The following is a 65,170-nucleotide window of genomic DNA, read 5'->3' on the forward strand; positions in this document are numbered from 1 at the left end:
ACAAACTAAGTAATGAGATTAGTATGAAGCCAGGGATCTTTGTGATGGCCTTAGTCCCATCCATTTGGAGTGGTGTTTGCAAACATGCAGATATCCTGTCTGAGAACTGTACTGGGACCATTAACAGCTGACCACAGCAATGAGCAGATCTGAGGGAAGGAGAATCCACTTCTGCTTACTGGGGAAGGCATGGAGACAGGTTAGCACACTGCAGCCACAAGGCCAGCTCTGCAGCTTCCTCTGCCTACTGTGGCCAGCAAGTGGGGTCTTCAGCCTCAAGCACAGCCTATCAAGGTTCTTCTGCCAATGCTAAATTCAATCATTAGGAAAAAAATACTCACTGGGGACCTGTTCAAGTGTGATGCAAAGCAGCACGGGTGGGAAGAGAGGTAGGGAACCAAAGAGTGGCTGGACCAGAACTCTGACTGTAATTCAAATGGAATGAGCTCAAATCCTTTGAAGTTTATCCATTTGAAAACATTTCTGCTAACTTTTTTTCCTCTCATCAATTTGCTTATAGATTAATTTTTATAAGCTTTCCATGGGGGGAAAAATTGATAATGTGACCCAAAATATTTCTCTTCCAAGAATGGCCAAGTTACAGTGGAAAAAACCAGTTCAGCCACATAAAGATGTGATCGCTATAAAAGCAATGTGAGGAACTTGCACAGCTCTCCACCTGCAGCTGCTAATTAAGACACAGAGGCTGAAGTCAGATCTTTCCCCTTCGTAGGAAAGGACAGCTTCCTGTCCGTCGGCATGGCGAGATTTGGAGCCTGCCTCTGCGATTACCCACTGCCTTCCACAGGCAGCCAGCGCCAGGGGAGCATGGTAGTTAAAAGCCCTTCCCAACAATGATTGCTCTTTCATGAAGGTTGTAAATAATGGCATAAATAGGCCCTCATTCTCTCTTTCCTGCAGGGCTTTAGTTAGGCGAGAGATCAGTGCAGCAGCAGTCTTAGAAAGGGGTTAGACTTTTATAAAGCCAAATAAACTGGTTCAGTGCCTGCACAGGTGCTGTCGTCTTGGGTCTGCTACCTCCATGTGGAGGGACCAACTCATCCTCAGCCACACAGCAAGTCTCCAGGGCACTCCAGAGTTCAGTTCTTCCATCATAACTGCATTATCTGGCAATATCTGTAGGCCTATAATGTATCTCAAGATCTTTGGCACATCACATCTACACTATCTGGGGTCATCCATAGGGCATCTCCAGGCACTGCCAAAGCTCAGCTCTTGCTGATTGCCCTCTACCCCACATCCCTCTGTACCCTTTCTGCTCCACTATGTCCATACCTGGGGTTTTGCCAGGGTCGGGCAAGGCAGAAAGGATGTTGAAAGCTCTACTGAGAATTGTACAGCCACCAGGAGTGGGGTGTGCCATGCAGCTTGCCTTGTTGCCCTGGGTATATGCCAAAGGAAGCCAAATCAAATGGATCTGGAACATGACTACCTTGGAGGCTGCAGACCTCTTTTGGGGTTTTTGTTTGAGCTCATTTTTGTCATGAGGGATGCATGGTCTGTATTTGTTTATAGACCATGGCTGCAGTCACCTTTTAATGATGCACAGACGGAGAGTCAAGTACTGGATTTATGGACTGCAAGCATAGAAGAGAGGAGGTATGTGGCCCTCTAACTTTCCATTTACTGTACCTCCATAGGCACATGCTGGGGCCTCATATTTGTTCCCCAAATGCCTTTAACATCCAGACCAGAACTGGATGTCTTTCCACTTTCTTTCTCTATGTAATGAACCTTGGCAGAGCAGCCAGTGTCCTGCCAGGTCCTGGAAACACAGAGCTTGCACTGTAGCTGTCACACATTTCTGTGGGTAGATTTTGCTGGTGACCACTACCTATGTGGAGGTTTCACAGGAAGGTGTCCACATGTGTTGGAGGTAGAGTGGAGATGTAAAAAACTCAGCAAGAAAATTGTGTCTTAGTAGTGCCAAGTCCCTCTGCATGTTCATCAGCAGTTTTGATGTGATCTCCATCATATAGGTGGGAATTTAAGTGGTCGCCTCACATGGAAACTTGTATTTGCATTCTCAAACTTTGTGTTTCAAACTGAATCACACCTCAGCAGGAAGTGTTCTCAGGAAAGGATGCTCCTTTAGCTCTGGGCTTACTTTTCCTACCTGGATCAAGCCACTCATTTAGACCCGGACTTCTTCCTTTCAGCTGTATCCTGAAACCATTAAACCCTGACATGAGGATCTCACAACAATGACATCCAGTCAACTTTCAGGTAGAGCCACAAAAAGAAAGGCACTAAGTAGGATCAGATATTAGTTCTAACCAGATAATGTCCTATGGAAAATGCTTCAGCACCTGGCCTCCAGATTTGTCACCAGCCTCTCTCTGATGGTAGGAGAAAACCCTGTGACAGCTTCCTCCATCCCCTTTAGGAGCTGAGATGAACCCCAGGCTCATAACATGTCCCCAGTCTTGGAAAGTATTTCTTGAAAGCTCCAAATCCACTGTCACAGCCATGTGTGAAGCTTGCCTTTGATGGTCTCTATGTTCCCAGCACATAATACCACTGCAGGTTGCTTTCACTTGTCTGCACGAGCTCTCCCAGTGCCTTCTGGTGCCTTGCACAAAGTAGGCATGACCTCTGCCCAAAGGAATTCCATCAGGCAGTGAGATGTCTAGCTGCTAGAAAATCACCTGCAATTATTCACACCCTCAAAATTGCAGGAGCAAAATGAGATCCTGCTTTTCAAAATCAGGTCCATTATGTGTCTGCAAAGTATATAATCTCCACATAATTCATCAACACCATTAATCTAAACTCCTATGTACTGAGCTCAATAGCGCATGTGTTTTCCATGTGTGTGTAATATCAAACAAACGTATGTTTAACTTGTCAGAATATAATCAACTTCCATTAATTACTTCAGTATGAAGTCTCCAGTACCAATGGTGCTTCATATAATAACTCAAGAAGCTTTTATTGGGGAGCTAAACAGCTCAATAACACTAATTAATTGTGTTTCTTGGACAACTGAGATTGTATAAGTGGAAAGGTGGTTTTGGTACATTTCCCACTACATTGATTTTCACATTTCTGGAACGCATTTCCCCATAATAGTCATTAGTGCACAGAGAAAAGAGTTGGAAAGGTGCGGTAGGAGCACGGCATTCCTGAAATATGATTTGAGATTTGTACTGGATTTGCACTGTTTGCCAGAAATTCAAACTCTGGCAAATAACTTAGCCTTTCTAGGCTGGTTGCCCAATAGGCTGAGTGAAAAAAACAGCAAACCTAAAAATCTGCCAATATTTATGTACCAGTATGTGATTCAATTGTTTTATTGCAGAGTGAAAGTGACATAAGAGAGAGAGGGAGAGAGGAGGACGGAAACTCTGTGAGTCCAGGGAAAAATATGAAGCATTTGAATGCTAGTGTTAAAGAATTTTAAGACCTTTAATTAAACCACCCCAAAACTCACAAGCTCCACAAAACCGAAAAAGAAAGAAAAAAAAAGAGCAATTGCTCCCTTGGGGCTTTCAGGGCTTTATTTCTACACATATTTTTCTAATTCCACATAGAGGAAAAAGAATGTGCTTTTCCCACCTGAGCAGTGTTGTTTGGTGATTCATGAAGCTTTCTCCCTTGTCTGAAGCAGAGATTTCTCAGTTACGTACCCCAGGGCTGCACCATTCCAGAACGGAAGAGCTGGCGGGGAGGGTGTGAGGCCCACGGAGCATTTTGGATCAGCAGGATATTACTTAGTGTCTTATGTGTGTGTATTTATATATTGAGAGTAAATGAATTGTAGCGCTCAGTGGCATGCAGAAGTGAAAGCCTCTCTTGGCTGCATCATGAATGCTGGTTGCAGGTTCAGATCTCTGTTTCAAGGCTATTCAGTGCTGGATATTTTGCTTTCAGGCTCTCCATGGACTTCCAGTGTTATCTCAAAAGCACCATCTTTTTATCTACACAAATATTCAGCAGCACTCAAAATGCAAATCTTATCCATGTGCTCATAGCTTTTCCTTTGAAGCCTTTTTCCCCCATCACATCATCATAAAATTGAGCTTCCACTCAATGCAAATGTATACAACACAGTCATTGCCTTCGTAAATCAAGATCCAACCATGCTTAAATCCGGAGGGAACAGCTTACTCCTGTTTAGTAGTAAACATTGTCACAAGGAAGTCTTAATGTAAGGCAGTGCAATACTGAGCCAGGCTCTGTCATAGCCAACCTAGCCCTGAAAAAATCTTCCTTTAAGAAGTGTCAAACACAGGCTGGGGAGAGTGATGAGGGAGGGAAAAATGTTGCAAATAAACGTATTGTGATGGCTGAGAGCTTTACACTTTCCCTTGTTCTGTAAGGCAGTGTTGATTTAGACTTGTGTTTATCTAAGGAGTGAAGTCTGCACATTAAGTCAGTAGCTTTCAGAAAGTAACTGAATAATTAATAATGATAATGATTGACAGAAACTGGAACATCCACCATTGTGTTGCTTTTGCTGGTAGTTTGGAAAGCAGGTGGCCCAACAATTTTAAGAAATAATAGAGAAAAACATCATTACAGACTTCCAGACTCTTAATTTCTAAAAAGACTGGTTATAGATAATTATATTTCTCTTCCTCATTCTGACTCCAACAGTCATCTCAAAAGTCACTTAATGAAGAGTTGGTGTCAAAGAGACAAATAACAGTATCAGCATTATGCGTTGTTTCTGTGATAACCTTGTGAGACATTTCTCCCATTCTGTACGTAGCTATGTTTTTATGTCGGTTTTTGCAACTTCTGTTAAAGACTCAGAATCTGAATATAAGAAAATGGATGTTGGTCTAAACTAAAGATAGACCTTCAGTCACGCTGAAATCAAAATCAGAGCCCCTTTAATCTCTGTCACAAAGTAGAGATATCCATGTTCTGTCACTTACAGATTGTGCACAGTGTTGGTCAGGTCTCTCAGATCCGGGACATCTGGCTCCTAGCGTGCAGTAGTTCACTTTAATAATCAGCCTTCCTTAGCAATATCTGTTTTATTTCTCTTTTCTACCTTGAGTGCCAAAGCCTGTTTCTATAAGGCTATCCAAATGGATCCATTTCACATTTCATTGTCCTCCTGAATGTTTCTGACCACTTATGAGAGTCCTTTGCATCAAGAATAACTCAGCCTTCAGCGCAGTTGAATTGTCAGCCTTTGCAGTGAACACCTTGTGAATCATGTAGTTGGCAGAGAAGGGGAACTGTATTTGTGCTGGTCACTGGATCTGATACAATGGCAATAAAATTCTTGTCTCTTTTATATCAAAAGCAATTGTTTATCTCTTTGGATAATGGAATTGCTGGTGCTTGCAAAAAACCCCCCGAGATTTTATCATAATGCATATATGCAAGACTCATGGGCTCTGATTTTCTTTCCCTCTTTCTATTCCTGGCTCAGTCTCCATCTTTGTGCACTGTTTGCCTTTCCCTATCCACTCGTTTCTTTCTGAAGTAAGCTGCTCATACCTAGAAACAAATTCAAAGTGTCCCTTTGAGTTAATATACCAAGTCTTTTCATACCCAGCAGAGCCTTACTTCTGAATGGTCCATCCTGTCGCATAAGGAACATTCCTGATGCTTTTTAAATATCCTGCCGGCGTGCTTTCACGGCGCGGCTCTGGGGATTCTCCCGCAGCAATTTCCTTGGCTTTGTGGCGCACAGCGCGATTCCTGACTTGGACTACGGGCATTTGTTTTCCTGTTAGTTAGCGGCATTGACCACAAACCAGCCTGTCAAAAAGGGTGTCGGTTAACATGTTCAGCAACCCCTTTTGAAGCTCGAGGTAAACTGTGAAATAATTTCTTCCCCTGTTGGCATCTTTTGTGAAACTAGAATTTCTCAGCAATCACCAGAGGCTCCGGAGCAAGTGTTATTTGAAGCAGCTCATAGGATCTATTCCTGTGTTTTTCTTTGTGGTCTGCCTGCCTGTGTTAGACTCCAGAACACAGTGCAAATGTTCAGTCTCCCATGACACTGAATAGGGGGAATATAGGCTAATCCTGCAATGCGGCCTTCAGAAAGCTCAGCGCAGGAACTCCAGGTTCTGCTCAAAACAAACATACCTTCTGGAGGGTTTCTGCCCAAGTATTTTCTATGGAGGCCAAAAGCACTTACAGAGCTCAGAGATCCTTCAGGAGTTGTTCCATTGCACCTAACTGGAAATTTCCTAGCTTTCTTCAGGCAATTTTAACTTTCATATTAAATGTACATCCCTCTCTGTCAGCTTCCATGTTTACCAAGTCTGTTGTCTTCCATCTGGGAACCACCTTTGTACTTTGTTAAGCTATGAGAAGCTGGGAAAGTTAAACAGCCTTCAATGGATGGCTGCCCAGTCTCCTCTGCTGGCTGGCTGGTGGGATCAGAACTCGCTGTCCTTCCCCTTCACTCTAACGCTTGGAATGTAAACATACCTCCTAAAAACAGTGGAATAAACCAGCTGCTATTCACTCATTTAACCATCTATTGAGCAGCAGACTTCCATGCCATATTTATAAGGCAGTCCGTTGAAATGGAAAATAAGAATGAGGAGGCAACCTCAAGAGGCCAACCTACCCCAAAGTAGGATCAATTATACTTATTTAACTCCTGATTAATATGTCTCTAACATGTTCTTAAGAAAAAGCTTCAGCAACAGAGAGTCTACCACCCACATACGCAGCGTATTCTTGATATTTGGTTTCCATGCTACCATTTTGCTGCTGTTGAGGGAACAGAGCAAGAGGTAGCTAAGTATTAGTTTACATAATAACATTTCCACATGCTTGTATTTGATTTCCAGTTGTAAATCCAGGTTCCACCAGATCCCACTCTCATGCTGGTATATGTCCTTGTGAAATAGATATAGGGAGTATTTCATCCTATGAATTGTGTATAGAGTTCCCAACTCAGCTGCCCATTAGGAAACTGAAAAGAGATTGTAACCTTCCTGTATTTTTGTTCCTGAAAAGAAATCTAATTGATGCTTCTTAGAAGATGTTTAATATCAAATGCATCATGTAAAGATGTATTTGCAGTTGTTTACACGGGAAATGCTTTTCTTGCAAGTAGCCTTGGAGATAGCAGTTACAGAAATGTGTTGAAATCTTTGATCCTTGATCGAAGGATGGCTTTATATACACTTCAAAGTGACAAAAGCAGCAGACTTTCTAGTTGGAGTCCCCTCTGATTTGGCCCTGGGCATCATTCAATGATGCCAGCCTGGGCAATCTGCTCTCAAGAAGATCCTTCTGCTGCCCACATGTATCCACAGGAATGTAGTCAGGGGACTGGAGGACTGGAAAAGGCTAAGACTCTTCTTGCTTCACATTTTAAAATGTGGAGGGTCACCAACATTAGTTTGTTTCCACATTTTTAAAATTTGGTTTCACCACCATTGAACTGTGTCAAATCTTTGACCACTCTGAGTTTTCCAGTTGCCTTTACACGAGCTGAGAAATGTATTTATTATTGCTATTACACTCTTTTTAAATGTCGCTAATGCCATCTTCAGCCCCACAGCTTTGCTTTCTCTTGCTTTCTCTGTTATTTGCAGTCAACAGCCATGAACAAGCATCACCACACAGATGCCTCCTCTCCAAGGATGCGGAGTACTAGTAAATGTTGCGCCTGCCTGCTGCATTAATTTTCTAGGCACATCAAAATTATTTTCATTAACCCAAAGAGCCACATCAAAATTCTTCTCATTTACCCAAAAAGTAAGAGGATAAGTCCCACAGTTTTTCCTCCAGCAGTATTTTTCTGAAGGCAACACTGACACAAGGATGTTCTTCAGTGAAAACAGCATGGTGCTTGCTGAAAAGATTCAGCACCAAAACTGGTATTCTAAAATGAAGTATGTAGGTATAGACTGATATCCACAGATCACCATGCAAAATTGCTCTGATTTTGTGACTAATGAGCATTAGAAGTTCTTCCATGCCATGCTGAGGGGAGAAATCTTTCTGTTGTGTGGAAATTTTTGAGCTGTCTAAGCTTTCTTGTTTTATATAGGGTTGGAGAGTATAAATATATAAACAAATAAATATAATGAGCCAAAAGAACACTTTTTAAAAGTTAGTGAACATAATTTGGTAACCTCAGTATTTTGGTAAGCTTCAATCATTTCTGTTTGGCTTTAATTTCAACTTTTTTATTATAATTATGTTGTATCTCAAGACAAAATCTAGAAAAACAGACTATTGTTAAAAAAAAGGAAGAAGGAATGTAGAGTTTTGATAATCTCCAAACTTTCTTAAAAGAAATTCATAGGTTCATAGGTTCGTAGGTTCATTAGGTTGGAAAGGACCTACAAGATCATCTAGTCCAACCATCCTCCTATCACTATCCCTACCCACCGAACTACTAAATCAAATCCCTAAATTCAAAAAATTCAAGTAAATTAAATGTCTTATTTCTATTACAGAAAGCTTCTCTTTTGCTGACCAGGCATTTAATTTGCAAAGGTTGAGCTGAAAGATTGTTGTGGTATTGGACTGTAAGAGGACCTCCTTTTTCAGCTGGAGACATCTCCCCCTTAAGATGATTTTTTTTCCCAAGTGCTTCGGTGTGCTCTTCAGCTGATGTTACAGAGAAAGACAGTGCTGACCTGAGTCAAGCAGCTCTCTTTGTGATTTAGGTTTTAATATCTTGTTTCTTTTGCCTCTCCTGACTTGAGCTATGTCTGTTTTGGACATCTAGTCTCAGATAGAAGTTTATTTTCCTGTTTCAGTAAATGAAGAAATTAAAGTACTGCAGAAGGTGATGCCTGCTCTGTGACAAGTGCCTGAGATGCAGATTTCAATTATAGTAATATATTTACCTAATATAAGTGCACCAAACTGAGAGTGCCACTTACAAAATTGCCCTCTCCTACTTTCAGAGTTTCATAGCAGCAGGGTGAGCAGTGAGGGACATCTTGTTGGTGTGATCTACAGCTCATCATTCATTGGTACTCCGCAGTGTTTAAAGCATTCCCAGAGGAGAGTGTCAGCCCCTTCACATGGATCAAACCCTGGATGAGGCTTCCATGAGACTCATACTGGAAGCTTGCAACAGAACAGGGCCTGTAGTCGTTTTTCACCAACAAGGTATCTTTTCTTACATTCAAGATAATGTGCGTTTACCGTAAAGAAAGAAATGTCCCTAATTTGTGGTTATTTACAGCATTGTAAATCAGGCACATGCCACGAAGTACCAATAAAAATTGTTTAAAATCAACCTTAAATAGCTAAACTCTCAACAGCAGCTCATAAAATGAGACTTGGCAGTTCCTAGGTAGTTATGGTTAAATTGACAGTACTTTTGGGAGTTAAGATAGCCAAAAGTAGTAGTAGTTGGGAGTGAAGTGATAGGCAGTAGAGCTTGTTGGTTGAAGAGCCTCCACTGCACGCCCCTGAGGCTTCACATGTTCACTGACCCCAGGCTGGGAGAAGGAAGATATTAGACTTTGCCACTGAACACCGATTTGTTGAATCATACATCCTTCACCTATGTAGCACTAGAAACTGCAAAGCCAGACACAAGTATGAGCTTTGGCATGAAGGATCCCATTGCTGTCTGCATGTAACAGGAGACTTTTCAGGAAGGAAAAAAGGAGAAGTAAGTCCAAAACAGGCTGAAAGGAAGGTTAAGGAAACCTGAAGAAGGGACCAACACCACAAATGAAAAAAAAAGCCCATCCATAAAGAAACCAGATCTCAGCTCCTTTTAAAAAGTCAGGTGCGTGAGTTATATTAGCCTTGAGCCAGGTCTAACTTCCGCTGCCAATAACCACTTCCACTGCCAATAACCCAAGCTGACATAGCAGCAACATTAAGGAGTTTGGAGATATTTTTTCTATTGCATTAGGCATTCATGTCTCTTTTCCTGTTTTTTTTTGTTTTTTGTTTTTTTTTCCCTTGCCACAGGGGAGCCAGCCTCCTCCCTTCTTGTTAAAAAAGAGGAGTTTCAAGATGGGGCCTAAACCTAAACACTGGCTCAGCAACCCAGCACTGTGAAAGCCGCAGGGTTGGGTCTCAGTTGTGCTACTAACAAAGACCAAGTACACTCAGCGTCTGGCAAACCAGCTCATACAACATGAGCTCACATCCAGGCAGTGTCAAAACTACGCTCTCAGGAAACTCAGCCCTTTGCATCATGCTTTATCTCAGCTTCCTGCCTAAGGTAGCTCATCTAGGTAGATATTCCACCAGAGCAGCTCCCAGCTGATGGTGTCTGTCTACAGACAACAGTTCAGCCAGGGGTAGTAGAGTTGTCCTCTTTGAAATGCTAAAGTCCTGCTCAGAAAAAATTGAGGACATTTCTATGAACAAGTGCAGGCATAGAATAAGCAATGGTCCAAAAGTCACACAGTTATAACACAGTCTGTACTCAAACTGTGCTGAGTCCAATCCATGCTCTGCTGAGGATCTTGGTGTAGCAGCACAGGCATGATCCCATATTAAGGTGGCTAATATTTTCTGAACTGGAACACATTTTTACCCAGATAGCTCAGAGCTGGCAAGCAACAGTCTACAATTATTATGTGAACAAATGTTGGCCTACACGTCTTCGGAAATGATTGGATTTGTTAGATTAGGAACCTGGTTCCCTCTGAGATTCATTCTGATTCTCCAAGAGTCTCATAGATTGTTCATAGTAAAACAGGAATAAAACTGAAATCTGCCATAATAAAAGCTATTCCTTTGACTACTGAATTGAACTTTCTGGAGTACTAGAGAGTCTTACATCCTCAGTCCAGACTCTGTTCTCCTTGAAGTAAGAAGCCAAGGTTTAAGAAAGCACAGTTGCACTAAGGATGGAGTGAAAGGGCAACTTGTGTTGAAGGACTCTGTAGCAAACATTAAGATTTCACAGAAAGAAAAATGGTGATATGTGAGAGAAATGTGGCTGTGCAAGGAGGCAACTGCACTCTTCCCTTTACTACATAGCAAGTTGCACCTGGAGCAGCAAAATCTCCGCTGCTGCAACTGCTTCTTGTCAGCACTGGGATCCTGGTTTTGCCAGGGCTGCCATTTTGAATGGAGGAACTTGTGAATAAGACTTGTGAAGTGCTGGTGTGATCTGGCTGCTCATGGTTATCAGCAATCCTACAGATTTTTATAATCAAGACTGCTTCCTGTAGTAGTATCTCATGCTTGGTGTTGTGTATCTCCACTGGTGGACAGTTTAGGTGGATAAAGCACCAGGGCACATACTGAAAAGTTAGCTTAATGAAGTGATAATGAAGAAACAGGTTTAAGCTCATATATGCCTTATCTGTATCTAAGTTAAAACTATTCTTTGCACAGTACAGAGGTACTATCAACTCTTCTACATCTTCTAACCCAACAGTCCAGTGGTTACTTTATGCAATTTACAGGTGGACATCCAAATCCAGGTACTGTCCTTCACCAAAACTCCAAGTTAGAACTTAAATCCAAGACACCAAATTATCAAATATTCTCAAAATGCTATGTATGTTGGCCTGAGGCTTGCTCGCATTCTGCTTGGTGGAAATGCTTCACTGTGAGGCCACAAAGTGAGAGTTACAGCTTAGTGGTTGTAGCAGTTGTATAAGACATTCCTGTTTGTCTTTGCCTATCTCATGCTTATATCCCATTAAAGAGTAATACTGCCTATAAGAGGAAACCAGAAATTCAAATGACTAAGGAGAGATAAATGAACATTTAATTCAAACCAGCAAGATGTTGTTTGCAGTTATTTATTTTACTAAAATGGTTACATATGTTGAAACAAAGAAGAGCTATAGTAATAATGTTTGTTTTTCCAATATCATAAATAATTATTGAGTCTTCATTAGCTGTTGGCTCAGCACTGATCATGATTCTTGTTATTTAAAAAAAGACACACAAGTAATTCATTAGAATTTGTGTTTTCAGAAAACTCTAAAGCAGCAGTAGAAAAAAAAATAAATTAAAGGAAATGGTAACAAGAAATTACGCCAAGTATTTCTTAAATTTAAAACCCACTTGATGTGTATTACAGATTATTCTTTGTGCTTTGATCATTTTAAAAAAAGAACCATGAACAAGTTATTTATAGTATGGCTTGTCTTCTACAATTCTGATCCAGAGAAGTCACCAAAGGTACCATTTTTACATGACAAATACTGTTGTCATTTATGCAGACAAAAACACTGTGAATATTCCTAACTGAAAAGTTTGTCAAAATCATTGATTTATTTTCCACAAAATATTTAATACCAGAATAACTTATAATAGTATGAACCAAAGTGAAGTATTAACTCTCCGCTATTAGTTATAAACTTACATTATTATGTCAAAATCCAGTAAAGTATCAAAAATTAATGTCACGGAATCTTAGACACATAATGATGCAAGTCAGTAAAACATATACTTCAACTGTTCATACAGTCATGACAACATACATTTCTTGCTTGGCACTTTAAGTCAATGCAAATCGGCAATTTAGAAAACAAAGTAAAAATATATATGTACAAAATATTTTCATATCAAATCATTTTCATTGTACACTAAATAAACCCAACAACATGTTATGTTACATCAAGAAGTTTCCTAGGAAGTCGCACCAAGGCTGATATTTGCAATGTGTCTTGAATATTTTAGTGCAACTGGAACAGCCTATACTTGCAAGTTAGTTTAAGCATTAGCTCAGTTCTGCTTCCAATGAAGTGGGAATTTGGCCGTTAAACTCAGTGGGAGCAGGACTGAAGTCTTATCTTGTTCACTGACGGCTCATGAAAGAGGAAAGGGGAGAGGGATAAATAGTAAAAAACCTGACAGGATAACCACAGGAAGAAAAAAAAGTCCAATTCCTAGCAACAATCAGTTCTTTTCCAGTTTTCTGTAACTGATTCAGTATAAATTGTATTTGGCTTTGCCACTGTAAATTACTTTCATGTAAGTTCTGTTCAAGCTCTGTAAACCTCATTAGAGTGTTGTTATACGATTTAAGAAAAACATGTACACCCTAGAAAACCCTTAAAATAAACCAGGCTTTATGCTCGTTATTACGCTCAACAGCAGTCAAGTGTAGAGATGTGACATTTAATACATTTTAGTATCTATTTAAAACCCTCCAACATTAAATGCTCAGATTTTTCAATGTTTCAAGTCCCATTTGTATTACTATTGTGGGCTTTGATAGTTTATACTACAGCTTTTTCTCACTGAAATGTGAACTGTCCACCAACTGTCCTCATTTATGCAGTACCTACAAAATAAAAAACACTTAAAACACATTGAAATAAGAATTTCCACCATAGAAACATTTTTGAGTTCCACTGCAAATAATAAATGTCACTACAGATTCAGTATTGTACAAGAAGATACTGATCTTGTGTACTTATTTAAAAACTTCCATAAGTCACTAGCAAAGCTTTGGAACAATAGAAAATGGACTTTACAGCTAGTCTGGCTCGAACCTTCTCAACTAGAAATCTTTAATAAGCAACACACCTGGGAGCACATGTGGAAGTTCAAAATAATCTGAACAATTAACTTATTTCCTAAATTTGTGTATTCTAGAATATTGCACTTTTCAAAGGAATGATTTTGGTATTTTAATATACTGCATATACAGGTAAGAAACATGCATAACAATCTCATTGTCACTTTGACAAAACATACTGTACAATTTTTATAACACTGTTGATTAAAAAAGAGAGAAAAAATGAAGTAACAATTTTATTAAGACTTGTCAATTTGTTCAAGTCTATTATGCACAATTCTCCAGGGCCTCCAGCAGTAATGTGTTTAGACCCAGGCTGCTTAAGCCCACTTGGAATAATACACAAAGTTTAAGCATTATGGCATTGTCATTTTGAGGCATAATACTGCTGTACGATGCCCACGTTATAGCTTATTTTTTGAAAGCAAGGCACTTACTGTAATAGCAATGCAAACACCTTATGCGCACTTTGATTAACATAAAATAAGTTAATGTTTTGATAGAAACAGGTTTTTTTTATAATTTACATGCCTTTTATAGAAGCAATCGAACATTTCATTTAATACAATGAAAACGTCAGAATCTCAAGGAACACTTTTTTTTAAACTGACTCTGCTGTAACAGGGGACCTACTTTCCATGTTTGTCTCATATCTGTGAATCTGATTTTGCTGAAAACCAATCCTGTGAGGAAAATGTCCGCTTGACAAGAAAAAAGGAACTCATCTCTTTAAAACTGCTGAACTAATGGCACTTTAACAGTCTTTACTTCTGATATATGTGAAGATTTCTGGATGATGCAGCTGGTAGTTCCCTGCAGTTTGTCCTTCCCTTGGGCGAGGTTTGTTAGGGCCATGGCTGCGTTGATCTCCTTCCAGTATGTTTCATCTTTGCTGGTTCCTCTTCTGTTAGCTGCGCTAGATTCAAGCAATAGCAAAGTTACATACATAGCTTACGTAGCAGCCTACCAGCAGCTGAAGGGGGCCTACAGGAAAGCTAGGAGGGACCTTTTCATAAGGGCGTGTAGAAACAGAATAAGGGGAAATGGTTTAAAACTGGAAGAGGGTAGATTCAGACTGATATTACAAAGGAATTCTTTACTGTGATGATGGTGAAACACTGGAACAGGTTGCCCAGCAAGGCTGTGGATGCCCCAGCCCTGGAAGCACTCAAGGTCAGGCTGGATGGGGCGGTGAGCAACCTGGTATAGAGGGAGGTGTTCCTGCCTATAGCAGGGGGCTGCAACCAGATGATGTTAAGGGTCCTATCCAGCCCAAACCATTCTATGATTCTACATAGTGGCTACACGATGTCACATAAGGTGTAATAATAATCACATGGGGAAATGGCACATTCCCTTACTCACCTTTCACACTTATTTGGTCCACTCTCCAGAGTTTCTGAAACAAACAAACAAACAAACAAAAAAACGAAGTCTATTTTCTTTCAGTAGTTTTTAAGCAAGCAAATTGATGAAATAAATGAAATAGTCACATAGAAAAATAACTCCAGATTAATTCCAAAATTGATACCAAATAAAACCTTTGTTTGGAGACATATAAAGTGCCTCTCTGGAGAAATCCATTCTGAGCTTGAAGGAGGTATGACTCAAACAAAACCGCTGTGGAGAAATTTCAGCCATGGGGAGGCTCCTGTGCCACAGCTTTGGAAGAATAGGTTGTGCTGAGACAGTTTGCCGAGCCTCTCCAGCACCACACTGACAAGACCAGTGCTGAACCCTGCCCAGCACACCCTGGACTGGCCTTGTGTTTTGTCAATAGTGAGAATAATGCTGATCCTGGAGGGTCACCTACATTTTGCTGCACGATGGAGTGTGTTTTGCAGTACATAAATCCCGAGGACATAAGGAATTACAAAAACTAAAAATAAAACCCAGTTTCATTTCCCTTTAGTGAATGCCCTCTTGTATGCACTAAAAATAGGACTTTCACCCATACACAGATGATGTGTGTGTTTTAAAGGTGACCCTTGCCCAGGCTGCACCTCGGTCCCAAAGGAAAGCTGAGCGGGACACAAGGAACAATCACACGTGGCTAACAGCCTCCAGAGGTGAAATTGCATCACAGGAGTAAGCTACACTTTCCCATCAAGGATCACATTTGTTCATTCATTAAGTCCTCACATTGCAGAGAAGCCAGAAATATTTACCAGGCAGAAATCTGTATGCTTTAGCCAGTGGGCTTCCTATCCTAACACAGAAACACATTATAGGGGAATGAGAAGCTGATACCTAACTGCAGTACCTATGGAGAATGAGTCCAACAAAAGAAAGACTTTCAGCATGAGCTCTAGTGGCTGCATGACAGCAGTATCCCCTAAACCTTGTAAAGTAATGAAGCTAGGTTCCCAACTGGTGCTCCACCCTTCTGCTAGATTTCAACCAGATTATTAACTAAAAGCTAATCTTTTCTTTAAAGTGAGCTTCCATGGGAATATGTCCCAAAGCACACTGCATCCCTTGCTAGATCCATGGTTATGAGCAGCTTCACATACCACCAAAGGGTGGCCAGTTTGCTCTTGCATACAACACACCCAACACCTTGGCACAGCCACATTCCCTAGTGCTTGCAGGTGAGCAGCAAAGGCCACAGGCTCACCAGAAAAAATGCAGGCAGACCATCTGTAATTTCACTGGTCAGATGTTTGCGAAGCTATTTGATTTAATGGGACTTCATGCTTTTGCAAAACAGCTTTATAAATGTCCACAAGTGAACGAGTCCTTGGGTTTATATGTTGTTCCAAAACAGCACATCTTAAGTCAGTGTCTCTTGAGCTATCCTAGACCACTGCATGGGGGAAAGTTCAACCCAGGCAGAAAAGAGAAAACTGAGGGTAATATATATATATTTATGATTTGCAGACGTACTGAATTACACCACAAATATCCAACCTCATGATGTACTGGGCTACAAGCCGTTTTTCAGCCCTGCTTCATTTAGAGTTTGGTTTTTGTTTTTGTTTTAAATAGAGACAGTGTTAAAAAGGAGGTTTAGGACTGAATAGGTCAGTAGGTATAGAAATGGAAATGGCAAGTAATAGAGAACACTGTTGCCAGAGCAAACCTGGATATAAATACACTTCTCTCATGCATCTGTCAGTTTCTTTTGCTGTTGGAAAATATTTCCTATGAACAAAAAAATTGCTTGTACAAACTTCTGAGGAAAGTAGGTGTGAATGGTGACACACATTCCAATTCCAGCGTTTATTTGAAGGAGTATTTGCAAATATTTTTTAGTGGTGTTTAGACAGCTCTAAAAGAAAGCAACTTGCTCACAGTATGAAAAAGCAGTAGCAAAGCTTAAAAACACAACCCAGGACCAAAGAGTCACCCATTCTTTAATTCTGCTGGAGGTCTTTTTTTATTCCATTCAGATTTTATATTTTTTAAACAAATAATTTATATCAAAGAAATGTGAAACTTGGTTACAACAAAAACATCATTGATAATTTGCAAAGCTCTTGCTAATAGCTGCTGTAAAAGCATGTTAGTACAAAGAAGTCTAAAAATCCATCATTTCAATGCACAGGACACTTTTTCTTGCCAAAAATCCTTTTCTGCTATACCAAATGTATGACAGCATATCTTCTTTTGCACTGCTGTAGCATCCAAGAAGCTCACATCCATCTGTACAGCCCTTAGTGAAGGAAATGAGTATGATCACCATCTTTGGATGAGAGGAACCATCTTCAGAAAGGCAAACGACCAGTGCTGCAAGGAATGTTGGTCTACATGACCCTTTGCCTTCTGAGGGGAAAGAGCTTCACCTGTGTTCCTAGGCCTTCCTTGACATCTTGCAGGTCAAGTCAGCATGACCTAACTCATAAAGAAGGCTTAGCTTAGCCTGGCCAAACTGTAGTCTGGACATGTCCAGCTCTTTACTGACAAGAGATGGAAGGTAGAAGACAAAATTTTACTGAATTTAAAAAATAAATGTCAGCCTTTTGCAACCTGTCTGCTCTAGCCCCAGTTATTAACTTAAGCTTTTGATAATGCAACTTTTGACACTCTACATACATGCAAAACTGCTGCAGGGTATTTCAGTTGTGTAAGCAGAACGGTGTGACCGGTCCATGAACAAAAGCAAAGAACAGCATTCCCAGCATAGAAAGTGTTTGTGGAGGGTTGAAAAGATACACCATAGCTGTCCTCCCCAAGCACTGTGAAAACGTTTCATTCAGTGTACTTCCTAAACAAGCTACAGTTGTGCTCAATCACATATTGATTAAATGAGATCCAAATCTATCAGCTAATGATTGATTTGTTCTGTCTCAGAAAGCAATGTGGAGAAGGAGGTTGGTAGGCTCTCAGCAGATACAGGTTTCCTTAAACATTAGAAAAATTTTATTTTTGTTAGAAGTCCTACATTTGCTTAAAGAAATTTGTTTCTTTCTCTACAAATGGAAAGTTTAAAGCACTATGAAAACAGAAATGCAATCACATATAATTGGGCACTGTCATAAATGATCCCACTAACTGGTGCTTCATTTTGCTCCCACTGCAAGCATCCAGAGAATCAGCCCTTGCCTGGCCAGGAATGTCTCATTCTGCTCTCACCATCCGCTCAAAGAAACCAGCGAGGTAGGATATTTGTTCCCTCTTGTTTATAATAGGAAGTCACTATAAATCATTCACAAATGGAATCTTGTATACCTTTCCATTAGTATGTGTTTTCAGTATACAGTTTACCATAGCACGCAGTGCCAAGAGTGTAGTAACTGGACAATACCAGCTTTGTGATTCAGTATGTTATTTTTCAGGACTCACGTAATTATTAATAATATATGTAGCATATATATATATATATATATATATATATATATATTTCTTTTTCACCATGAAATTTCTTCATAAATATTCACTGGCTGATCCTGACAGCTCTCTTGCAAGGTAGCCTCCAGTCCCATTTTAGCAGAGATGGAAATGAGTCTCAGAAGTCCAAAGACAACATGGCTAGGCAATACTTTGACCATTTATTTCAAAAGCATTTTCAGAGCAGACTTTTCCAGGTTTTCTCCTACAGTTAAAATATTCTCTTTTGTTCTTCTGCTATCAGAAAGACGCACCCAAGGAAAATAAAACCCATTGTTCTTGAATGCAATGTATCCAGAAACGCAACAGTAAAACCACTTTCCCTCAGTGCACTGCCTCTACATTTGACTGCTGTCAAAATAACATCCAAATAATTTACAAGAAGATATATATTTAAATACGTACACAGTGCCCTTTTAAAAACCATATCCAGTATTAGAGAAGAAAGCCAGTGTACAAATACTGTAGCACACGTGTCTACTCCAATTCACCACATCCAAAAGCTTTCTGGCTACGTAGTGTTGCAGCACATTCAAGTATTTCAGAACAATTCAGACCCTCACAGTTCTTGGAGTCCAGACTCATAACTTTAATATAGTTGGATGCCATTAAGGGTGTGCTAACTAATGTTAATTTCAATTACATTTTATCCCTTTGAAATAGGAATTTTGATCTAAGAACATTGCACATGTGTGGTAATGAACTTACTTCAGCCAAAGTCCCTGCAGGGAATAGTGAAGGAAAGACTGACCACTTACATAGAACCAAGAAACATCCACATTGCTCCCACACTTGATGTTACTTCTGCACAGTACAAGCCAAACTGCAACAACTGGCACAAACCCTGCTTTGTGTTATCAGGTAACACTGACAAAGCAAAGACGGCTGGAAACCAAGAGGGGAAAGAATGTGTGAATGAGAGAATGAGACAGAGAGAAAAGGGCACTGAATATTATACAGTGGAAAAAAAACAGACATGGAAATCAAGATGCTGTAAGCTGGTTCCACATGGCTGTAATATTACTTGAAGCTACTTGAACATGTACAGATTCCTTATGAATTACACACCACCTACTCTAGCTCAAAATGAAGGAAAAAAAAAAAAGAACTGCTGGCCCCAAATGGTGAATACTATAAAATATTTGTTGGTTCAATAAAAGGTCCTGTATAACTTATCTTCATTTTAAAGCTGGCAGTGTTATTCAGCTGTTTCTCTCTCTGCCTTTCCTGAACTTTCTTTTGTTGGTTTTGGAGACTCTTGTTTAACATGTGTTGACCAGCATTTTCAAAACAAGCAAGAGGAGGAAAAAGAGGGAGGAACAGGAAATAAATGGGGCAGCTGAATGAAAAATGAAGTTTACATATGTGAGTAAATTAGTGGTGAGATGAGGTATTTCTGTAGGTCACACACAAAACACACACACACACACCATCCCTTGAGTATCTAGTATTTTCCAAACCACAATTTCAGGGCATACATGTCTTTCAGATCTGTTTTTCCAAGAATAAAATTGGGTCAACTGGAGCTAATACTCCCCTACTTTTCAACATCGATCCAGATCCTTTTCTCCAAAAAAATCCCAAAGTAAACCATGGGTCACACAGTATCACTGACATTCTCCCACCTCTGGGAGGGAAGGTAGCTTAGCACAGGCTGCTCAGCATTGTAAAGGAGGGAAAACTGACAAGGATTTATTACCATGACATGGATTTATTACCATGTCCTTTCACTGGATGAGCCCTAGGCCCAGGCTCTAGAGAAAATTCCTTTTCAGCAAAGCTTTCATTTACTTTTTGTGCCTTCTTCCAGGAGGAGGTTGTACAGCAGCCTGTAATAGTCACCCCCAGAACCCTGACATCTCACTTTTTTGGCTTCATTCAGCAAATATAATGATTGACCTCATAAGTCATTATCCTCTCAGATAAGCAAACTGCACAATGACAACAGAGGGTGGTGAGGCCGTGGCTCAGAGAAGCTATGGGTGTCATCCCTGGAGGTGCTCAAGGCCGGGTTGGATGGGGCCCAGGGCAGCCGGAGCTGCTGGATTTTCAGAGGTGTTGTAACTAGATGCTCTTTGAGGTCCCTTCCAACCCACATAATTCTATGATTATGTGAAGTTATGTTCACAGTGACTGTTACAGCAAATACTTTTCTATGCTCTCTGTGGTCTTCCAGGAACACCTCTAGCCCCGGTCTGACATCTTCTATTAAGACCCATGAGGTTGAGTCTTGCTAATGTTGGAGATCTCCCTTTGCCATCATTCCCCAGACCAAAGCTTTTCAGATAAAGCTTTCTCTGAAATTTTCTTCTTGAACCTGAACAGATGTAAGATTGAACAATGAACGACTGGTATCACTTGAATTTTTTTCCTGAGTACCTAGGAAGCTGAAGACGTTTTTTCCTGTAAGTCTGGAGATTGCTAAAGAGGGAGTAGGCATCTAGTTACATTTTAATACATGTGATTTTTATGAAATGAGTGTACATGCCCACAGAGACTGGAATAGGTGTATTTTATAAACCATAAAATAGAATTGAGTTTGCAGATCTATATTAACATTTACATTAGTAAGTGCACTGAAAGCACCACATAATAGTAGGCTTGGTCCAAATGGCCCAACAGTCTTGGGCTATGCACCTGCATGTAAGAATTTATTAGTTAGCAAAGTAGACACAAACCTGATGTAAATCACTTCATTGTTCAGGCTGTCATGAGCAGCTATATATGTCTGTGGCTAGTGACAGTGTGTTCTCTTTGCTGAGATTCAGGGCACTGTGAGAGATTTGTGTTTTCAACTAGGCTTTAGTAGAGCTTATAATGGGAGTCAGTGCCTTATAGCATTAGAGACAAATTGTTAACGAACTGAAGGTTATGCGGTATTATGTTCTTTTCAGGCTTGCTGCAAAGCTGACTCCTCATTGAGTTGGCATGTAATTAATCGTGTAATGTTGTCGAATACCCTGGTGATAGTCTTCTGTGTGCATTTCATAATGGATAAACAAACATCTGACTTCGGCTTCATTTTTTGGTGTTATTTGGAAAGGAATTTACAGCATGTGCTGTTCTGACTGTAAGGATGAAGTATTCAGCCCTTCTATTGCAAACCACTGTGGGTTGACATCAGGAAGCAGGCTAGGCAGCAGGGAAGGGAGAGGGTGAAATAAAGGAAAGAGGAGAAAGGGAAGAGAAAAGGGGGGGAAAAATAAATAAACGAATGGCTATGGGATATGTTAAAAAAAAAGGAAACAAGAAAATGGCAGATGAAAATTTATTATGAAAAAGAAGAGTAAGGAGCATGGAAGAAGAAAATGAACCAGACTATTCATTTTCTTAATTTTAATAAAAAAAAATATCCTTTTCCCACCCAGGAATCTCAGTGTTGTGCAGGCAGGCACGTTCAGGCTTTCGCTCTGGATCTGAAAGGTTTAATTGGAAGCTCTTAAAGCCTAAAATAAAGTTTTAAAAGTAAAAACCTAAAGTCAAATGCAGCCAGGGTAAGCACTATTACACTCCAGCCCGATTGTTTTTCATTAAAAATGTGGGGTGAAAGGGAGGGTTTCAAAGCCATATTTCAACCCTAGGCTGACACTACAGCAGTAAAATCTGATTTTGTTATGCTAGTTGGCTGCGGGTTTGGGAGCAGACCCTACATATGCAGTGTAAGGTTGTGATATAAATGCATGCACACTGGATATTTTCAGAAGTCTCCTGTACAATTCAGAGAAATGCGTCCTGCGGCTCTGCTCGATACCGCTCCAGGAGCCAGCTCCTCTCCTGCCCCCCGGGCTGCCAAGCAGGCTCAGACATGGCATGGGCTGCACAAAGGCAATTTAAATTACAAGGTGCTGTATTTTCAGGCAAGTGGAAGAACTTCTATGCGAATGCCAGAACTGATTTCCAGGGTGTGTTTAGCCAGCAGTACTGAGTAAAGAATGGGTAAGTCTGTAGGGAAGAGGAAATTCACTGTTTCTTTCACTTGCCTGTAAAATAGAAACAGATAAATATGATCTTTTTAAGACTAGCTACTTCCAGCTACTTCCATGCACACAACTCGAATGTCCAACCAAATATTAAAACCCAGGTACCAACGTTGTAGCTCAAATCAACTCCACTGTGTGATCACAGGTTCAGAAATTCAAGTAGTTTGTAATGAAGTACTTTAGCACATACACGTGCCCAACAGCCAAACATAAGTTAAGGACAGTTCCAGGCTGCAAAAGGGCTTCACAGTAACCCCAGACAAGTGTTGCACAGAAGATTCTACAAATCAATGGATTTCATGTGAAATTTTAAAAATATGTATTTACGTCTATAAGGAAATATTCAGACACTCAGATACATATCTGTATCTGTACCTGCTTCTACACCACATGTGAATAAAGATGAGAATTGCATGCAGTCTGCCTTCACACCAAACATACTGTGAGGCACTTGCTGTGGATCCACCTCCCAAAAGCCACAGGATGGACCAGCCTGGGGTCAGAGCCAGGGTGGGAGGTGAGACCTCTCCCCCCCAAATTCAGTGTCACTTGCTGCTGCAAACCATTACAGGAAGGAACACAAGAAGATCGTCAGATGGTTTTACAACCACTGCAAACTGGGACAACTGACAGTCCCTCAGATTGTGTTACAAGGCCATGTACTGGGCCAGAGGACCAGTTCCAATCAGTCTTTCCATATATGCTCACATACCTTGTCCAGTCTCTGGACTCTGGACCTCTGACTGGGCTTTCATCTTAGCAGTGCTAAGCACTCGCAGGTGTAAATGAGGTGAACATGAGCTATGCTTTGAGTACATGAAAAGGCATGAAATCATGAGAATCCATGATGCCTTAGGTATTCAAAATTAAGCCAATATCAGAGCTGTGCAGTGCCTCAGTTCTCATTTGTGAGATCCTACAGATGTTATGAAAACAACTTCATTCAACTTCATGAAGGACCAGATGGAATGTCTCAAAGAGCACTGAACATCATTTATTATCTTCTTTTCTTAGTAGTTCGGCTGCATTCACTTTAGGCTTTACCAGTATAGAAGGGGCAATGAACACCTGGTGAGGATGTGAGCTTGAATTTGATGCACTTTCCAAACGAGGCGACCTCATTTATATCAGAAAAGTCTATCTTTCCTCCTCTAGCTAGAGCTATGATGGACGCCCCTCTATTCTTCATCACGAGGAATTATAGGAACCTACACGGAAAGATGTAGTCATGCACACCCTGATCTTATTTAGAATAGATAGCAGAAAGTAACACTAAGTGAACTGCAGGGGGAATAGTTGCCCAGGGATTATTTTCATCTACAATTAAACACAAAAAACCATTTTGCTGTTTGAATACATTTTGTAGTTAAGTTTTTAGTTCTGCTGCCTTTGCTTTTCCCTTGTGAAGCTACTGCGGCATTCGTGCTCCTGCCCACCACAACTCATACTGTTATTATTTCCATTACAGTATTTCTTCCCAAACCTAAACATTCCCAGACACCTTCTGAACAGGCCCTCAGAGATTCTAGTAAACTGGGAAGTATCTCAAGAAGGGCTGTGTTTCCAGTTCTTCTATTCATTTGGGACAGTGCGGCAAGGCGGGCAAAAGAGGGAAGGTTCTCGGAGCAGAAGAATCGTGTGATCAGAATTATTCAGGAAGCTGTACCCATTTGCCAAGAGCTTTTGAAGAAGCAGAAACAGCTCCTTCTTCTCCAAGCATTATCTTGCATTTACAAATGGTCTGAGTCCTAGTGCAGTTTAATTACCATTACTCAGCAGGAGAATTGTACTTAGAAGAGCTGATAGACTGCCCTGGCTATCATGGAGATTGGTGCAGCACAATAAATCACCTACACTGGGCTTGAATCCTCAAGAAGCCACAAAATCTTAGCACTGCAGATGCTTGCTAATTGAAAGTTGTAAGAGCCATTCACAGAGGAGTCTTTGCGTAAGACAGATGAGGCTCCTGCACTCCAAAAGAGCATGTGTGGGAGGTCCTGAAACAGTAGTAGGCCAGCATTTAACATTGCAAAGACCTTGGATGTGAACAGCTTTGTGGAAGAAGATGGAATTGCTCTTTTGGCAAAACCTGTGAAACTGTCTGTGATAACAGGAATGCGAGCAAAGATGACTGAACAAATATTTGCACTGAATGCCTTGTCAGGACAGGGGAATTGCTACTGATACGATCTTTACTTTCAACGTTACTGCTTCTGACAGTCTTACAGACTTCACAGATGTTTATTGGCCACTAAATCATTCTTCAAGAATGTTGGCTCCATTCCCAAAACTGAAGAGTCTGAATGTGAAGGGGTTTGTTATTCAACACACACTGCTGCTTTTGGAGACAGCAGTTTTTGAGAAACCAGCTCCCAACAGCAGGGAAGCATCGTCTACTGATAATGACATAGGGCCGGGTTTAGACTTCTCAGAACTCGGGGCACAAAGCACACCATCATCAGTGCATCACCTACCCCATGTGGCACAGCACCACGTGGGGACACTGCCTGAGCTGTCAAAGCAAGGACACATCAACGGACCTATGCTGTAGCAAGGATTCCTGGGGGAGGGCAGAACTTAGCAGCCCATGCTGACCTTGCTATACTGCCTGCATTCGTGGTGTAGCAAAAACGCTGCATCATTTGGGGGCCTCTGTAAAACTCACTCCATCATGATGCAGAGATTATTGTTGTTTCATTTGTCTCCTCTAAGCAGAGGACACATCACGCAGCAGCCAGTCACAGTCATACCCTCTGCTGTTGATCCCAGGAAGAGCATTTCACATAGATGACCCTGTGGCTGAGCTGTAGAGGGCCACAAGCCATGAGATTTCAAGCCAAGCACATTTGCTTTCAGAGAGCATCTAAACTATGGGCAGCATGCCCAGACTGTTTGTCTGAGAGAAGATGCTGATCCTCTGAGATCACTGCAAACACTGCTCACCTGTAAAAGCTTTGCTGGCCAATGAAACCAGATCAGCAGAGATAACAACTGTGACAGTGGTAACATATGTCTTGTAAATAACAAGAATACAGAAAGAATCCGTGCCTTTATACAAATAAAACAGTAAATTAATGATGCATGATGTAGTATCACTACAACAGACAAATGTACTATTTGGAAAAATTAAATATATTTTTCTCAAAAAAAGGCAATAACTATCTTGAATAGTGCAGCCCATGTCATGATAGTGAATATGATCTAAGAGCATTAAGAGCCAATAGTCATCACTGAAACCTGATTTTGTTGCCAGCCTCCAGCATAAAACACAGCATTGCCAAAAGCATTCCCTCATTATGTTTTTTCCCCAACTCAAGTGAATACTGTTTGTTTAAAAATGTCATGTTACTGATGCAGAGACAGCATGCTTCAAAAATATGTACGACAGGTGCAGAAGATAGTTTCATTTTTAATACATGCTTGTTTACAATAGCTCATGCAAGTTTCCCTGGAAGTCAGGAAATCTATTAGGGAATTGTCTGTTATAACTTGCTGTAACAGAGATTTAAAAAACACATACATGTTTATGACAAAGCCTTATGGCATTTATGATTAAATCAAATGACAAGCTCTTAAAAAATGAGTGTTTTTTGACAAAATATGAGTAATCTGAAAGATCCCTAGATCAAAAATAAGTCCAAAATTTTATCAGCATGGATGAACAGTTTTCCTACCACAAAAAGAACTTCACCAGTGAGGGTCTGGAATCAGGGGGAAGTGGGCTTACATATATGCACAAGAACATGCGAAATGTCTGCATTCATAGAATACAGTTCTTCACATGGAAATCAGTATGGATATTTTGTATATATTTGTATTGATACATTGATATATTTGTAATTACAAATGAACTTTATCCCAGAGTAAGATGTACTTACACAGCTTGTTCATATGTCTTCCCTGATCTGCTCAACTGCTTCCACAAAGGTAAGCAGCATATCTCACAATCATATATTTGTATATCTTGATGCAAGCTCATCTTCCATTTAGAAGTTAAAATCCTGGATTTCCTCTTCCATAAAGAAAAGCCATACAACAGGAAGCCATGGCTATAGACACTACTAACATTCATATTTTTTTGAATAACTGATGGAAAAAAAAATGTGAGACGCTTTGATTCTCACTACACTGCCCAACTTCAGCTTTGAGCCTTTGGACAGAGGATGAAATGAGGACTCTGGGCAGCCACGCAAGTTGGGCAGCTACAACACAAAGGCTTCAAGCTCTGTGAATTTAAATGCTTCTCTAATTAACTCACAGCTATAATTAGTAGCACTCCAGTTTCCACTTTTAGAATAAGAAAAGCTTTTTCTTTCATTTTGCAAGAGTTTTTACTTCTTACTTTGCCTGGAAGCCAAAGCTTTCCTGTAGAGTGACAGTCTATACCCCAAAGTTTGCAAAAATGATGCAGATCTGCAAAGGGTCTGTAAAGCATACACAGCAAATCTCACATGTGCCTAATGCGTTTTTCTTCCCTACTTTCCTTCTGCAACACTGGGCAAACAGACTGTGTCCCCATAGCAAAAATTGTGTTTAAGGTCACAGATTCATCAGCACACAAAGTGTCCCTAAAACCTACCCAGCTGGCTGCCACCAACTATCTCAGTTGTGTTGAGAGACATTACATTTCACAATAATCATATCTGCTGAGCTTGCTAGGTCAGCAAACTGCAACCGCACCTCGAGTACTGTGTTCAGTTTTGGGCCCCTCACTACAAGAAGGACATTGAGGCCCTGGAGCGTGTTCAGAGAAGGGCAACAAAACTGGTGAGGGGCCTGGAGCACAAGTCTTATGAGGAGCGGCTGAGGGAGCTGGGATTGTTTAGTCTGGAGAAGAGGAGGCTCAGAGGAGACCTTATTGCACTCTACCACTTCCTGAAGGGGGGTTGTGGTGAGGAGGGGGTAGGCCTCTTCTCCCTGATAAGTAATGACAGGACGAGAGGGAATGGCCACAAGTTGCGCCAGGGAAGATTTAGATTAGACCTGAGGAAGCATTTCTTTTCTGAAAGAGTGGTCAGGCACTGGAATGGCCTGCCTAGAGAGGTGGTTGAGGCACCATCCCTAGCGCTGTTCAAGAAGCGTCTAGATGAGGTGCTAAAGGACTTAATTTAGTAGTTGGGTAGAGATAGTGATAGGAGGATGGTTGGACTAGATGATCTTATAGGTCCTTTCCAACCTTATGAACTTATGAACTTATGAACTTATGAACAGGAGCAAGCAAAAGAAATAGTAAAAGAACTAGACATGCTTGAGCAAAGACAGTTGTGTTTTCATGACTGAAAGCCGCCTGAGCGACCACCAATTCAAATTCAGGTGAAGACTGAGTTCTTGGAAAACACTGGACGTTTCAGGGAAAGTATGAATATGTATTAAGCAAATAATGAGTATGTGTATTGTGATTGTATATAGTCATGCACTCAGAAGCAAAGGTAGAGAACTGCTTTGGGTGTTAACCCTCATTCTCTCACACACTGCAATAAAGGATACCTGATGAAAACAATAGAAATCTGATTGTTAATAGTTCCTGGATGTTTGGCTCCTTGAAACGGTATTATCCTCTTTTCTATCATCTTTCTCTTCCTCATCATTTCCAACTGCATGCTCACTTTTCTTTAGGTACAATGATAGGGAAAGAAAAACCTGAAGCAAGAAGAGATTCTATTGCCAGTATTCCATTCAAGACAACCTGGTGGGATGGTACGTGGCGTGTGGAGATGGAGCCATACTGTAACAACACATGAAATAGGAGGCTCTGCATTTGCAGACATCAAGTTGTTATCACCATAAGTATGTGACATAAGTTTGACATTTTGATTGCTAGTCAAAATCAGAAAAAGGCAGATTGGGATATACGACTTTTGGATAACAGGCACAAGGACTTTAGGAAAATTTCCCCTACACATAAAGCTGGGCACGTGCAACCACTCCCTGAATTATGTGTAGGCTGGCTTTGACAAATCACTTCAAATGAAAAAAAAACATGCCTTCAGAAGTGCCTGAAAACAGAGCTACTGGCAATGGATAAGACTTATTCGCTGTAATTACTGAATGCAAAGTTTTGAGCAAGACTTCTTATATTTCACTTCTGTACTCAAGACTCCAAATGCTGTGGCCTCCTTAATCAAGGAAGCAAAATGCTTTCTGTTAAAATGATTGACAGTGTAAAAGCAGCAAATTAGTATATTAAAATGAAGTCTTAAATTGTACTACTCTTTGAATACTGGTTTCTTCCTTTCTTCCCTTCCTACTTTCCTTCCTTTATTCCTTTTTCCCTTCTTTCTTTCTCTGTATCTCAGAGAAAAATAGGAGTTGTGGACAAAGGTAGTAGGAGAGTACATTTTAGAAAAACAGGCAAAATCTATAAATGGAAATACTACTTTTTCAAGAATGATGAAAACAGTATATAGTTACGTAGGGGCATAAAATCTGCTGCCTAAATGTTACCGTACTTGCACAAATAATTCCCAAAAATATATGCTTTTCTGTCTGAAGAGGAAGAAGAAAATTTTCTCTGATGATACAAAGAAGCTCTGGATGCGATGACAGCTCCTTCTCTAACCATTGTTCTTGTTCTCATAGACTCGTGCAAGATGCATTACTTTACAGAACATTCCTCATTTCTACGCAGCGGAAAGGACGCCCTCCTTTGGGCAAATACACACTTTTCATTCATTTGGACAAAATAAAAAAAAATAAACAGAATGAATTCTCAATCAACACTTGTTAATTTGAAACACAAAGAATTCTCCCATATTGAAAGCAGATTGCTCTGTAAAAATGCTTGTTTTCAAGGTCATAACAGTGCTGGCAAAACTCAAAAAAGTTATAGTCCAACTTGCTTGTGTTCAGCTGTGTTTACTTAGCCTCAACTTGACAAAAGTCTGCCTCTGATTATACATAGCAGTCATCTGCCCACAGATAAATAGATATTACACAAACGTTTGGAGAGAATGACATTTGGCTACCATTATTTTTGGAATAATTTACCCTGCATCCTGAGCTTAAAACACCAAAATGATTCATAATGTTTTTTTGGAACCAAGTATTTCCATTTGACAAATAAATTGACCTCTGTGACCCTTGTGTACTTTACATTGTTCACTTCAGTGGAAAAAAAACAAAACCAGGTAATTTTTGTGAAATCTTCTGTGTATTTGGAAAAGGTAGAATTATTTATTCAGGCCTTCCTCTGCCCAAAGCCAGTGGCACATCTGTGCACAGCCCAGCCCCTGCACTGCAAACAGCTGCACAAGACATCTGACCAAAGCACCATGTGAGCAAACGCACAGCGCTGAGCTACCTGCACAGGAGGCACCTGCACTCAAAGCCCACGCACATGTAAACCTAACAGCAATGCCCGAGACACAAATGTATTTTCTATTTCAAGTGTATTTATTTCAGATGTAAACTTAGTAGCTATCTGTTTATTATTGGTAGAAGGAAGAACGAATACGTATTGCTCATGCTCTTAGACACCAAACTGAAATTCTGTCTTATCTGAGCCAGATAGATCACAGAATCATAGAAAGGTTTAGATTGAAAGGGCCCCTTAAGATACCTAGTTCCAACCCCCTGCTATAGGCAGGGACACCTCCCTATAGACCAGGTTGCTTACAGCCCCATCCAGCCTGGCCTTCAACGCTTCCAGGGAGAAAGCATCCACAGCCTCACCACCCTCACAGTGAAGAATTTCTTCCAAACCTCTATACTAAATCTACGCTCTTTCAGTTCGAAGGCATTTCCCCTTGTCCTGAAGCTACATGCACTTACAAAAAGTCCCTCCCCACCCTTCCTGTAGGCCCCCTTCAGGTACTGGAAGGCCACTAGAAGGTCCCCTCGGAGAGTCCTCCAGGCTGAAGAGCCCCAGCTCTCTCAGCCTATCCCTACAGGGGAAGTACTCCATCTCTCTGATCATCTTCATGGCCCTTCTCTGGACCTGCTTCAACAGTTCCATGTCAGACGCTTCATGACATTTATAAAATAGTTTATATTTTACAGACCTACAATTTCTCTGATGTGGATAAAAATTGTGTCCAGTTAAAAAATGTTACTAAGCCTAGGGCACTTTGTGCTATAAATTATCCAGAAATGAGGTAAAAACTTACAAATAAATTATAGTCTCCCATTCTTCCTGACGCCTGTTCCTAGTTCTGCCTCTATAAACCCCTGCCAGTTCCCAGACACTGAATGCCCCAATCAGTGCTTTCACATCAACTCCTGGAAGTACCAAGAGCAATTCAAAGCCCATCAGGAATGCTGTCACTGCTGTATGATTAAAGTGGAAGATTTTTCTTGAGAATGACAACAGATGGGAGAATAAAGCCTAGACAAGACAGAGAGACAGATTAGTTTCTGTAAAGTTAGCATGCTTTCGGAAATGTCTTTTCAATTAGAATACCAAAATTAAGAAAGGCTCTGATGCAATAGGAACCATATGTGTTTGACATATCCAGCTTCTCTATCTTTGACATCTAAATATTCAGTTTAAAGAAAATTAAGACATTTGTTTACGAAGAACTAGTTTATATGTTTACAAGCCTAAGCTGAATGTTTTTAGATGGAGCGATTATATACTAGTCATTTCCTCTCATTTTCCCTTGATTCAGGAAGGAATACTGCTGTGAAGATGGAATGTGTTTTGGATGTGAACAGCTGAAGGTACAGAAATCAGATTTCTGTCACGTGGAGCTAACAGCTAATTCCTTCTGCAGGGGATGTTTTTCTACAAAGACCATGTATTAGGAGCTCATCACGCTGTGATGCAAAGCCCCACTCCTTCAGAAATGTGCTAATGGCCACAATGCAAAGAAGAGTTAATTCAGATGGAATCCAGGAAAATGAGGCAGCACAGAAACCTCATCAGCAGTCCAATCACATGACAAAATGTGAGGCATCTCCAAAGCCACTGCCTGCCAAAAAAAGAAAGGCTGCTGCAAGAAAAATACTTTCACAGCTTGATATCTGGGTCTTGTGACTGCTATCCAAACAAGGAGTAAAAGTGGTACTATATAATGTGGCAGGGTAAACAGAACCACCCACTTGTCATTACCAATCATGTTTTTAATTCAGATGAACTCTGTGTCTTTAAAAAATGAGTGGGGGGATGGGGGGTGGGGAGGTCGAGATACAAAGCCTTTTGCTCAACTTGAAAATTATATGTATAATCTGATTTGGCATGACACACTTTAGGTTCATATATACCATGAACTATATAGGAACGCGTGATCTGCCATGCCAGATCAGAGTACTGGTCCATTCCAGGTGATATCCTTTCTCTGCTACTGACCGACGTTCATCTCTCAGGGAGCACAGAAACACTGCCCTCAGCCAACTATGCAGCTGGTTAAGAAGATTTTTCTGTCTGCAACTTACAGATGACAAACTGAAACATTTTCCAACAGGTGATCTGATCTGAAGATTACAGAAAGAAGTAACTTCTCTTTTCTGGGAGAAGTTCAGCCTTTCAGGAATGCTGGATAAGAGAAGCCTCCACATTTTGCTGACCTGTCTTACACTAGCCTGAAAACTAGTTACAGTTTTCAAAATAGGTCTTGGTGGGAATCTCCAAAGCCTAGATTGGGAATGATGAGGCCAAGGTGTGAAAATGCTGTATTTCTGCATCCAGCCTCGTCAGGGAGTGCAGATGTACCAAGAAACAAATAGCTGCACACCCCACACAAACAGCTGCCCTCTTGCCACCAAAACTGGAGTACTTCTTTGCTACCAACTTAGTTCAGGTTTTCACTGAGTCATGAGCAATACTTTGGATCAGTTTGCTTTGTGTTTTAAACAAGGTCATACACCTTTCTAGATATGCCTTTGCTCCTAGCCTGACTAATGTGGAAAAAAAGTGCCAGGACATAGTAATTAGATTCAAAGGTGCCTTCCTTCCAAGTAGAGTGGTAAATATCTCTTGAATGCATATCCACCCTTACCCGTCGAAGTTTGAGAGGGAAAAATGTCAAACCTCATTTTGAACTGTGAAAAATGCTTCTATCACCTATACTACTCTAATTTATGCTTGAGCTTTTCCAATTACACCCAAGAAACCTTACAATATTTCCACCATATCTGCTTTACTTTCTTACCTTCATTCTTTCTATCTCCTTTCTTCCATCGGTCTTCCCTTTCCTCTTCCTTTTTATTTTTTCGTTCTTGCTCTTGATTCTGCATTCCCCTTCCCTACTCTCCCCCCCTTTACTATCTTCCAGAAGTTTCTATCTGTTAATTTCCTAACTGTATTTATTTCCTGACTGTAGGTTTTCTTTTCTCCCTTCCCCTTCTGTTCTTTCTTCTGCCTTTCACCTCCCAGAGCTAAAATGATACTCCAGCAATAACCTACCTGAAAAGCGAGTTACATCTTTTAAGTCCATTGTCAGTGTTAAAGGGAAGGAAAGTGTCTCAAAAAGAGCTAAACGACTATTCCAGTCCCTGCCTCGGACAAACAAGTGTAGCTGCCACTGACAGCTGGAGGAGTTCAACGCCTGAGTCAAGTAGTTCCCCATTTGCTATCAAGCACTGCTTTGTGCGGGAGTCCTGCTATAGCAATCTGTCCCCACACCAGGGCACGCCGAGACAGACAGAATTACTTGTGGTGGCCACAGGGTGTTGGTGATGAGAAAAACAACGCAGATAATGTAAGTCCTTTCTTCCCTCTTGACTGGGAACGCACATCTAACAGAAGCTAAAATTTTGCTGAAACTTAAAAGAAATAGGAAGAAGTTGAAATGAACGTGGAAGCAGATATGCGCTGCTTCACACCCTTGATTCTGATGGGTCTCTAAGAAAATATCAAACCACAGTAAGAGAGGTTCCTTGTCTGGCATGCACAGTGTAATTAATACTGCAGCTAGTGAAAATCTTGTGAGACTTCTCTCTCTTGGCTTCAGGGAAAGGAAGGAGGTGAAAATCACTCCTGGTTTAATGTCCGTGGAAGGGACAGAATTACACCATGCAAGCAGTTAGGCTGAGAGGATAAGGCTAAGCAGCACTGACTCCCTGAACTTTTTGAGATCTGCCTGTCAAAACAGTAAATGTTTGCTTTCTGAGATGAAACAAGTTAATAGAACTATGCACTGGAAATCATATTTGTGGACAAAACTCCTGAAAAATACTGGGAAACACTTTTTTTTTCATAGTAGATTTATTGCCCCTGTGACACAAAAGCCTTGCTCTCTGTCCAGCCGTGAACCATGGGCAAGCTTGAGCTGTCTGCACGCAGCCCAATTCAACTTGCACACCCAGCCTTTCAAAGATTCCTCTGTTTGCTTTGTCTCACTCTTCTTCACATTACTTCTGGTGGTTTGTGTGTGTTTTTGCTGCTGCTCGCTTCCCACCCTTGCTGCTCTCCAGCTGCTTGCCCAGCAGGCACAGCAGTTCCATGTAAGGAGCACAGTGAAGAGAAGCACGCCTTGATTTTCTGCGCACAGTAACTTGCACGACATTTGATCATACACAGAGATTAAGTCATTCATGAATAGGGCCCAAAGGGAGGAACAGCTCCAGAAAAACAACCCTCCTCACTGGTAGTGCAGCATCCAGAACTCCACAGTCATTGCTGCCACACTTACAGTTTGTAGTCTATCTGGCAGAGCCAGGAATCCAACTGCAGGCTCTGTGGTTTAAATAAAATGTATCTACAGCAGCTTGGATCAATGTTTAAAAATGTTCCATGTTATTTTAGTCCAAGGACAAGCTTTTAAAATTAAAAGAAAACTTTGGCTTTAATTACAAATTAAAAGTGAAAGTTGTTGAAATAGAATGCAAATTCTGAGCAGAACAGAAACTATTTCAAATTTAAAACTTGTTCTTCTCTCCCCCAGTGCATGACAAGACTCTTTGTAAATACTTAAAACAAAAGCTTGGAAGTGAACCATTTGAGGACAGTATCTAGGGTGCTTCTGCCTTGTGTCGTGGATCTTTGGCATAGCTTGATTTTTTCCTACATTTACGTTTTCAAGCTAAAATAAATGTCAGATTTTGATATGAGTTGCAATAGCCAAAAAAGAACCACAACAGTAACTTTTACCCACTTTTTCCCTAAATGTTGTTATTACATATGTGTGATGCAGCATGTCACCACCCGATATGTAAATGCAAAGGGTTTATTCCAGATCAGCTACGAGCAAAGCAATCCCAAAGTGGTTAGATGCTACAATGGAGAAGCTGCCGCTCTTGGGATGATTTTCAGCAACAATGGCCCATCTGAAAATCATTAGTGCATAGCAGTGGATTTTCCACATGTTCATATGCTGGACAAGCAGGTTGCCCTTGAAGTATGGTTCCCTGGGGGAAGAAGGAAAACCCAGAGAAAAGTATTCTATTGTCAGATCACGGTTTTGCTAGAGCCAGACAAAAATATGGTCAAGCATTCACTCTGCTGGCAAAACTATAGGGTACCGAAATGGAGACAGCTAATGAAGAAGGCAAAGAATTAAGCTCATGAAGAAGATCTAAAGGAGGACAGATTTTTTTTTTTTAATTTTGAAAAATCAGAACTAAGGTTAAATATGCAAATATTGTGACTTTTGTATTACTGACCTTTATTTTTATAAGGCCAAAAAGGTTTGGAAAGGGTAGCCTTTTCCCAATACAGCATCTTGTAGTACCAACAAGAAAACACTGAAGAAACCTAAATAAAAACAAGTATGAATATAACTAGGCAGTATTTGATATTTAATGCCCCATTAATTGATAATTTGGCTTGAAGGAGGAAGAAAAGTTGGCAAAAATAAATGGAATTCTTTAGCTCCTTGTTCTACTTCAGAAAAATTCCCAATGGGCTTCACTTAAACAAAGAACTTTAGTTTTCCACTGGAAAGACAAAAAGAAAACCTTGGTCTAGCATGTCCTGCCACATGCTTTAACTACACAGTAAAAGAGTATGTACTTGGATCCCAGGCACATTTCAGAAGTGTAGTATTTATTAGCTGCTCTGTTGCCAAGTTCCACTATTATCATTTTATTATAACTAAGGTATATTTTTACTAAATAAATTATATCTAGGGCTTTCGTTTAAGCATTTGAAGGTATCAGAGTGTCACGTACAGATGGCATACAATATATCACAGGAATTTGTTCATTTTCTCCCTCCTCCTCTCCTCTACAAACAGTTATCCTATATCTGTGATCCTGGGTCATTTGACACTCCTAAACCCGTAACCCAGCTGTAAAGACACATGAGGGTCAATGGGCAGTGCAGCCCCAGCTCTGTGCATTGCCTACTACACCTCAGTATGGCCCCTTCTGCTCCCCTTTTCTCAGCCTCACTCATATCTGACTTTTTTCCAAGACCACCTTTCCAACTGGCAGGAGACACAGGGTGGTGGGACACAGATTCCTTATATGCCAGGCTGGGACATGGTGGGAGTGCTGAGCTGTGCACAGAGGCGGTTGGAACAATGGGATGGGAAGAGGACATGGCCATAAGAATGGAGAGGGCTTTGGTGGGCTCAGGAGGATGCGTGTTGATCTGGGCAGGGACACAGTGTCTTCAAGCAGCTGTGATTCCCGCAGAGAGATGACAGAGCTCCTCAAACCTCAGCAAGTGCAGCAGTACCATGGGGCTAAATAAAGCCTTTATTTTTCCAATTTTGTGCAAGGAATGAAGGAAGAGCAGTACCCAAATATAAGCACTGACATTCTCCAAGGGTCACAGTCTTTGATCTATGAGCAAAGATCCCACTGAAAGCAGCTGGAGTTCACCATAAGAAATTCAGAAAGCTTTGGAAGCACACAAATTTTATGTGTAAAACCATGCAGTGTGCTCTGGAGCCAAAACACTTGAAAACCAGACCAGACTTCGGTGCAATGGATTTTTGCTTTGTCCAACATCAAGCATTTCAAAAAGCTTGATTTTAAAACATCTGAGTGCCTGTCTATTGATGACCAAGTCAATCTATAGGCACTGTGAATCAAACATCTGATGTAATTATTAGCACCTTTTGAAATAACAGGGTAGAGAGTCTAGGATATCAATCTGTAAGCGTTTTGAATGGGGCGCAGATTATTAAGGAATATTTGTGATTTTTCTCTGTGGAGATCTGCAACAAATGTAGCAAAAAATAATCCTTACATGTATTTGCAGACAGGAGATATTATATCATTCACAGTCTAATGAGATGAAAACTGAAAAGAGACGCCCAACATTTTAAGTCCTTTAAAATGTTTAAACAAGCATTTATTTGGTTTAGCCAAAGTCTAGGCCAGCAAAAATGGCCTTTGCATAAACCATCAGCTTCAATGAAATCACAATCTGCAGGTACACGTCATCTTCTCTCCATTAACAGGATTTCAGGCTTTGCAGTGAGTTGGAACAAGTGCAGGAGATACCTAATGATTCACTGGCAGTGTAGTTGGGAGACTGATTTTCCCTGTCTTTGCTCACGCTGCCACATTGAACTCCCCTACTTCACACTGATGGAGAAAATGTGGCAAAATGGAAGTCACACAGAAATTACCATTGGAATTTCAACACCAAGGGAGTGTATGCATGTATGTATAGATAGGTATTTACGTACAGAAGTATGAATGTATTTCATAGACATATGAATATATATATAAATATATATGTAAGATTGTGTGGTCTATGCACACCAGTACAGTCTCTGGAGATGGCCAGAGCAAGACAGCCTTTTTGGCTTCTCCCCATGCAGTGTGTCAATACTTCACAAGCCCATGATCACTGCACCTGCCAATACTGCTGAGGGGAGGAGGCCACAGGCACGTGCAGCATCCGCATAACGGCCATGTGAAGGCAGCCCCAGGGCTCAGGGAATCAGCTGGCAGTAGCCACGAGCTACACATCAGCTAAACTACAGAAGATGAATCAAGCAGGACAACGAGTGCATCTGTGTAACTCGCAACACTCCACCCAGCCCTTAGGCCGTGTCATCTGCACAACACTGCCATAAATCTGGAGTGCGCCATGCAATGTGCACACGGAGCGATGGGGAACGGTCCTGGCTCTGTCCAGGCAGACCTGGCCACAACAGGGTAGCCCCGTGCCTGGCTCCTTGGGACAGCAGCAGTCTGAGGAGTGGGGCCTTGGATGGACATCCTGCAGTCAGTGGCACAGAGGGGCCTCCAGCATGCCGAGGCCTCATCACTGACTGCACTGTCTAGCCCACAAAGTACATCCAGTGCAGGAGAGAGATCCTGCTGCTGTTTTGCAATGCATTACAAAATAGTTTGGCGAGAAGCAGGAATTTGAGGCAATTCGCTCCTGAAGAGCCAGGTCGTGAGGAGCCTTCATTTTTCCAGCAAATTGGATTTAAGTTGACAAATAGGAACTGAGAGAAAAAAAAAAGTCTGACAAAGTAAAGGGGAGATGGAGAAACCGACAACATTTAACTTGATCTTCAATGGTGTAAATCTGTCAATACCCACAAATGACCGCAAGGCCTCATGCCAGCTTCTACTCTGAGATACCGTAACTAAGACATTTGGCTGGTACCTCGCATTGGAAAGAAAGTTTTTACATTTAGAAATGTAAAACATTGTAACATTTAAGGAATTTTGGCTACAGCCCACTAGCCAGCCTTCCGCCAGCTTCAGCTAGAGGATTATTTTGAATGCTGCTTTGCCTTTCATGCATCTGTTGCCTAAATCAATGTGGAGGCATGAGGGAGGGACTGAAAACTGGCCGTAGAAACAGTGGTATATTTCAGTGTCGTAACTGAGAGCCTTGGCAATCTCTTTTAACTAGAAATGTCAGTGCCATACCGAATGATCTGGTCATCATAACCTCAGCTTCTGGCCATCAGTGAAAGAACGGAGATAGAGGCTCCAACATCAGGTTTCAAGGCCACAGCGAAAAATTAAGGAAAACACATTTCATGGCTTGTTGGAATTTCACTTTACCTATTTTTGTGTGTTCCTCTTCAGCTGTTCCAGCCCTAGCTGTTTATCTGATCTCTTTCTGTTTGAATTGTTTTTACTTTTTCCAGATTTTCTACAATTCAGCTTACTTCTCCAACTTATTTCCCCGCTTTAAACTCGTGCTCCTCTTTTGTTGTAGCTGACATAAACCTCACATAGTACATTACATAAAACGTTTGATTGCTCTGACTGTTGGGACGTTATTCTTCTTTAACATATCTAAAATGACTATCTGATGCCATTTGCATGCCGTAAAGCATAAGAGACCTGCAATAGTCTTTAGGACTCACTGGCAATTTCTCATTTTCCCCTTGTGCTTCACACCCAAATTTTTACACTGAGAATTAAGTGGATTGAACAAAACAGAATCCAGCTCTGCTTGTCTGGTTTTGAGGACTCAGAAATTATCTGATTTCTACGGATGCAAGACATTTTCGGGGAACAGGTGTTTCTATGAGCATTCCCCCAGCTCCATCAAGATGGCAACAATCTTATACAGAGCACCCACAGATTCTCCACACTTTCAGAACACAACCAATTCCGAACCTCAGGGCATGGACCCATCTGCAGCCCACGCAGACAGAGATTCCAGGTTCCCTCAGTCCTCTTGTCAAATTGTGCCAAAGTTTCTGGTATTCACATTATGGACAAATGACCTAAAATTTTTCAGTTAAACACATAAAGGAGTTTTTAAAGTTGTGGAATTACTTTCAAAAACCACAAACCTGCCTGAGGAAATAGGATTTGCTGGATCAGATAAGATTACGGCTCTATCTGGTCAGGCAACATCCAGCTTGTAGCGTTTGAGAAAAAAAGTGATAGTGAATAAAACTAATTCTGCAGTTTAATAATAGAAGAGTTTTAAATACATTTTGAGAAAATCCAAATTAGAAATCCCACTCAGGACAAAATAACCTGATCTTTTTATTTCTCCTGAGTAATTGTGATCAACAGACACATTCTGGTGCTTGCACTGGTGCAGATTCAACTTTTTACACTACCTGAGAGTGATCAAACTCTGCTGCAGAGCAAGATGCTACACAAGTTCATGCATTTGTCACCTATGTCAAAATATTGTCATGGTAAGGAAAATGCATGTGTCTGTGCATGAAAAACAGAAAAACTCAAAGCACATCTTTATTTACCATCTATACAACTGAATACAAGCACGCTGCTTTTCACCAGTCTCATCAAGAGCAAAAAATATTTCAAACTCCAGGACTCCTAAGAAGCTTACTGATTTATTCAGCAGTCATCATGCTCCAGATTTACAAGCCCAGTCGAGAAGGCTATGATTGGGATGTACCTGCTCAAATCCCTTCCCCAGATGGGAGAACGAGTGCTTCCCGTGCCAAGTTTCAGTCTGGATTGAATTTTTACAGCTGGGTCATAAATTTGTGGATTAAAGGGGTTCTAATGGAAACACAGATACAGCCCTAACTACAGCAACATGAACAGCAGTGCCACAACACTGCGCAGACAGCCCACGCTCGGAGCTGGATGCACCAGGTCACCCAACGGTGTGCTATTGATCCTAAGTTGAGAAGGGATACTGGCGCATGCAGGAATCCCATGCCAGGTATGGAGTTTCAGTTCAGGCATTTTTCCAGAGAGAAGTGAAAAAATTTTATGGGCTCCCCATTCTTTCACATTTACTGCCATGGACAATGCAATGCTACCGGCCCCTGCCTGCACTCAGCCTGCCTGCACCCTACCCTTCGGCACACGTACCACGTATTGCATGTGGATTACTCTGCTAATACGTGTCATCAAAGACCATGGTTACTTTGCAAAGGAGACAGATTTCATACGTGAAAGTAACTCACCAGGCAAAAAGCATGGATTTTATCCCTGTAACTTCTCTTCCTTTCCGCGCAGGTGCCATAGGATGCAGGGTAGGAGCATTTCACAACCATTCAGGTTCATTCCACTGAATCGTTTTTCCCGAATTGTAGGTTCACATACACGCTTTAAATATTTCTTAAATTAACTGTTAATTTTCTTAATGATTTCTCCATTATATTCCTTATTAATCATGCAGTCTACAGCTTAAGCTGGAAAATACTTTGATGTACGCTCCCGTACTTTTCCACACGCATAATTTCCTGAAACATTTGCATTTGGGCTAACCCCAGCTTTTAAGACCAAGCACATATTTGAAGCCATTTTGAACAATGGGAAAATGGGGATAAATATTCTCTTCTCCTTGCACACACACCTTCACTAAATGAATGAGGCCTGAGGCTTGGCCTGGAGCATTTGCTAACTCTGAAGAGGAGCATTAAAATATATAGTTGTTGGCAATTTGTGACAGCACTGTACATTTTCCCTGCTGTGTCTGAGAGACATCCTAGGCAAGCACAGGGGTCTCCTGCCTTTTGGCTGCTGCTGTGAATATTTACACTGGGGAAATCTAATGCTTATCCTGAAACTAAACCAGCAGCAGAGGTGTGTGTGCATCTCCCCTGAGTCGCCACAGCAATCACGCCCAACTCTGCCTGTGAACATGGTGCTGGCAGAAGCCCAGCGCACGACCCGTTCTCCAGAACCATTAATACTTTGGGTTTTATAAAAACAAAAAACACCAATGCAGTCTGCCTCCACACGGCCACCAGAGACATTCTGGGTGAAACAGATGCATTTCCACCAAAACCAAATAAAGTCAGTTTTGATGAAGCACCAATTTCCAGTACTGCGTGGAAATAATCCTAACCCATTTCATATGCATGTGCCGAGAAATCAAGAAACTAAAGAGAGATAGAGAGAAAAACTAGAAAAAGAAGCTCATTTGATTTTCTCTGTTTGAACTGAAAGAAATGTAAGACTTAACACAAGGGGAGCGGGAAAGATCTTTAAAATCCCCAGCTTTGGGTTTCCATTATATATATTGAACCTGACACTGTCCCTGCAGCAAGGCAGTTTCCTTTTAGTTCTTCTTTAGGAAAAAACATTAAAGCAGCAAATTAAAGGCAATCTGCTCCTCCATTCTCAATTCCACACTATTTCAGCGTTGACGAATCTGGTCGTGTAATAATAAAATTCCTGCTGAAATATGATCTTAACTGTGCAACCTCCACACTGCAGTTACACTGCTTTGGGTGTTTAATACTCCGCTCTCATTCCCCTTTTCAGTTTCATTTCTTGATGACATTAGGATCTGCAACAAGCTCTCCCCAGTTTGCATTTATTTTAAAGTTTAAAGCATCCCTGAGGTCCCCAGCACCATTTAGAAGGAACTTGGAAAAGTCACTAAAGCTCGCAGCTTTTCCTGGTCCCTGGAGTTGTTTCTGAAAACAGGTTCCATTGTGTCCACATTATGCTTTTAAATTTTATGGCTCGTTTTTGAATTACATGTTAATTTCTACAAATATTAAATTGAGAGGAGGAGTTGGCAAGGACCACACAAAACCACAGGGCCATTCTACAGTCTGCATGTCTGCAGAGTGTCTCTGTGAGTGCCCTCATACCCAAGTGCTCTGCAGGAACATGAGCCTGATCCTGCAGTGTGCTGAGTGCTCAGTTTGTTGCAGTAAGCGCCCCAGGATCATGCTTTATAAATCACAGACATTGCAGGATTCCAAATTAAAGAAAAAACAAGGAAGGCAAGAGGAAAGAAAAGGGCAGCAGTAATGAAAACATCACAAGCTAAACACAGTCCTGAGTATAAATGCCTAAAAATAGAGATCAAACATCTTCAAAATTCAACCACTCATTCAGGAGTTTTTTTCAAAGCCACCCTCCTTCACAGGCCTGCAAGTCTTTGGTTTCCTCACTATTTTTATTTGTTCTGGCTTTTCTGCTGCACTAAGTAACACATAAAGTAAAATCAATGGAAACCTGCTGACATAAAAAGTCTGAAAACTCCCTGTCCTGCCATTTCAACCTTCTCTCTTTGTTTCATTTTAATTTTTTGCTTTCCTCTGCCCAACACAACCCACCAGACAGCGATATCCCAGAAAGTTGGGATTTTTCATTTCCTTGAACTCCAACAATGCAGAACATTTTGTTTCCGCAGGTAACAAACGACACAGGGTTTGCAGAGCACTGCCCGTAATTAGAAAAATAAGCTGATGTGCCGGTAACCCATAAAGCAAAGCGTGATGAGGGTGTTTTGGATTAACATGCAGCCTCACTACAAGCATTATCAGACCTTTTCGCTGTGTATTTCTGGAGTGCTTGTTTCAGTCTGACTATTGTTTCCATGCACATTTGTGCATCAACTAGAGATAGACATGTCTGGTTTTAGTTATTGGTGTCATACAGGGAACCTGCAGTGATGACAGCCTGCCAAGGAGTTAATGAAAACTTCTCTAACAAAGATTTTTAACTAAACAAAAGTACGGAGTGCCTTTCAGTGGACAGTTTAAGGCATATTTGAGCAATGATACATACATATACTTTATACCAGTACATGGGCAAATATGAACAGAAATTTTCTGCCTTAAGTGAACACATTCACAGATGTCACTTTACATATATACATATATATATAATAAGCGTATCAGCTTACGACAGAAACGCTCATGTATGTGATGTCTGAGTATGTTCACAGGTCTGAGTATGCTCACAGCCTATTCAGTGCTCTGTTCTCTCTGAGTTGGCTGCAGCACATCCCCTCACATAGTACACTGTGTCCCCTTGCACCTAGTACCACCTCTGTCCACATCTCACACCACATCCCCCCTCATTCTGCTCTGAATCCCCCTCACCCTACACTACATCTCTTGTATTCCTCACCACACGCCCTGCATCCTGTGCTGCATCCCCTGCATCCTGCACTTTGTCTCCCACATCCCGCACAGCATCCTGCTGCACCCATACCCTGTCTCAGGGAGGACAGGGCTGTAGGAGCTGCAGACACAGACACCGTATATGCAGGCACAGCCTTGGTGTTTGCTGCTCCTATTCCAGCACTAAAAATGCTCCCTGCGAGCTCACAGTGCACAGGTACAAACCAAGGCTGATCTCCTGATACAGTGTTACACAGCCTGTCCTTGATCTTTACATGGGATTTCGCAGTTGCATGAACGCAGAGTAGCATATGGGCCAGTGTTTATAAGCATGTTAATGACTGAAATGGGAAATGGCACTACCCATTTTCCTTATAAATTTTAAACTGCAATTTCTTGTTTCTGTCACTGGACACTGCTCATACCCAGCTAATGCAGCACATGCTGCTGAGCCGCCTGCAGCCATGCTCACTTCAGATCCCACCGGCACCGAAGCGGCCGAGAGCAGAGAGCAGCCCACAGCGCAGAGCAGCTCCCGGCAGTAAACTCTCTGCTCACAACTGCTACAAAAAAAGCTGCTTTTCCAGGAAAGCACAATAAAGATCTGCCTTCAAAACAAACGACTTCCAGCTTGTGGGAGCACTGCAAACTTGCCAAAGTTTTCTCAAAAATAAAACGTCAATCAGTTTTCACTCCATGTTTTTTGACATCTCAATGAAAACATCTTTATAAACGGAAACATCCATCAGAACTTCAGAATTCTGCTTCAGCCTCTTTCTGTTAAAAGTTCACCGCTTCACACAACACAGCACTGCAGAGGGGAGCTCCTTGGAAGTGCTGACACCGCACCTAAAAACTCACTCGCTGCTCCCAGAGAGGCACAGTCAGACACACACTGCTGTCTCGCTCAACCAGATGGGGTTGGTTACAGCTACTTTCACAAATTGCTGCATGACTGCACAGAGAGCTGCCAACCCAGGTGTTCAAACTACACAGAAAAGACTTCAAAAATAAAATGCCTGTATTTATCCCTTCCTACCTCTTAGTCTTTTGGACAATTTCATCTATTTCTGAATAGGTTTCAGGATAACATGGAAATATCTACCTTTAGTCATGACGTAGTCAATTCCTGCATGTTACAACATAATCAGAAAATCACTAGTGGGGCTGTAACCTTGTAACTGACAGAAGCCTGTTTCTATAAATTACTTCCCGAATGCACACACACATGCGGGAAGGATATATCAAATAATTGATCTTTTTGTTTCTGCCATCAGGCAACTGGTTGTCAACTTTGAGAGCGCAAAAGGAATAACACTGCATCCTGAAAGCTGCCGGTGTGTTCTCACCAGAGCCCTTGGCACTTCAGAACATTAACAAAGAAGAAGTTACTTAAATACCATCTCAAGAGCAGTTTCAGGAACGCCAGTTAATGAACTTTATGGACAAATGCTGCTTTTTGGTCAGCCCAGCCCAGCCTGAGAACTCACTGCCGTCACAGCGTGCCCGTCTCAGCTTTCTCTTTGAAGACCATATTTTTCAGTGCAGTTAAAAACTTGGCAAGAACTCAACCAGTAGCAAATTTATTATGATTTTTAAAAAGTCGCTGTGTCCATTTTTAAGTTATGGTGCAAAAATACAGAAAAACAGAAGTTTACATATCTGAGCTGCTGCATCTGTTCTTGAGTAACTTTTCACTTAAAAATAAAATTTGGCAGACAACGTGCCCATAATGCAGACCAAATGCATTTGGTATGTTGAAAAAGAAATATCTTATATGAGCAGAGAGAATTAATTTTGAAACATATTCATCATGTATACACTGTTCTTGCTCCCCATGAGATCCTGTTCCTCTGTGGGCCCTCCGGTCCTCTTCATAATCTCCTGACTACCCGCATGTACCAACATCCTCCCACCCCCACCACAGCATTGGACGTTCTGAAAACCTGCTATTCCCCACAGGGACACAAACCATGTTGAATATGCTTGGCAAGAGGGAGCAGATCAAGGCTGCAAAACTGAGGGGCTGTGGAGGCAATGAGCACCCAGCCTGCCTACAGGGAAGCCATGAGTAGCCAACTACTGCATCTACTTCTACACTAGTTAAATGCAAGCCCTCCAGCATCTTGCAGTGGTGTTCGTCCATCCGTCCATCCATCCATTCCATCCATCCATCCATCCATCCATCCATCCATCCATCCATCCATCCATCCATCCATCCATCCACCCATCCATCCCCAAAGAAACGATGCTTGAGAAATGATCAACCTCAGGGGCTGCTGCAATGGGGGTAAACACCGAGACAATGGTGGAGGCCTACAGAGCTTTAGAGGAGCTCTCCAGCACATGCTGCCCTTCAGCAACCTAAGCAGTTCCAACCTTGCCCTGATTTATAGTAATCTGCCAGCACAGACCAGGCAGTGCCACATTCTCTCCTCTGACCAGCAACATGATGGATGGTATAAATCATGCTTTTATGCTGTTATTGATTACATTCAAGTTGTAAATTACATGTAATCTCTCTGAAACATTAAATCAAGATATTTACTGTCCCTTAGTTCAGCGCACTGATGCAGAGATAGGTCTGAATCCACGTAATAGTAAGAGATCCAAAAGGCCACATGACTGAGAAGGTACCCTGAGGACAGTGAATAGAATGAATAATAAGCAAAAAAAAAGTCATGTGCACTTGCCCAGAAGGCATATGGCCACAAAAAGCCACTGGGAAAACACAAAGTCTTGTGTCTGGGGCTCCACGGCACTTTCCTCTACCTCTCCTCCAAACCTCTCTTATTATCACAGTACTCAGAAGTCTCCCTTGTTAGGCTTGCCTTAGTGCCAGCAAACAGACCTGTGAGCATCTTTCAAAAATCTGCCCTGCAGCTCCATTTAAAAGGAAGAAGCAGCTTCATTGAGCAGCCAGGAACAGCATGGAGCTTCACAGCAAAGCAGACATGTCTGGGGAATGGGAGGGACTGGAAAAGAGTTAATCCACTCTCAAACTAAAGTACAGACAGGAGTTACCACTCCTATAGCAGAGGATGGACAGGTGTCATCTGCTCTTATAAAAGGCCCAATAGGCAACACCCATTCCAGGTGAGAACAAGCAGCAAAGCCAACTGTACTGAAAAGGATCAGGAAGAATCCCTTACCTGTACGGTAAACAAAATTGCCTTCTGTCTCTGATGATGACGGAGACACCAATTCCTCCTCAAATTCATTGGAACTAAATGAACCAGAGTGATTCCTTTGCCTTGTTTTTTCCATCATAGCTGCGTTAGTAGCCATGACATGTCTCAATGAGTCATTCAGGTAACGATTCAATAAGCTGTTTTTGTATTTGGGAGGTGACACGTAATCCTCATTGGCACTTGTTTCTGGTCTCACTCCTGTTTTTATGACTGAGCTTTCAGTTTTAATCACAGTGTGATGAACTGGTTTGTTGTATCCCCCTTCATTCATATGGTTTCTTGGAGGATTTTCTCCATCTGAAAACAAAGGAAGAAAGATACAGTAACACATCAAATATCTAATATTTAGTGAGGCATTCTCTACATTTTAAAATTGTCACCACTAAAGCTAGACAAGTAATTTTTTACTTCAGCATCAGAAAATGATTTTCATTTTCTTCTGTTCACACATTGCTCACTGTAGTTTCCAGGGTTCTCAGACGTTCCAGCTATTATTATAAACTGTAGAGAACAGTGTTTAGGTCTAACGTGCTTGTAAGCAAGGTGAAGCAGGTAGAAAGAAAGAAAAGAGAAGTGCCTTAAACCAATAATAAGCCCCTCAAAATTTGGATGATAAGCTTAACTCTTATGATCATAGCTTTTCCTGAATACTGGGGCATACTGAAGCATATCTGGTTAAACTGTGCATTTTTTTTGGCTGTCCTGCAACCAATCTTTCAAAGGAAAGTCCCTTCCAAAGAAATGTGAGTACAAATTGAAATTGAAACAAATAGAACTGAAACTAAGCAAAGCTTGGAATGTGTCCTTCTAAAAATCCACATACACATTTCTGGCATTGTTCTGTAGCTTTTTATCCTCACAACATGAAAAAAAAAAAAAAAGCCCCCGGCCATGATTAGTAACAATGTTTGATTAAAAAATTGTGTTAGTGTTTAAAAATAGTCCTGTATGTGTTAATTCAGGCAAGAGAGATTTTCAGTGAATCTTTAAGGCAAACATTTGTGGGTAAAATACATAAACTACAGCAGTATGACATGACATGCAGTAGTACTTGCAGTGATATATAGTTTAGGATAAAAAAAAGCCCCCCTGAATTTAATAAGAGTCTCTTGACTATGTGACATTGATGCACCCCTTCCTTCTAGGAAAGCAACGGTCCAGAGACTTCACATTTCCTTAAGTCCTGACAAAGGAATTCTTTTTCTTTTAAATTAGAATAGCCTTGTAGAAATGAATGGACTAGCAATTCCATTTCTAGTAGGAAAGCTACACAAAGCAGGCAAATAATACATAACCCATAAATAAACCTACAAATTCCCATCTTGCAAGCATTTTGCAACTACTCCCAATAGTATTTGGGAGCCAGAAATGGTGCCTAATTCACACGAAGTAGAGGTGGCTCTGCTGAAAGCATGTTATGAGAAACCAGAGCTAACCTGTCCTATCTGGGACTTTCTAAATGTAATTGATCAGTGTGAAATTGATAAAAAAGCACCAACAAACCTTCAGAGCACGAGTCGTCACTGCTCACGCTCAGCCTTTCGGCGTTCCCTTGGACATACTTGTTGTACAGTTTTATTCGCAAAGCCCAGCTGAGGTCTGGCTGCCTGACTGTGTTCTTAAGGCGACGTCTTGCGTTGGCAAACCAGTTTGAGACCTGCTTAAAAATTATGTATTAGCTTTCCTGGAAAACAATGGAAAGAAACAAATCTAACGCATGCGGTGTACACAAGGTTTATGCATGTCTGAAGAGAAGAGCAGCAACTTCTGCAACTGTTTCTGTCATGGAAAAGGTAAAAAGCAGCAGAGATACAAATCCCTTGTACAGTGACTACCGAAGATGGGAAGTTACTCATTTTCTTAGCTCCCAGATGCAGAGTATTTTCGAGAGCGTGACACTGCAAATGGACTCATAGTGTTGTCCCTCAGGCCTACAAGGTTGGCACACAGCCTGAACACAAAGCTGGGGCTGCTGTGGCCACAGTGTGAGCTAGCACTGCTGCACCGTTCATCTGGTGTCACCTCCAGAGCTGGCTGACACGTATGCTGCTGGGAAGCTGAGCTGTGGGCCTCAGTCTGGGTCCAGCCCTACTTCTGTCACCTGCCTACTGCCATGGGGGCTGCCTAAGTGGCATGAAAGCACTTGGCTAATTGTTCCATACCAATAATCTCTTCTGGGATGATGAAGAAAGCAAGGAATCCTGGCTGCTGGAGGAGAAACAGGACTGCGGCTCAGAGCCCTACACAGGAGCCAGCAGTGGCACTTTGAGCCTCCCACTCACATTTTGCACAAAATCACACCTACACAAAGGAGGGCTCCTCTGAAAACAGTGAGCCCTGGATCAGTGCTCAGCTGCCCAACACAGAGCTCCACAAAGCATATAGTTTGCAGCGACAGGTTAGGAGACCAAAGTCGTAGCTCGCAGCAAAGAGTAACATTCACTCTCCTCCAAGGCTACTTGTTTATATTCATCATATTGACACAGCAATCGTTATAGTAAACCAGAAAAGGTGGCTTGGCACCCATCCACCTACTGATGCCGTGAACAAACTTGCTGCAGACCGCCCAGCTGCAGCATGAGCCACCTGCCCGTGGTGGCACGTAGGGGAGCTTTGAAACCAGAAATGGCATGACAAGAACAGAGCAGCCTGGAGTCCTGCATCACCTCACCGAGCCAGTGGCTCCCCACCATCTCGCGAGAGAGATTTCGTTATGCTGCACACCATCACACTTTGAAATATTTAATCAATCTTTCATCATAGGAAAGGAAGAGAGGGTAGTATTAGCGTGACTCATACATAAAAACAATTAAATTTAGCGAGAGTGATTTTTGCCTGGTACTCTTGGTTTATTTTGGGCTCATTCTTCCTGTGCCAACTCCTTGCATCCTGCGTATCAATGTGACAAGATGAGTCATATTTCAAGTTTTCTGCTATGAGAGGAGGAAGTAGTAGTTATCCAATCATTGTGGAATAACCTTCAGTCAGCATGTACAAGAGCGGCTTTCTGGTGAAATGCAAATCAGTAAGTGCTCACTCCAGAAACTGATTTCAAACGCAATTAAACAAGGCATGTTGAGGATGAAAGAAAGTTAGGTAAATCCACTTCAGAGCCAGCCACCTTTCATGAAGGTCCTACCTTCTTTTTACTGTGGTCCTCTTATGGTGATCTCCGAAAATTCAAAAACAAAACAAAACAACAAAAGCTACAGTGATTTATATACAAGCCATCTCTGAGATCTCCCAAGAACTAAGCATCCTGACAAACTGCATGACCAAACCCATTTCTCTTGTCAGCCACAATAATACAGCTATTCTGTAAAAGGGAAAAGACTAAAAGAAACCAACAGGGAGAATAATGGAAAGTGCTTCCTTGCACTCATATTTTACATCAGCTCAGCTGTTCCCAGAGAGCATCAAGTACTTATATCGGCATCAAGAAATATTGACCCTCTGGCTTTGCTTCTGAAGAGCCTCTTCAGACTCATTGTGATTTTTTCTGCTTCAGTGCTTAAGAGTGGCTGAGGTTTCAGAACGGGAACAAATCGAGCAGCGCTCCTCCCGTGGTAATCCCGATATGCCTGTGTGGATCCGAATACTATTAAATCCATAGCAGCGCATGACCCGTGTATTAATCCTAGTATTGCAGAAAGCTGCTCTTCTACAATACGGCTATTCATGTTTCTTTCTGGAAGGAATGGATGGCCATTTTTCTTTTTTATTTCACAAGAACATCTAAAACAAAATTTAAAATAAAATAAATCAAGCACTGCGGTAATAATACAAATGAAAATATAGCACGTTAATAGCACATTAATAGGAGAAAATATTGGATTCTGAATCAGAATCTAATTGGAGTAAAACATAAAATGCTTTCTCAATTTATATTGCTTTTCTGGTTTCCTGCTTTGGCAGTTTGGGAAACAGAAAACTTTCGACTGTTGGACTGCAAGCTGCAATAACATTTGCCTGGAGGACTCCTGAAGACCTCGTTGGACTGCTCAGGAAGAAGTGAGCCCAGAATGTGCACCAGGTTTTGCTACTACTTACAGAGAAACAAGATGATTTATGATTGCTGCAAAATCTTACCTCCCTGAAAGAGTCCGACTTCCCCTCTGAAGGTGGAAGAGCCCCTCTGTCATGCAGCACAAGGAGCAGGGGGCTCAGCCAAAGTATTGGGGAGGGAGGGGAAATTAATTCAAAATCATCCAACTGGGTGACAGCAGAACTAATGAAAATGTAATAGTGGAAAATTTGGCATTCTGATTCTGTCCTAATATAGTAAAAAAACGGAGCTGCATATTTACCTATTTATCTCACAAAAGGATTACCTATATCCATGCCACATAGTCCTGCAAAAGTTCTTTTGGAAGGATGGCACAGACTGGAATATGGTATGTGTCAGGGTAAGGTTTGTCAGAAGAAAGGAAAGAAGAGCTGCAGCCTCTGCACTGATGTCACAGCAACCAACACTGTGTCCCAGGCAGCTGCTGAAGTACTCTCCTAAGGTTGGCAGACAGGTGAAAAACAGAAAAAATCCCCAACTGTTCACTGCCTAAGTGACATTTTGGTGGCAGTTTGGAGGGATTTTCAGCAGTACCCTTCAGAGCAGAAAGCTGCAAGGTGAGAGCTGAGAAACTGGAGAAGGGTAAGATGCGAGCTCATCATGAAGATGCACAACCCAGAGAGAAGATACTACACCAATTCCTGGTTCTCCAGTGATGTTTGGTGTTGTCAGACTAGAAAAGTAGTCCCCATAGACCCTGTCTGGGGGAGACACAGAACTTTCCAACAGATACTGAAGCCCACTCCCAAACTGCTCTTGGCTATAGCAGCCCCATCTGAACGAGCCTGGGCTCCAGGGAAGATGTTACAGATGAACCCAGTGTGGCTGAGATCTCCGAGAACAGGAACATTGATCTGGACTCTCTCCTGCCATGTGAAAGGCAAGGAGGGGTGGGTGCTGTTTTGCTCCTCCAAGCTCAGGGATTACTGCTGCTGCCAGACCTACTTATTTACTTCTCATGCAGATGCTACGCTATTCATGAATTAAAAAAGCAGTGCACCCAAGTGATGGAAGAAACATCTGGGGCTTCTTTTTGATGGTGTGCTTCTGTAAATGAAGATGGATGTGCTGCTTTGCACAACTCTTTCAAATATTCCATTTTGTAGAAATAAACTGCTCAAATTCAGTTTCAGTGTAAATCCAGCAGAGCCATGGGGGTCTAGCAGGGATAAATGCAGCGCTCTGTAACTCTTTTTTCTACACCTGACATAAATCATACTGCTCCTTGGAGCAGTGGCCATGGCTTGCTTGGTGCTGTTACGGAGACAAGTACAGCACATCCCAACCGGGACCTACTGAGAAGTACTGCAAAAACCACCAACAGATACTGTCCCATTGTATATCCATTCCGTGGCTTTTGTAAAGGATGAAGAGAACTCCTCAATATGTCACAAATGTGAAACTCTCCAGACACGTATTCTGGATGTATGTTTTAAATTTCACATAGAAATATGGGAATATTCAAAAAGCTGCAGTTCAATAAACTGCTCCTATTCAATTGCGGCATTGAATGGACAGTGTTTATCCAATTAAATTTTTATAAGTCTGAGCAGACCTTGCATGCATGTTTTTACAAAGTGAAGAAGTTATTTTAACTGTATCTTCCAGCTATAATTGGCATTCTCTGAGACATTAATATTATTTTTGTCAAAGTAGTGGTGTTTTGGTAGTGCAATAGTTCCACAATGAGGTACTGAAGTGTAAAAGTGTCCCCTTCTGCCAATGTTATAAGAATGGGAGCTCGGAGCACTGCCTTTTCTGAAGGAGCTCAGAACCATAACTCCAGACTGCTGCCTGCTTTTCCATACGGATACTGTCATGTCCCCCACAGTGTCATATCACACGTTGGGCAGAGCACTGAGAACCCATCCTGCTGTGTGTTTCACATCACACACCCAGCAGCAGTGCGGGAATCAGACCATACACAGTACATCAATCCTTGCAGCATCCAGAGCCGGGACAGCATCGCTCAGCGACTGATAGCATCGCACCACCCATTTGCACAGAGCACCAGATGGCACAGGGAACAAAGCCATCAGATTTACCAACATCTGCAACCAATTGCCCCCTCCTGCTTCAGCAGCGAGGCTGTACCTGAGAGCACAGCTACCTCTGGCTGCACTGTACAGCTCCAAAGTGCTCCATGAGCTGCTGAGCCCCGTGTGCCCACATGGCAGCGTGGGGTCGGGGGTAGCAGGTGGTGGCTGCTATCGGAGCAGCGCGATGCTTTCCGATCCAGACTGTTTTCAAAAGGTAAATGAGTCGCTTCCTACAGCTCCCTGAACAAGCCCTACCGTGCGCTGACATCTCCCGTTACTGATCTGGGGAGAGAACCTGAAGTTTAATTTTAAAGACCACGCGAAACTCTTCCCGCGGTACTTATGGATGAGATGAAGGATGCAGCACCTTCTCCTACCAAGGGAGGAGGGGAAACGCGGTTTTCGCTGCCCGCAGCCCTCACCGTCCACGTGTGGGAACAGCCACCCGCGGGCACGGGGTGATGCTGGAGGGCGGCAGAGGGAAGGACGTGCCCACCTCTCCCCGACCGCACCGACGGCTCTAACAGCGGCTGTCCCGGTCCCTCCCGTCCGGGCGAGGCGTCTCTTACCTGCACCAGGGTCATCTGGGAGCCGAGGGCCAGCAGGATCTTCTCGGTCTTGGTGGGGTACGGGTTGTCGCGGTGTTTGTAGAGCCACTGTTTGAGCGGCCGCGCCATGTCCTGCAGCGCCTGCCGCTTGTGCCGCACCTTGCCGCCGCTCTGCCGCGCCCTGTAGCCGAGAAAGGGGCTCAGGGGGGCACCGACACAACCGGGGGACCCTGTCCCGGGATGCGCCGACGAAGAACGGGGGGGCGAAGGCTGGGGGGCTGGGGGAAGCGGGGATTTCGTCCCTGAGGCGGTGCGGGACTGCGTGGTGCATTCGGGACGGGACACAGCGGGGCCCGAGCACGGCTCTCGGCCCCCAGCCCCCGTCCGGGAGGGAACACGCGCGGCACCAACAGCGGCGGTGAGCGGCGGTCATGCGGGAGCGGTGCCGAGAGGGAAAAACGCGGGGGGAAAAAAGGTTAAGCGGTCAAAAGGAGGAAATGAAACTCAGCTACCAATAGGGAAAAAAAAAAGAAGAAGAAATAACAATAATACAGGAATTTTTAAAGAAGAGTAAAGATGAAAAAATAAATACATAGACACGGGAGGGGGAAGGGGAAGGTGCCTGGTGTTTGTTCTTTTTAAATAAAGTGTCGGAAACCAAAAGCGAGTGAGCGCGCCCGGGGGCAGCAGAAGGGCGCGGGGGCAGCAGGGGGCGCCGCGGGGCCGGGCCGGGCCGGGCGGGACTCTCCCGCAGCCTCGGCCGGGAGCAGCGCTGCCTGGGACGCGCTCCGCGCTGCCGTCCCGCCGCGCCACTACCGCGCGGAGCTGATGCAATCGTTAAGGTGGAAATATGGAGCGAAAAAAGCTCCTCGGCACGGTTCGCTGCGTTCCTTTAGTTTCTAAAGCTGACCCGAAACGCTCGGTCGGCGGCCGCCCGTTCAACCCTCCGCGCTCCGGCCGAGCTCCCGGGTCCTCCCATCGCCTCCTGTTCCACCTGTCCCACAGCTAGCCAAGCAGCAGCGGGCGGCTCAGCCCCAGGTGTCTTCGGAGCAAACCCCCGCTCGACCGCGGGCCGTTATTCCGCTTTAAATCCCCACTCCGGGAGCGCGCCGACACCGGCGCCGCCTTTCTCCCCACGGCGGCTCCGAGAGCCGCGAGCACGGCGGCAGCGGAGGGGTGCGAGGGGGGGGGGGCACGTCCCGAGGTCCCGCACCGCCACGCGTCCAACTAAGGGCAGCACCCAGCGCGGCTCCGTTCTGGGCATTCGTGAACGCGCAGCGCCCAAGCGAAGGGGACCGCGGCTCGCCCCGCTCTGGTTGTGCCCGAGCCGGGGGAGGCGGTCACGCCGCCGGACGGACGCGTTCCGACAGCTCGGGCTCTTCTGCATCACCCATCGGCGGAATCTGCCACCGGGGGAGTGCCGGGAACAGCGTGGAGGGGGCGAGGGGAGCCCGTCCGAACCCTTCCCCCCGCCCCAGCGACCCCAACCCGGGCCGGGGCCGAGCGCGGGGCATACCCCGTCCTCCGGTTGCGCAGGCTGAGGCTCTCCTTGATGGACGGGCTGTCGGGGAGCAGCACCTCGGCGTGGTGCGGGCCCTCCACCACCCCCACGTAGGGCCGGCCGCCCCGCTCCCGCTCCTTGGCGTCCTCCTCGAAAAGCACCTGGCCGCTCAGCTTGCTGAAGACGATGGTGTTCATGGTGGGGGGGCTGGGGGCCGCCGTCGGGCTGGCCGCCGGCTCCGAGGTGCGGGGGCTCCGCTCTGCGCTGCGGGGAGGCGGCAGCGGTCACCCGGCGGCCGCGCGCACCGCCCCGGGCAGCCCCGGGCGCCGCCTGCCCACCCCCGGGGGCCGCCCGCCCCCCCGCCCGCTCCCACGGCCGCGGCCCCGCTCCGCCCGCACCTCGCCGCAGCCTCCGCCGCTCTGCTCGCTCCGTGTCGCAATAGTTCGGAGCGCGGCTTTCTGTGCCGTTTCTCTCTCTCCCCCTCCTTTTTCCTTTTTTTTTTTTTTTTTTTCCTTTCCCTTCTCCTCCCCTCCCTCGGAACGATTTTCCCCTTCCCCCTCCCCAAACGTGTTTGGGGGGAGGGAAACAAATTGTTTTTAACGACCACCAAATGCGCAGCGCCGGCGCCCGAGGGAGGCACAGCCGCCGCGCAGCCGTCCGCACCGCCGCTCCCCCTCCCGGGGCCGGGGTGGGTCACCGCTGGTCGGGGGACCCCGAGAAGGGCACGGCCCCGCCGGACGGCGCTGCGGAGGCAGTGCGAGGGGCAGCGGTGGGAGCCCGGTCCTCGTGGTGCGCGGCGGGGGGGTCCCGGGCGAGGACACCCGATAAGGTCGCGCTGCCTACGGGGGAGATCCCCGTTCGGAACCGCAGGGCGCAGCCGGCGCCGGTGCGGGCGGAGCAGCCCCGCGCCGCTCATTAACGCCTCCGTTTAACGGAGCCGCACCCCGGGAAATATCCCCCTCCGTTCATCTTGTTCCCCTCCTTCGCCTCCCCGTCCCGTCCCACAGGGTCTATAAATGAGGGCGCAGTCCGGGCCGGAGGCAGCCCGCGCCCTGCAGCATCCCCGGCGCTGCCCGCACGTCCCCGGACCGCTCCCACGGCACCCCCGGCCTCGCCGCCTCGCACCCTCGAGCCCAGTCCCTCCGGGCTTCACATCTCGACTTCTGCTCGTAGCAACGCAGAAGATGGCCACGGTCAATATTTACACGGACGTAACTGAGACGCTGTTTGAGCAGCACCGCCCTGGCCGCTCTACCCCCTCCCGCGGCGCGGTGTCCCCCGGCCCCGCAGCCCCCCCGGGGTCTCTGTCCCGATCCCTCCCGCCGGTGCAGGCAGCACTTCTGCTGCGGTGTTCATATGGGAGTGTGACGTCACGGCCACGCTCTTTGACGTCACACATCCACGCGAGATGCGAAGGGGTTCCGTGGGCACCCTGGCAGCGGGGTTACCCACCCCGCAAAGCTTGCAGGATGGAGATAGGAGAAGCGGTGTGCTCAGCACACCCCGTTGATGCTCAGGGGAACAGATCACTGCCCCTCTATGCCCACACCCTGGGAAAAAAAACCAAACGTGTCACTGATGGTCCTCATCTGAGGAAAGTCCAAATAGCCAGAAAGGAGACCACAGGTGTTGGGGGTTGCCTCCGTGCAGCCAGCAAGCAGTGCTGCCATGGCCTTTGGGCATAGAGGGGGTGAGAAAGCAAGGGGCTTCATGAGAACCAAGTGCTGCCATATGGGAAGGTGACCTTTCCACCTGCAGCCATGCTGCTTTCCCCTGTCCTCCTGCTCCCAGCTGCCCACTGAGAATGAGGGTGCTCAGGAGGAAGGGGCCTCATTGGAAGATACTCATTTCTGCCTCTGGTATCTCTGTGTACCTTTGGGCTGTCCTGCAGGAATAAACCACAGCCGCATCTCTGCCCTCACCAATACACACTGCCCCACATCTATGCCCATGGGTAACACAGACTGTGTGGGGCTGGATGTGGAAAGTGGGACCCTTCCTTCAGACATCACGTGGGCAGCGAAGGGGTCCTCTACCCTACTCAGGCAAGGAAGGTTTCCCCGCTGTCTCCTGCTGATGCCACTCAGTGGGGCTGCCCTGGCAGCAGGGCCGCAGGTCGCTGTGGATCTGGCAGATCCCCACCTGCACCCAGCACAAATCACAGCGACCAGAGCCGAGGGCAGGAATCAGCATTTGGAAAGCGGCACTGGAAATAACCAAAGCACGCGCAGGGCGGGCGCTGCCGGGGCAGGGGGCAGCGGCAGGAGCTGTTGGCACCGCAGTGCCTTCTGAGCCTCCGACACAGCGACATCTCCCAAATCTTCACATGTAGACCTCACACACATCCGCCCCCACCATATTTTATTTCTTAGATCACAGTTGAAAAAAGCTTAAACGAAAACAGGGCTTCTATTTCCAGAGCTTGTTTAACATCATCAGTGTGATATGAGCTGCAGGCTTCGTGTTTTTAATTAAGGTGACTCACCCCCCTGTGCATGGCAGAGGCAATGGCTGCTCGAGGCCAGAGCAGCACCGGTTACACGGAGTGTCCCGTTCCCACTGGGGGCAGGTACCTCCCTTGTGGTAGCTGGCAGAGGAGCTGTTTTGCTCTCTCCCTCCTCCATTTGTGTTTTGTGATACTTTCAGCAATACTCCCGTGATGCTGCTTTCTCACAGCATCCCCCTCCAGCTGCAGATTCCTTCCCAGTAAACATGTGTGTTCGAAATTCCAAGAATTTCCCCATGTCCCTGGTATATGGTGCCATGGCATGCTGGGCGGCTGAATAACTGTGTGTCAGGCGAGTGTGGGATTGTTTGGGATTATGCAAAATGGGTCTTATCTTCAGTGCAACACAGCCACCCTCACAGGCAGCACGGCTGCAGAGAGCACTGCCAGACATGGGAGCGTCACAGGGCCAGCAACAGAGGTGCATGAGGACTACCTGATGACCAGCAGTGGCTGCAATGGTGCCCCCAAGGGTGTGCTCTGTGACAGCCAGAGTCAGCTGTGGCTGCTCACTGCCCCCAGAGTGTGGGGATGGCGTTGAGCAGGGATGGACCTAAATCTTCTGCCAATAAAATCACCATAGAATCATAGAAGGGCTTGGAAGGGACCTAAAAGATCATCCTGTTCCCAACTCAGCAGTATGCAGGTTTGTCATTCATTAGATCAGACTGACCAGGGCCCATCCAGGCTGGCTGTGATTGCCTCCCAGGGAGGGGGCATCTGTGACTTTTCTGGGCATGTATTTCTAAGGAAGGAGGGAGGACCTTGGGCACCTCACAGAGTCAGTGCCCATAAATCGTACTGCAGGGCCATTGTGCTGGGCAGACAGCATCTATGGTGGAAATCGTTTTGTTGTCCCTCTGGAAGCAAAGCTAGGCTGTTAAACTGCCTCCTGTTTATGGAGCTTCCTGCACGCACAAAACTGCAGGGCAGTGAGATCTGGGAGGTGCCTCAACAGCGCCTGAAGTACTGGAAAGATAGAATGTGGGCACACTTTTCTCTCTGTACAGGTATTTGGTTTAGAGAAAATCATAGGAAGATGTATTGAGATGGAAAGCCGTGTGCCAGAAGCAAACACACCAGCACCATGTGTGACTGTCCCCATGTCTGCTTTGTTGCTGCCTCACTTGGCATAACTCAAAGAACCATAGAATCCTTTGAGTTGGAAAGGATCCTCAAAGGCCATCAGGTCCACCCCCCTGCAATGAACGGGGGCACCACAGCTACATCAGTGCTCAGAGCCCCATCCAGCCTGACCTTGGGTGTCTCCAGGGATGGGGCACCCACCACCTCTCTGTGCAACCTGTATTTTTCTTAGTTATATGCTATACCAACATAGTCAACACAAGTAGTTTTGCTGTGTTACTGTCATGGTTGTGTGGTCAACCACAAAACCATGACAGCTACACATCTCATTCTTTTCCTGACTACACTTGCTTTGAATGAGTTTTGTAATCTGCGTTTTGCATTCCCTGGGACAGCTCAGTGCTTTCCTGCTCCCCCTGGTCAGAGGAGGATGGTGTTGTTGTGCAATGTCTCACAGAGCCGATGGCTGCTCTACATTTGAGAAGTGAATGTAGATGTTTGGATGTAACACCGACTGCAGGTCAGGATGCAGAAACTTCCTATCTGCTTTGAAAGTGTAGGGATAAACACTGAACGGTTGATAACAAGAAAATAATTATTGTAATTTTTCTTCATCCACCTGTGCAGAAATAAACATCACACTGTGTTATTGAACTCCCTGCAGTGTATTCCTGTTTTCCCATCTAGCTTCACTGGAAACTCTGAAATCAGGTATTTTACCCCCAGTGCTCTTCAGCATGATGGATGGTGATAGAGGTCCAGTCATCATCTTAAATAGTTCTCTGCTCCGAAGCATGGGCTGAGCCCTGGTGTGTGGACAGAAGCACGTGGTGGCAGCGGGGCCCCCAGCTCCCAGGCAGCTCCGGCTGTCCGAACACATACATGACTGATAGCAGTGGAGTGAGGAGGCGAGTGTGGGCTGGGTTAGGGTTGGGGTTTTAGGGTTAGGGTTAGGTGGAGGCGACCGCAGCATGGTGGGACCCTGCTTCCCACTCAGCCACATGCATTTCTGCTCGACCTCCAGGATTGCACAATCTCCGTGCCTCTATTCTACAGCTGCAACGTGGGAATAATAACACTTCCTCTCCTTTCCCTGCTTCCTCCTCTGTTTTTGGCACGCAGCTAATGCGAGAGGGTTTGATCTCAGTTGGAATCTATCAGTGCTACTGACATGTTAATAATACTCGCAGAGACGTTTCCTCTCTGCTCACTGACAGCACTCTGTGCGGGGCTCCCGGCGTGTCAGCCCGCGCCGTATTCCCTTTCAACCCCAGATCTGAGGCGCTTTCTGGAGACAAGACAGAGAGCATGCACAATTCCTTCTGACTTTTAGGATTTTAAACAGAGATTCGCAGTCATAACGCGCTTCGGTTTGATGGCCCTCCTCTTGCTGCATAGAGCTCCCAGACACCCTGAGCTGCTTTCACTGCATAAAGCCTCCTGTGGGTCATGGCATCATAGAATCATTAAGGTTGTAAAAGACCTCTGAGGTCATCCAGTCCAACCATCCACCTATTAACAATGTTGCCCACTAAACTGTGCTCCTTAGTACCACATCTACATGTTTCTTCAACACCTCCCAGAAGGTGTCTTCACCACTTTCCTGGTCAGCCTGTTCCAGTGCCTGGCCACTGGATAGCCCGAACCTCCCTTCGTGCAATTTGAGGCCATTCCCTCTCATCCTGTCACTCTTACCTGAGAGAAGAGACCAATCCCCGCCTCGCCACAACCTCCTTTCAGGCAGTAGAACAGAAGTCAGGCAGAGCTGTGGGGATGCTCTGCTTGAAAGATGCTCGGGTGGCTGTCAGGTAATTGAGAGGGATTTGTGTCCTGAAGGGAAACCCCAAAGGCAAAGCACCACATCTGTAGGCAGTGTGGATCACTGTGGGCTGATGGGACCCCACTTGCCATGCTCTTTTCAAGGTCACCCTACAGATGGAGCCTGAGGAAGTCAGAGGACAAAAGGGGGGTGTGGAAAGATTCTCTAGGGATGCTTAGCGTTTAATGTTTTTGGCCCAAGTTTGAAAATGTCCTTCTTTATAACTTGCAGTTATATAAAAATGTCTCCCCAGTTGCTCTCGTTCTTACATAATTGATCATTCATAAATCTCTGATGACTTAGATGGTTTCTCAGCGTTTTCCAGTAATAATAAATACAAATGTTTATCCAAGCAGATTAAAAAGCCAGGCGGACCCTATTAATCTGCTGAGGCGGTGCTGATAGCTGTATTCTTTTCTTTTAGTGGGACGGAATTTAAAGCTCCGTGAAGAGTTTTAAAACACACAAACTCCAACAATGCAGCAGCGGGCTGGTGTTGGCCGTGCTGGTGGCCCCTGCAGCCGATGCCCACCGAGGGGCACTGAGCTGGCATGCCGTGTTTTCCTGTTTGTGTGCAGGGAATGGGTCCTGCAGGGCGCAAACCACGCGGTGCGGCACTGCAGCTCCTGTGCAAACCGTTGGTATTTATTATTGGCGAGGCTGAGGCATGCACGCCAGCGGAGGAAATAGCTGGCACATCTTCATTAATTCCTTTTGGTTCTAAAGTAGTTTTCAGGAAATAATTCTGCAAGCCCTTGGCTCCGCACACAGCGCGTTTATTCAGAGCTGGCAGGGGCACTGGGAGCCGTGTAGTTCACAGAGCCCCGCGTGCCTCTGGAGCCTGGAGGTGTTGATCAGAAAGGGCTCTCAGGCCGATTGCAGCCCCACACATCTGTGGGGCGGTCCTGGGGCACTCACTGGCGGCTCCGAGCACCTGTGGCTCAATCCCTGCCCCCCGTCCACCCATGAATAATCCTAGGGAATCCCTGGATGGCATTAGGGGCACTGCGGAGGAGCTGTTGTTCGCTTCAGCATGTCAAGTGAATGTTGCCTTTGTCAGTTTTTCCCCTCAGTTAGTTGACTGTAACTGTTATCTTTTCCTCCGTAATGGGACTATTTGACTTGCGACCTCAGGAATACGTTTGTTGTTGCTTTGAGATCTCGCCATGACCAAAACCAGAAGTTCAGAGATATATTCAGACTTTTTTTTTTTGTCTAAAAAGTAGACTGAAAATCTTGAATATCAGTCTCCCTTATGAGATGTCCTGATTTCACGCATTACAGCGGGGCCAGAAATAACATGAGAACAGCTTTTCTCACAGTATTTCGGTAGTTCTTTCCTGGCCATTGCCAAAAGCAGGATGTGAAGACATGCATGAACATTAAAGCAAACTCCTATTAGAATAGTTCAAGTTCCTCCAGCATTGTGGTAAAAAATTTGTGTCAGTTTTTATTCTATTCAGACTCTTTCAACCCTTTCAGTACTTCAAAAATCCGTCAGTGTTTTCTCTCAATAAATCATTCTGCTAGGTTAAATGTGATTTGTGGGTTTTTATCCTTTTTCTTTTTTTCCTTTTTTTTTTTTAACATGATCCAAGAATATGACAAAGCGCTCTGACCTAAATTGTGCATTTGATGGTGTGCATAAATGTTGGCTCTGCCCCCTTGGCTCTGCCATTTCTCCTGTGTGCGATGTACACGTGCAGTGAGTGTTTGCTGTGCTGGGACAGGAGCTGCCCCGAGTGCCCGGTGACGATTCGTGGGATCATGCCTTGTGGTGTAAGGACAGGATCAGCCTCAGCTTTGCCTATTAAATTGTTTCCTTCAAAGCTGTCAACAAATTCAGGTGCCAGTCACCTCGCAGAGTTTCCACAAAGTAGCGAAAGGGTATAGAGTTACCCGTGTGCTGCCAGGGTAAACAGCGGCTGTGAGAGCAAGCGGGGAGTGGGGTCACAGCCTGCTGCTGCTGTGCCACGTGTCCACACAATTGCAGAATCATTGAGAGTGGAAAAGGCCTCTAAGATCATCCAACCACCCCCCTACCACCAGTGTTGGCCACTGCACCGTGTCCCTTAGTGCCACATCAACGTGTTTTTTAATGCCTTCAGGGGCAGTGAGTCCACCACCACCCTGAGCAGCCTATTCCAGTGCCCAATCACTCTGTCTGAGAAGCTTTTCCTTATACCCAACCTGACACAATGTCTGTGTCCATGTGTGTGTTCCTCTGGGCAAGCCATACCCAAGCAAGCAGCCCCACCGGGCTAGGGATGTCCTTGGGCTGAAGCTCCAGCCTGAAGGAGCAGTTCCTCATGTGCACCACTCCAGGTGGTACCAGTGGGGTCATGTCCTTCTGCAAGGGGAGAGGTGCTCAAAGCATCTTGCCGTGGTGCTCCCCAGGACACAGCAGGGCATCTAATCTTCCTGGACTCTTCCTTCACCAGGTTAAAGCAAAGCATAGCCCAGCCTGTTTTAAGGCTGTGTTTGCCTGTTTCCTCCTCACAAATTCTGTAAGAAAAAGAATTCAGGGAGGAATGAGCAGCATTTCTGGCAGCACTAGCAGGGGTGATGCTTTTCCCGATGAGGAGCTAGGTGCCTCTCCCATAACCTCCCATAAACCAGGTTCTTCAACCAGAGGGAAAGTGTACAGCACCACGGATTCACCCAGGTAGCAATGAGAGCCCTGATCTTGATGAATCTGAAGGCTGGCTGCTAGCCCTGGACCAGCAGGTGTCACTAGGAGTTTGGCTCACGCTGTCCTTAGGAAAGCTCATCCCATCACGGCCCAGGTAAAGTGGGTCAGGCCATGGTTAAGTATAGAGAGGAGACCTCTAGTTTTGTGCTGTGATTCTCCCTGAGGGTAGCTGAGGTACTGGTGTTTTTCCTCAGGTGGTCTGGCAGCCACAGTTCACCGGGATGTTTACAAAATCTAGTCCACAGTTTGTGTATCCAGCCCTGGCATTATGAGTCCCTGAATCTCAGATCAAGAAGGTACTTAGGAACAGAGAAAGCCAAGGCCTAGTTGAGGATTTTGCTGTTCACTGTTCTACAGACAATATCTGCGTTAAAACCACTAAAACCACCCAAAACCAGGCAGATCATGCCATTCGAATTGAGTGGTCTGAAGGGACCCTTTTCTGGATAAATTCCCCTTTCTCTGTTGGGAGTTAAATGGGGATGTGTAGCAGGAAAGGATGGGGACAAGGTCCTCTCTGCGAGATTCATGGTGCTTTTTCAGGTGCTTACATGACCTCTTTTGCCCACAGAAGCAGGATGTTTGTTGACCATCCTTCAGAGGCCTCTATCTGCCTCTGTGTGTCAGGATGCAGCTATCTGATGTTCTGCAGTGCACAGGTAACACTGCTGCCTTTATGGAAGAGGCTGGACTCGTGGAGGAAGGCACTCTCAGCAGCTTATGGGATTCAGTGTACTCACCCATGAGAACTTCTCCAGTGGCATTGCTGCCACTGTCCTATAGCAGGCTATGACAATGATGCCAGCACCCTGCTGGAGCACTTCCTCCAAAAAAGGGGACTTCAGTTGGTGCCTGTATTTATGTGGGAGACTCTCCATGGATTGAGCAATAAGGTCCCAGTTAAGGTAATTCTCTTTGGCAGCAGCACTAGATAGTTTGCCATGAATATTTACAAACCAGCCAAAGAATATGATTTCTCACAAAAAAAAAAAAAAAAAAAAAAAAAAAGGTAACAAGTCCAGCTTTCTAAGGTTCATACCCATGGACTTGCTTCAAGCAGTTACTGTCCTCCCTTGGATGGACTCCTCCACCCTGCAACCAGGTGGCTGATCGTACAGAAATGGACACAGTCTTGTCAGTCATCTCCAATGAAGGTAGCAGTCACATACACATGGCTTTGCCAAAAATCTTTGACTAGTTCCAGGAAGCCTTCATTTGTTTGCGTTGCTAATCTACCGCAGTCTGAGACTGCCTGGGGAGATATCGAGCCTTTTGTAAATTCTCTCTCTTACCACTCCTTTTGAGATCTTCAGGATGGAAGCCATCTGAGAAGGCTTTGGGAGACTGCCCTAGTTATTGGGCTGAGACAGAAGGAGCTGTTCGGAGCTGGAGGCAAGGCAGCCCCTGAGGCTCAGCAAATGTTTTCATTGTGCAAGTCCTTTGCTTTCCTTGTGGTTCAGCTTCATGCCAGGGGTGGGAAACACAAAATCTCACTGCAGAGGGGTCAGGACAGACAGATAAGGTCCCCTTCTGAGAGTGTCCCCTTGGCAGTCAGGAAGGGCACTTGACTCACAGGTCATGTTGCAGTCACTGTAAGAAGGGTTTCGGTAAGCACTCTTGGAGCTCTCTTCTCATAGGAGAGTGAGAAGGATGATTGATATCATCACGGACTTTCAAGTCATTAGGAAAGGAGAGCAACATGAGAGTAATGTATGAAGCATCTCTTTGTATTTACCTCCTGCAGCTGCCAAAAGAACCTGTGCTTTTGCAGAGCAAGTTGTCTTGCAGCACACGCTCAGCCACCAGCACCTTTCTTGCATCCCCTTCTGTCTCGCACCAACATCTCAGGAGCAGTTATTCAAGATCACAGTTGGCCAATGAGAAATGCTACCTGCCCAAGCTAAGAGAGAGCCAACGCCAAGACTTCACACATTTTTCCACAAACACTATTGATTAAAACCTTGAATGGGTGCCTGCAGGTGGCAGCCACCTTTTGTAATTGCATTTCCTCCACATTTTTAGTAGTTTGCAAAACTGCTACTAGATGATTATATCAACACAATCTTCTTACTTTGTTGGACTGCTTCATTTTAGAAATGTAAATCTCATGGACTTCTAACAATTACTGACTTTCTTGTTGGATTAAATTCTTAGACAGCTTTATTGTTTCATGCTGTGGGATTTTCCAGGGTTTTCTTTGGCTGGGTTGGCCTTTCTAAACTGCCACTTAGATCTACTATGCAAACACATGCCTCTGTGGGCCCAGTGCACTGTCAGAGTTCTCCTTGCTGCTGGATGTCCATGCATTTCCACTGCTGGGACCCTTCAGTCCTCCCATGTTGCTTTCCATATTTTTGCATATTTTTGGATATTTCCACTGCATGCATATGCTCATATTCACCAAGATTGGGGCCTGCAGCACTGGAAAACCTGGTAGAGAAGCTCTGTGCTCAATCTCTGCTCCTCTCAGGGACACAGCTGTAGCTAGCAAAAAACTGCTGGATTTGAGCATTTTGGTCAGCACTTTCTGAGGTCCCAGAATCACAGCTGTATTTTATCCTGCTCTGACTGTCTGTGGTATAGAATAGCCATTCCCAGACCTCAGGGCTCCTCTCTTACATCAGCTTTCTCTGATGGGGATTCCCTGGGATGTGCAGAGGGTCTGAGTTACTGCTTGGCACTTGAGCCTGCACTCCCCATCTCTCAGAGCACAGATGTTCGTGGTGGAATACAGGGTATTCCACTCTTAAAGCTGAAATGTGTGTTAATTCTTCAGGATTATGAGTGTGGATGTGACAGTCATGTAGGATAGGAGACATATGATTTACATTCCCTTCTAGCAAAAGTTAAAGTGGTTTCTATTACACATTCCTTCAAAGT

General features: G+C 44.0%; 1 protein-coding gene across 1 annotated transcript; it reads right to left on the minus strand.

Moving 5' to 3' along the window:
• Positions 1-13,396: 13,396 nt before the first annotated feature.
• MKX (mohawk homeobox) lies at positions 13,397-54,399 on the minus strand. Its single transcript, XM_065731427.1, has 6 exons — positions 54,203-54,399; positions 52,708-52,867; positions 47,537-47,690; positions 45,995-46,330; positions 14,789-14,822; positions 13,397-14,339 (listed from the first exon to the last, which is right to left on the minus strand). The coding sequence occupies exons 1-6, from the start codon at positions 54,382-54,384 to the stop codon at positions 14,153-14,155; spliced, it is 1,053 nt and encodes a 350-aa protein (XP_065587499.1). The 5' UTR covers positions 54,385-54,399; the 3' UTR covers positions 13,397-14,152.
• Positions 54,400-65,170: the final 10,771 nt, after the last annotated feature.

Source organism: Cyrtonyx montezumae, unplaced genomic scaffold (genome assembly GCF_038088225.1).
Source record: "Cyrtonyx montezumae isolate F1298 unplaced genomic scaffold, pur_monq_1.0 scaffold_14, whole genome shotgun sequence".
NCBI lineage: Eukaryota > Metazoa > Chordata > Aves > Galliformes > Odontophoridae > Cyrtonyx > Cyrtonyx montezumae.

Excerpts from the sequence above, each read along its gene's own strand:
- MKX (XM_065731427.1), bottom strand. The coding sequence starts at position 54,384 with ATGAACACCATCGTCTTCAGCAAGCTGAGCGGCCAGGTGCTTTTCGAG. Across the intron at positions 47,691-52,707 it reads CCCAGATGACCCTGGTGCAG|GTCTCAAACTGGTTTGCCAA; the intron begins GTAAGAGACGCC and ends ATTTTTAAGCAG. Across the intron at positions 14,340-14,788 it reads GGACCAAATAAGTGTGAAAG|CGCAGCTAACAGAAGAGGAA; the intron begins GTGAGTAAGGGA and ends GCTTGAATCTAG.